This window comes from Arachis ipaensis, chromosome B3 (genome assembly GCF_059453495.1).
Source record: "Arachis ipaensis isolate K30076 ecotype BB chromosome B3, ASM5945349v1, whole genome shotgun sequence".
NCBI lineage: Eukaryota > Viridiplantae > Streptophyta > Magnoliopsida > Fabales > Fabaceae > Arachis > Arachis ipaensis.
This window is the reverse complement of record NC_142438.1, coordinates 29,009,304-29,081,392: the sequence shown is the minus strand read 5'-3', so window position 1 is coordinate 29,081,392 and position 72,089 is coordinate 29,009,304. Positions and strand designations below refer to the sequence as shown.

Sequence of the window (72,089 nt, the reverse complement as noted above, 5' to 3'; positions counted from 1 at the left end):
TTAATTGATAATTGATAAGTAGTTTAATAATACATTAAATATTGATTTGATATAATTATAATAAAGATATGTTCCTAAATTAGTATAATTATATATTATTCATTAAATATTAATTATAATATAATTATAATAAAGATATTTTTTATAAAATAATTTAGAATAGAGAAAAATGCATTCATTTTGGAGGGAAAATGGAGTCACGAGGGATCGACATGTCACCTTTATTAGCTGGGAAAAAATCTAATTTTAGTATATTAAGTAGAAGTAGATATTAATCTTCTATTGCAATACATTTTTTATCTACTCCACACATTATCTTTTCTATCTTCTTTTATTTTTTTAATTGCTATTTTTACATTATTTTTAATTATTTATTTTACTTTTACTTCTCATATATAGATTTATCGTAATTCATCACATGTTCTTTTTGAATTTAAGTGATTTTTTAGGTTATATTTTACCATTGATGCGTTTATTTTGTCTAGATAGTGTGTTTTTTTTAGTCCGTGTTTAATATAATAATCTGTAAATATCTATTCTATTATATAAAAATTAAATTTCTGCACTTAATGATACAACTGTCGTGCCATGTTTCTGATGGTGTTTTTCAATTTATTTCTTTTAACTCATTAAATTAAATTTATTATAATAAATTAATTATATCAACTAATTGATTTAGTTAATTATTTAAATATCATATAATTTATTATAATTTCTATCAATCAATTAATTGCAATTCAAATTGAATGATTATTTTGTTACGAAATTATTATTTTCTAATATATTTATGGGCAATACATATATTTTTAAAATGTTCGAACTTACAATGTTATTTCAGTTGGTTGTCGTTACGAGAATGACTCTAATCTATACATGTCTAAGGACTAGAATAGATTAAATATTATTTAAGTAATTTATTTCTAATATTGGTATTTGATTAAATTAGTTTTAGAGAAATTTAAATTGTTGACTCAATTTATATATTACGACTAATCTTTTTGAATATATTGTTTTTACAATTTTAATATAAATTTTTTTTTCTGATTTTGAAGTTTTTTTTTTGGATATATGTATCACCTTTTTTTTCTCATTTTATATTTCAGATTAGTAATGTAATTATTAAAAAAATGTATTAAAAAAATATTAAAACATCACTATTTAAAAAAAAGGAAAGATACGTTAAAAAAAGGAAAACAAAAGATTAAAACATCACTATTAGAAAAAAAAACTTGTTAATATGCATATGAATGGAGTCGAGATTGAGAAATATATATGGATATAAAAAATAAAAAATTATTGCACGATTGTAGAATAAAAAATAATCATATATATATATAACGAAATAATTATAACAAAAAAATAATTAATATATGTGATTTAAATATTTTTAATAACCGGTAATATGGAATTTAACAAAATATAATTTATATATATATTTTTTATTTATGTATATGTATATAATTATTTATGTATACATATATATTAAGAAAAACTACCATTATATATATATATATATATATATATATATATATATATATATATATATATAAAGTTATTTAACAAAATTAATATATACATATATATAAATAAAAAAATATTATAATTTCTGAAAATTACACATGAACTCGTTTTTTTCTCAAATAAATTTATTTTAATTATATTACAATTAGCTCATGAATAATGCATGATTATATTAATTTAAGAAAATATCTTCATTATAATTATATCAAATCAATATTTAATGCGTTATTAAACTATTTATCAATTATTAATATTTTTAATCATTCTAATTATATTAATTGATATAGTTCTAATTCTCATTCAAGTGCAATAATTTTATTAGAAGCTAGTTGATGCACATATTAATAGTGACCCATTTAATTTGATATCAATTAGTGGATAATAATAATAATAATAAGGTCTGCACGGTACATGTATTATATTTTAAAAATATAAAATATATTTTAAAAAATTTAGGGTATCAATAATCAATTGTGATTAATATCAATATCAATAATTAATTCTTATAATTATTTTTTGTACTATAAATACTATATATAGTGGTTTTTTTGTAGAATAAAAAGGGTTGTGATTCATAACATTTTCGTAAAGTTATATCGTATGGACACGAGATTAATTAGATAACAAATTGAATTTTAATTAATATTTTTTATTTTTTGCTCATTTTTTTATTAATTATTTTACTTTTTATATTTACAGTAAATATTGAATGTAAAAATAATAATATTGAATGTTATCTATTTTATTTATTTAGAGTCATAATTAATTTGATATAATTATAGCAAGTATCTAGAATTAATAATAACATGATAATATAATTTTAAGTTGTATAATATAATAAAAAAATATAGCAATTTATGTATGCTTCCTATATAGCAATAATATTATATATATTTATATATCTCCTCTTTTAGTTCTTTCCTAAAAATATTGGCATATAATTAATGTCGATAACATATATATTGAGTAAGTATCTCTATTGAATTGATCATAAAAGTTAATAAAATATAATGGCATAAATTTCACCTAATTGTAGCAAGTATCTCCATTAATTAGTGTATATATATATATATATAATGAATTGTTACAATTATTTATCATCTAGAAAATTCGTACCTCAGACATAGAACTTCTTCTGTTTATTATTTTTCATATCTAAGTGATACTAACTACGATTCTATCAACAGTATTACCTATGGTAGATTATGTAATGAAAAAGTTTGAAAAATAAAGGCAAGAATTATAAGGTTATGGAAAGTCCCATCCAAATTTGATAAGAACAAGACGACTTACATAGAAATGGTTCTCATTGATGATAAGGTAAGTTGATTATTTTCCATGATTCTTTCAAATGATGCTAGGTCCATTTTATAAATTTTTTTGTTCATATTTTAAGTTTACTTGATAAGTAAACCCTTGTACGAATCAAAGACAGTGCGATTTTATAGATTTATAAGTGTGTGCTAATAGCCTTTATATTTAATTTATTTTATAGTGTGATAATAGCCAATATATTTGTTAGTGAATTTAACTATTACTATATTATTTATGATCACATTCAATATATATGTCTGATTTATTGAAAAAAGTAAATTATTAAAACTGATTAATAACTATTTTAGAGTTAATCTAATTAACACTAGATTAAAAAAAACAAACAATACATAACATATTACTTTTTTATTAATCAAATTATTATACTTCAAATTAATTTTAAAAAAATAATTTAAAATTATAAATTCAATCTGGGCATGTCATGGGTAATTAAGCTTGTTACAATGAAAATTGTAGTGTATAGAGGTCTACTCACAGCAGTGTTAACTACGGTGTTGCAAACTTAACAACTCAATTTGATAAACTATTTTGGTACTGAGATCATTCAAGATGTTAAGATTTGAACACAAACTAGTCTCATCACAAGAGTAACATCTGGATTCTGGTCTAAGATATGAAAATAAGATTTTTACCTAAATTACAACTTGAAGAAAAAAAATTTTAAGATAGAAGAATAAAGAAGAAAGCTATGCAAAACTAGAAAATACAAGGTGCGGTCTATGGTGGCCATAAATATACTGTGGCTACAATGATTATATCCTTTCCACCAATTAGTAAACTATACGTGGATAGGAGAAAGTTGTTTGACTTTGGTTTTCACTTTTCATGTTACTAATGATGGTAAAATTGTTAACTAGACACGGTAAATGTACTGGTGCCATTAGATCTGAATTCATAGAAATTTTTGTAAAAAAAAATAGAAATATAAATAAATAATTGATGAGAAAATTTTGAAGCAGGGTTTTATGGTAGTTTTATATGTAATAATTATAATTTACCGTGTAATAATTATAATTTATAATATAATAATTATAATTTTATATATGTAATATTTATAATTATATAATTGTATATTTATTATATTTAAAATTATATAATTATTTTAACCATAATTAATAAATATTAAATAAAATAATTTTAAATTATTTAAGTTGATTTTTATTGTCTTTTAAATTATAAATTATAAATTTTAAATTTTAAATATGAGTAATTGATATAAATTATAATAAATAAAAAACTAAATTTTATTTAATTGATAAAGAGTGTAACACTTTATATTGATAAAGAGAGTAACACTTTTTATTTAATAAAAAAATAAAAAATAATTCTTTAATCTAACATTTATTTTTAGAATTTAGAATTAATGTATAATTTACAAAGGACTGACTTGCGGGTAACAAAATAATTTTCTCTTTTTATTTTTTTATTTTTCATTTTTTTCAAACTCATTTCAAGTTGTCAATGGGTTTACACATCCAAGTTGTTGGATCACAAAATAACGAAGTTACCACCACAATAAACAAGTATAAGTTACTGCACTTACTTTATTACTAATCCTTATTAGCTCTTCATTGATTTCTTTCAATGTTAACAGAAACTGCCACATGTTAGTTTTTTATTAGCAAGTCAAATATTAGCCACCAATAGTCATCACTGTTGTGGCCTCCAGAGAGACCTGGCCAAAGTACAATTTTAGCATTTCGTTCTTTTTGGCAACAGTTTTCCCTTCTTTTAGGTTTTTTGATCTTATATACATATAGCCAAGTAGCATTAAAGATCCAATCGAAGTGAGACGGTCATTGTTCTGAGGTGCATTGTCTTGCTTTTGACGTAGCTAGTTAATTTCTTATATAATCAATCTTGTGCGAACTCATTTCAGAAATGATCTTCTAAGGTTGTTTCTCATTTAATTTTGACTTACTCAACTTCATATGATACCTAGTTGCTTTTAATACTTATGGAGAATTCCTATTTTTATTGGCACACTTGAGAAAACGTTAGTTGGTACATTAATGAAATTATTAAATTATAGTTGGATTTGTTAATCATCAAAGTCCTTTATGTGATATCATGGAGCTAACACTTTCTCAAGTAGAAATGGGACAGCATGTGTCTAAGGTGTGTTATGTTGCTTCTAAAAAAGTTTCATTGCTTTTGAGGTGGTCTCTTCACTGAGACTTAGCTTTTGAGGTTATATATATTATTTAGACTTTATTTGATTCAAAAGACACTTTGTTTATATTATGTAAGGAGAAATTCTTTAGTACATTTTTCACTTGAAAAAATGTTAGATAGCCCATTAATAAAATATTAAGCTGTAGTTGAATTTGTCAATCATCAAAATTTATTCTGAATTTGCTAATCATCAAAATTTACTCTGAGATATCGTAGAGTTAATAGTCTTCTTGTTAGTTTCACAATATCTCATATTAAGTTTGTTATGATTAACAAACTCAAATATAATTTATTATTTAATATTTAATATTTGCTCAAGTATTTAAAATACAAACAAATTTATCCTTAAGTAATATAAGCAAACTAGGTGGATTCTAAACATGAAAGAGTGTTAAACATTCTCAAAATTAGGGCAGTCAAACGGGTTAGCCTGGACCATTTAGGTCCGGCCCGTTAAGTCTACAGGTTAAACAGGTTGGCCCGTTTAAACCCGCTTTATTCATGGGCCAGAATTTTCTATCTCGGACCGTTTATGGTCAGTCCGATGGATTAAACGGGCCAGTCCGTTTGTCATTTTATTTTATTTTTTGAAAAATATTTTGACAAAAAATACTATTTTTAGGTCAAAAACTATTAAAAAATAATATTTTTTTAGTTGATGGGTCGGATTTTCGGGTCGGATCGGGAGAAATATTAGCTAAAAGTGCTATTTTTTTAAAAAAATTAAACCGGCCACCCGTTTAACCCGTCATTTTTTTCGGGTTAATCGGGCTCAACCTGTTTAGCCCGAAATTTAAACGGGATTAATTTTAGAGGCAAAGCCCGCCCATTTAAACGGGTAAACGGGCTGACCCGATGGGTTTAGCCCATTTTGATGGCCCTACTCAAAATTCAAATCTATGTACTATGTTCAACTCTAAAGGATGACTTTGGATGATAGTCTACCAAAAAAAAAGAACGTCTATGTTCCAAAAACGAAGAATAGCTAGGAGAAATACCATAAGAAAAATGTTAATTACTGTCAATTTTACTGATAAATTTACTGTTGGATATTATCGTCGGTTTTACCAACGAAATTTGTGATGTTTGTAACGCTAAATATGTCATCCACGGAACGTTACCATCAGATTTACTTTTTCGACATGAAATCTAATGGTAACAAATGGCTCGAAAATAAATCTAATTATCATGCATTTTACCTTCGGATTTAGGGTAAAAAAAATTCGATGGTAAGACAATTAAATGAAATGTGTCATTTTGGTTCACGGCCAACATTATCGGCAGACTTTTTTGCTAGTAAAATGGAACCCAAATTCAAATTTCCGAACCCTTTCTCCTATTTCTGCATGTTCACCCGCAACACTTCTCTCCTCTTTATGTTTTTCTCTGACCATCAAACCCCAGAATTGCCACCAATCTTTGTTGTTTCGCTGTCACCGACTGCTTTTCACAGCTCCAGCCATTGTCTCTGTCAAAGAGCATTCATGGGGAGCTTATTTATGCCATGAAGAGCTTGTTTATCACCCTCACTAGTCTCAAAACCCAAGCACTAGCTAGGAGGTCTTAATTAACAATTACGGAGGCTTAGAAAGCTAGAAGAGCACTCTCAAAAATTATAATTTCAGAAAAATAGGGGTCATGTATACGCATACCCGTTTCCGCGTATGCTTGAGTGTTGAAAAAGCATTGTCCCGTATGCGAGCATTATCTGCGCACACGAGCATTATCCGTGCACGCGAGCACTTGAAACAGAAAAGGTTCCCGCGTACGCGGCGAAATGGGTGTATAGTGGGCATTCTCACGTACGCATGCCAGTGTCGTGTACGGATGAGTACTGGTAGAGGCCGAGACTCGCGTACGCATGCCTTAAATTTTTCAAAAAAGCTATTTTACTGCAGAATTTAGTTTTTTACACCAAACTTCAAACACCCATAACTTCTTCATTTAAAAATAATTTTTTACCTGTTCTTTGAACGGCATAAACTACACAGACCCAATTTTCATTCAAAATAAGTTTCACAAAATTTGGAGATTCAAAAACCAAGTTATAGCCCGTTGACACTCCTCAATCATTTCTCAAGCAAACATACACTTAAATCATTCAATTCTCACCTCATCAACTCATTCAACAATTTCCACAATTCAACTTAAATCACATCACTCCTCCTCCTCATCATCGATATCTATCATTCAATACTCGTCAATTTATATCAATTCTCATCAACACCAATAGTTATCATTCAATACTCGTCAATAATCATCATCAATCTATATCATTATAAAATCATAATTTACCATTCATTCCATAACATCACCACAATCGTCATCATACAAACTTATTCTATATTAAATCTTCATTCCATATTCACACATCATCCATATTTATAATTTTCAACAACAATTCACTCATTCATCTAAATTCAACCTATCTTAAGGCAACTAACCTAAGCCTCACGCAACATTACATATTAATTAAAGAAAATCGAAACCATACACCTTAGCCAATTTTCTACCCATACAAAACACCAAATCTCAGTCACCAAGCTTAATCCAAATACTCCAATCCACCAAATTGTTAGTGGGTCCCCAACCAAGTGGGGCCCACAAGCTCTAAAAAAAAAGATAAAGAAGAGTGGCTAACAAGCCACGGTGAGGAGAGAGAGAATGAGGTTTTTGAAGCCCTCCTTTTGAAACAAATGAAACAGTGAGAGGAGGTGTGGTTTTCGGCGTCGAAGAGAAGAAGGATTTTGGGGGAAAAGGGCAAGCCAACTTTGATCCTATTAAATTGGTAAACTTGCTCCATTTCTTATGAAATTTTAGTATGTTATTCCTGGTGTAGAGATGAACATTAGGATATAACTTATTTGTTGTATTGCCTTCTCTTTTGCCTGATTTGAGATACCCACTTTGTGGAGGATTTATGTTGATTCCACCAGTTTTGGTGATGTATTTTGTTGATTGTTGAGATGCCCTAGTGTCACTAGGAAGACTGTTTGTGTACCCATTATTCTGATAGTGAAAGATTTTCTGGACTAGGTCCCGTGGGTTTTTTGTCCCTCTTTTGGGGGTTTTCCCACGTTAAAATTCTGGTGTCTGATTATTTAATTTCTGTCATTATATTTGCTACTTGGAGTATCTTTGGTGTTGCCCATTTAATTGCACAGGTTGTGGGAAAATTATTTTTGGTGCTTCCGCTGTTAGACAGGTTCTTGTTTTAAACCTGTGTTGAGTTTTCCCAACAAAGTGGTATCCAGAGCTTTGGTTGTTTATCTCTGTGTTGATTAAATGGAGGAAAATACTCATGGACCGAATATGGTCAAATTGAATTCTCAAAATTATTCAATTTGGAAGACCCTCATGGAAGATATGCTGTATAGCAAGGACTTGTATGATCCTGTGGAGGGAGATAAATCCAAAGGTACTAAATCCGATGCTGAATGGAAGAAGCTGAATCGGAAGGCAGTTGCTTTGATTAGGCAATGGCTTGATCTTAGTGTGTATCCACATGTTGACACCGAAACGAATGCTGAGAAGATGTGGAAGAAATTGAAGGAGTTATATGAGAGAAAGAATGTGCAAAACAAAGCATTCTTGATTAGGAAGCTTGTCAATATGAAGTATGTTGAAGGTAAATCAATGCCGGAGCACTTGAGTATTTTTCAGGAAACGGTGAACCAACTGACAAATAATGAAATCACTTTGAATGATGAGTTGCAAGCCTTATTGTTGTTGAGCTCTTTGCCTGATAGTTGGGAAGTTCTGGTTGTGACACTGACTAACTCAGCTCCAAAAGGAAAGTTGACGTTAGCAATGGTTAAAGAGAGCATGTTGAATGAAGAAGCCAGAAGAAGAGAGCGAGGTTTGACTAATGCCTCCTCCCAGTCAGAAGCACTTGTTTCAGAGTCACGGGGGAGAAGTCAAAGTAGAAAACCTCACAGTTCTGACAGGTCAGAGAGTCGAAGCAAGTCAAGAGGAAAGTACAAGCCAAGAAAAGAGTTCATTTGTCACCATTGTGGCAAGCCGGGGCATATCAAGAGGTATTGTAGGTTCTTGAAAAGAGAACAATCAAGGGGAAGAAACGAAGACAAAGGTAAAGATAGTGATAAAGAGACTGCTGCTATTGTTTATGAAGATGTTCTTATCACATATGATGAAAATTATGTGAATCTTGTCTGTGATGATTCCACTTGGATTATGGACTCTGGTGCCTCATGTCATGTCACTCCGAGGCGTGAATTTTTCACTTCCTATACTGCTGGAAATTTTGGCAAGATCAAATTGGGAGATAAAGGAGTGTGTGATATCATTGGTATGGGTGATATGTGGCTTGAAACTAACATGGGATGCAAGTTGCAGTTGAAGAATGTTAGGCATGCGCCAGATATGCGGTTCAATCTCATTTCAGTGAAGGCATTGGATCAAGAAGGGTATTGCACTTCCTTTGGTAGTGGAAAATGCAAGATTACCAAAGGAGCTCTCATTGTTGCTAGAGAAGACAATAGTCTCACTACTCTCTACCGGTTGCAAGCAAAGTTGTGCAAAGAAGAGATGAATGTAGCTGATGATTCCTCTTCTGATTTGTGGCATATACGTCTTGGTCACTTGAGCGAGAAAGGACTAAGCGTCTTGGCCAAGAAGCACTCACTTCCAGTGAAAGGTACAACTTTAAATACTTGCACTCATTGTTTTGTTGGAAAGCATGCTAGAGTATCATTTCATAATTCTGGACCTCATAAGAGATCACATGTTCTAGATTTAGTTCACACTGATATTTGCACTATGGATGCTAAGACACTAGGTGGTGCATCATATTTTGTTACTTTTATTGATGATTATTCTCGAAAAGTGTGGGCTTTTGTTTTGAAATCTAAAGACCAGGTGGTCGAAATCTTCAAACACTTTCATGCAAGTGTTGAAAGAGAAACAGGAAGGAAATTGAAATGTGTTCGAGCAGATAATGGTGGTGAATACAAGGGTCCGTTTGAGGAGTATTGTAAAGGACATGGGATCAAGCTTGAGAAGACGGTTCCTAAGACTCCTCAACATAATGGAGTTGCAGAGAGAATGAATCGCACTATCAATGATAGAGTAAGGTGTATGCTTTCTCATGCAAAGTTGCCTAAATCCTTTTGGGGTGAAGTGATGAGGACTGCAGTAGATCTGATCAACCTTTCTCCTTCAGTTCCACTAAATGGTGATGTTCCAGAGAAAGTTTGGAGAGGGAAAGATGTCTCCTATAGTCACTTGCGAGTGTTTGGCTGCAGGGCTTTTGTTCACATTCCAAGAGATGAAAGGTCTAAACTTGATGGAAAGTCAAAGCAGTGTATCTTCATGGGTTATGGTCACGAAGACTTTGGTTACAGATTATGGGATCCGGTGAGCAAGAAGATAATTAGAAGCCGAGATGTGATTTTTATTGAAGACCAAACTATTGAAGATCTTGAGAAGACAGATAAGCCAACAGTAACTGTTAGACGCTCTGTTGATGATGAACCTGGTCCTTCCACTAGACCTCCTGTTGATGGGAGAGATGTACAAGTTGATAATGATGGTGATGATTTGCATGATGAACCTACACCTCAACCTGAGGTGCCAGATGTTGAAGTTCCACCTGAACCACCAGTTGAGCCTAAATTGAGAAGATCTACTAGAGAGCGTCATCCTTCTCAGAAATACTCTCCTCATGAGTATGTGATGAACACTGAGACTGGAGAGCCAGAGAGCTACCAGGAGGCTATGTCTGATGAGCATAAGGAAGATTGGTTGAAGGCCATGCAAGAAGAAATGAAATCCTTGCATGAGAATCATACTTTTGAATTGGTGAAGTTGCCGAAGGGTAAGAGAGCATTCAAGAATAAATGGGTATTCAAGTTGAAAGCAGATGAAAATGTCTCACGGCCAAGGTACAAAGCTCGATTGGTTGTGAAAGGCTTTGAGCAAAAGAAAGGTATTGATTTTGAAGAGATTTTCTCTCCAGTTGTGAAGATGTCCTATATTCGAGTTGTGCTTGGATTGGCAGCTAGCTTGAATCTAGAGGTTGAGTAGCTTGATGTGAAGACTGCATTCCTTCACGGTGACATAGATAAAGAAATCTATATGGAACAACCAGAGGGTTTCGAGGTTAAAGGAAAGGAGCACCTTGTATGCAAGTTGAAGAAGAGCTTATATGGGTTGAAGCAAGCGCCAAGGCAGTGGTACACGAAGTTTGATTCCTTCATGGAAGGTCATGGGTATAGTAAGACTTCTTCTGATCATTGCGTGTATGTTAAGAAATTCTCTGATGGTGATTTTATAATTCTCTTGCTTTATGTTGATGACATGTTGATTGTTGGTCATGACCCTAAGAAGATTGAAAGTCTTAAGAAAGACTTGAACAGATCCTTTGCTATGAAGGATTTGGGTCCTGCAAAGAAAATCCTTGGCATGAGTATCACTCGTGACAGGAAGAATGGGAAACTGTGGTTGTCATAGCAGAAGTATATTGAGAAGGTTTTAGAGAGGTTTAGCATGAGTAATTCCAAACCTGTTAGTACTCCACTTGCTAGTCATTTCAAGCTGAGTTCGCAGCAATGTCCTACAAGTGAGAAAGAGAAAGCAGAAATGAAGAAGATTCCATATGCATCTGCAGTTGGCAGTTTGATGTATGCTATGGTTTGCACCAGGCCGGATATTGCTCATGCAGTTGGAGTTGTTAGTCGGTTTCTCTCTAATCCTGGCAAGGAACACTGGCAAGCAGTGAAGTGGATTCTCAGATACCTTAATGGTACTTCTAGAGTTTGTTTATGCTTTGGAAGTGGCCAACCTGTGTTGGATGGTTACACAGATGCGGATATGGCTGGGGATCTTGATTCAAGAAAGTCTACTTCTGGTTATATGATGACTTTTGCAGGGGGAGCTGTGTCATGGCAATCTCGACTTCAGAAATGTGTTGCTTTGTCTACTACAGAGGCAGAATACATTGCTGTTGTTGAAGCTTCTAAGGAACTCTTGTGAATGAAGAAATTTCTACAAGAGTTAGGCATCAATCAAGAGAAGTTTGTGTTATTCTGTGACAGTCAGAGTGCTATCCATCTCAGTAAGAATCCGACGTTTCATTCCAGATCGAAGCACATAGAGGTGAGGTATCATTGGATACGTCAAGTGCTTGAGATGAAGTCATATGCACTAGAGAAGATCCATACTGATGATAATGGTTCAGATATAATGACTAAGAGTTTACCTGCAGTGAAGTTTGATTACTGCAAAGAGAAGGCGGGCTTGGTGGAGCAGCCTATCCCCACTTGAGTTGGTGAGGGGGAGATTTGTTAGTAGGTCCCCAACCAAGTGGGGCCCACAAGCTCTAAAAAAAAGATAAAGAAGAGTGGCTAACAAGCCACGGTGAGGAGAGAGAGAATGAGGTTTTTGAAGCCCTCCTTTTGAAACAAATGAAACAGTGAGAGGAGGTGTGGTTTTCGGCGTCGAAGAGAAGAAGGATTTTGGGGGAAAAGGGCAAGCCAACTTTGATCCTATTAAATTGGTAAACTTGCTCCATTTCTTATGAAATTTTAGTATGTTATTCCTGGTGTAGAGATGAACATTAGGATATAACTTATTTGTTGTATTGCCTTCTCTTTTGCCTGATTTGAGATACCCACTTTGTGGAGGATTTATGTTGATTCCACCAGTTTTGGTGATGTATTTTGTTGATTGTTGAGATGCCCTAGTGTCACTAGGAAGACTGTTTGTGTACCCATTATTCTGATAGTGGAAGATTTTCTGGACTAGGTCCCGTGGGTTTTTTGTCCCTCTTTTGGGGGTTTTCCCACGTTAAAATTCTGGTGTCTGATTATTTAATTTCTGTCATTATATTTGCTGCTTGGAGTATCTTTGGTGTTGCCCATTTAATTGCACAGGTTGTGGGAAAATTATTTTTGATGCTTCCGCTGTTAGACAGGTTCTTGTTTTAAACCTGTGTTGAGTTTTCCCAACACAAATCAACCCTAATCAATAAGAATTCAAGCTAGCTATCATACAAATTACCAAAATCAATCCTAGGGTTCACATATATGACAAACCATAAGGGTATAGAGTTTTCTTACCTTATCCACTGTGGATTGGGGTAAACTCAACAATTATCCTGACTAGTTTGCACCTAAACAAACAAAATCACAAAAGCTACTTAATCACCATAGCCAAAAATGCGAAAATGCATAGAGGAAAAAACTAGGCAAAAAATTGAAAGTTTCTTACTACTTTATCCAAATAAAATCAAATAGCTCGGTGAGAGATTCACATGACCGCAAACAGCACGCCAATTGGAGATTTGGAACACAAGTTATGATCGAAATAAGATTAGGGTGAATAGTGAAACCCTTCTCTTCTCTCTTCTCTTCCACCATTCCTCTCTCTCTTTCAGCAATGAAAATGAGCTGAAATTATCATTAATGGTGTATATATATGTTGGATTTGGGTCCAACTTAGATCCGGTCCAATCGGTTTGTATTTTTGGTTTGTTTGGCCCAACTTCAATTCCGGCCAAAATCTTTAAAATAAGTATCTAGTTTTCTATTCTAAATATTCTTCTAAGTATTTCTGCAGTTTTATTTTCTCATATGTAGTATTGGACAAACTTAAGACAGTACTACCGGTTAAATTATCGTTACGCATTTTTACGCATTTTCACAGAAAATTACATTTTTTCCACTCGGAAAAATTCGTCGAAGCCAAATCTCACCTTTAAATTTTCAAATTAAAATTTCTAAATTTTTCAACCTATTCTAGACAATTAAATTATTATTTTATTCTAATTAAATGGCTAATAATTTTTTTATTCTTATATCCTGTCCACCTAATTAAAAATTTTGTCCTCAAATTTTAGAATTTACCTGAGAATAACTTAAATTAATTATAACTTAATAATCAATAATATATATTAGTATATAAATAATAATTAATATCTAATGTATAATTTATTTATTATTTTGACAGAATTAATGTATAATTTATTGTCCAAATATTATTATAACTTTATAGTAGGTAAAAATAGTGATCTCATTTTTTATTTTTATTTAGGAAATTATTAGTAATTTTTTTATTATATAATTAACTTAATTAATAATCTTTATTATTGCTTTTCTACCAAAAAAATTAGTTTATACTATTTATATATTTTTTAATACTAATAAATAAGTAGATATTTATAGTATTATATTTATTGTCCTAGATGATAGTTTAAGTTTCTTATTTCGTATGCTAAATAATATAAATTACATTTTATATATTAAATTCATTAATTTACCCATATTTAGAGGAAAAAAATTATGCAATAAATCATATGTTTTATTAGAAATAGTTAATTTAAATAAATTATCTTTATAAAAAATAAAAAAATATTTATCATATATAATAATCCTTAATATATGTAGTATCATGTATATATATATTAGAAAGATTTATTTTAATTATGTGAATAATTATTGTTATTTACTTTTTTATTGCATTAATAAATAATATTTAAAACTAAAAGAGAGAAAACATTTAGATTTTTTTTTAATTTGAATTGAAAAATCTCTTGTAGGTATATCCAACTTTTATATATACTAAATGTAATAAAATTTAATAATATATATAGTATTTGTTACCATAATGACTCAAAACATTAAACTACTATATACTTGAGCTCAGTAAAGCGAGCAAGATTAACCTAATCCTATTGTTAGGGTTTTAAATATGACTTAGGTTCATTACCTTAAGGTTCAATACAGATGAAGTCCATATGTCTCATCTCAAATTGTAATTATTGGATTTTTGTTGCTAGTTAGAGACGGTAATAAAAACTCGCGGGAAACTCTATTTCAAAAAAATACCTTTCATCCCATCTCCATCTTCATCTCAAGTCTCTGTGTAATTATCCCCTCAAGAAACACAGATATCCACAGGTATCAATAGGTATCCTTTGAAAAAAATAACGAAAAAAGCCATAATATAATAATCATAAAATAATCAATTCAATAAAATTCATAACATCTTCATGATGAAAATAATATTTCAAAAGAAAAATTATTAAAACATCTTCAACGTAACAACACATAATTTTTTGGAGCAAGACTCAGCGACGTAATGTCGAACTTGATACGCACAGAAAATCAGTTAGAGAGAGAGATGCAAAATCAAGACTAAAGATGATTTTGGAAGAAAAAAGATTGAGGGGTTCAAATTGAAGACAAGAATTAGGGTTACTATTAAAATTTATGTATATATAAATTAAGATAAATCAGTAACTTCATATTCATTCATGTGGATTTAAGGGATCCCATAAGACAAATATCTATGTCCCTATCCACGTCCATTTCACTTGGACGGGTCTCCATCCGTGGAGATTTTTCAGGTTTCCATATTTGGTCTCAAATTGTGAGTAATCCTTACAAATATCCATTTGACCTTTTTTTTATTATTCTAATTGCTAGCAATCGTTGGTTTGTGACGTGGAACTACTCCAGCCCCTCAACGCTATATTATTCTCATAAAGTCATATGTATCGTTGTTATAATAATATTAATCGAAAATAAATACTGATATAATACTAAATGAGTTATCTTTTATATATATATATATATATATATATATATATATATATATATATATGATTAATATCATATATTATAACTTGTGAAATCTTAATATAAAATATCGATAAGTCTAGATTGTAAGAGTCAGAACTCTTGAAAGGTCTTATTATGAACTAATTTCAAATAATATATTTATTTACACTTTTAATTTTAGAAATTATTTTACTGAAAATAATTAAAGGCAGCTTTGATTAGATGAATTTGAAATCAATTAAGATTTTTATCCAAGTTCTATAATTATTGAGTATTTTCTATTTACAACTTAAAGTTTTAGAAATTCAAAAAATATGAGGTTTGACTACTTAAACTAGAATTTTACCTAATTTTATAATCATTGAATTATTTTCTTTATTTAAATTATAAAGTTAGTAGTTGTCAAATAATAAGAATTTTATATGATTTGATTTAGAATGATTTATATTTATATAATTTAATACTTTAAGTTTTAAGTATAAAGAAAATTTATTATATTATCTTATAATTTCAATTATAGTATTTGATTGAGAATCAATTAGTATTTTAATACAATAAATAATATTTTGAATTAATTTTTAGAGATTTAATTAGATTTCAATTTATTATTCTATGCCTAAGTTTTATTAAAAATTACCTTACTCTAATTAAACTCAAATTTTCCCAAATTGAAAATCTAATTTTACTAACACTCACTCCCTCACCCTAACCCTAGCTACCCAACCCCCTCATCCACACACAAACAAAACACATGCACACAGCACTCACAATAGCAGCTGGGGAAGAAAGAAAAAAAAAGAAGAAAGGGAAACGGGGAAGGGAGCTCGAGGAAGAAGGAAATGAAGGAAAAGGGGGGGGGGGAAAGGAAGGTTGATGCGATGGGCATCACTGTCACCGTCACCGTTGTTGGTGACAGAGGGGAGAGGAGATTTGAGAGTGAGAGAGAGAGTGCGAAGTTGAAGGAGCAGAGAAGTGGCGCCGCTGCTGCACCACGCCTCGCCGCCACCGTTGCGTCGTGGAGGGAAACCATGCCACCGAGATATCATTGCCGATCCATCCACGAGCCGCCGTCGAGCAACAAAACTGCGAAGAGAGGGAGACGCACGAGGAAGAGAGGGCCACGACCAGTCCAGCCACCGCGTCCAGTCACCGTTCATGTCGCCGGCATCGCCTTTGTCCAAACTGCTGCCATCGCTGCCAGCTTCCATCTTCGTCGAGGCCGGAGAACACACTGCCGGTAAGGGTTTCGAGTTAATTTTAGTTCTTTCGAATTTTCGGGGAAACGTTACAATTACAGCATGTTGGTTTCAGTCTCTGTCGTCAGAATTCTGGTCACCGTTGTCACTTGGGATGGCTACCGGAGCTGCCGCCAAACTGGTTCAGAGACCGCTACTATTTTGTTTTGTTATTACAGTAAGTATTTCTGTTTCGGAGACCCCGCGTTAGTATTCTGTTACGTGTATTAAAGAGTCTTTGCAATATTAATGGTTTTAAGAGTTAGTAATCAAGGTTGCATGTTGTGTTTTAAAACTGTTTATGCTATTGCGAAAGTGTGCAGAGCTGGAATTGAAGTTGCTGTTGATTTCGGGCTGAGAGAAAAGAGTTCAGTTGACGCGTTTTGGTTATGGTTTCGACTTGCTAAGGTAAGGTTTTTTCTAAAAAAACTAATTTATTTTAAATTGGAATTATTTTAAATTGATATGATGTGCGAAATGCATTTCTTAGCCAGATGATGAGCGGATATTTTATACGCTTTTTGGCATCATTTTCATGTAGTTTTTATTATATTTTGTTTACGTTTTATTATATTTTCATAGGTTTTAGTGAAAAATTGATATTATTATATTCTATTTTGAGTTGTATTTTATGATGATTTTAGGTATTTTCTGGCTGAAATTGAGGAGTTTTGGCAAAGTCTGATTCAGAGACAGAGAAAGGACTGCAGATGCTGTCAGATTTTGACCTCCATACACTGGAAAGAGCATTTCTGGAGCTACAGAACTCCAAATGGCGCACTCTCAACGTCTATGGAAAGCTAACATCTAGAGATTTTCAGAAATATATAATAGTCTATACTTTGCTTTAGAAATGAAGCCCCAAAACTGGCGTTCAACACTAGCCACCAACCCCATTCCTGGCGTCCAACGCCCAGAAGGAGGCAGCTGGCGTCCAACGTCCATTCAGGAGTCCCAAGCTGGCGTCCAACGTCCTAGAGGGGGTACCAACTCATGGCTTCACTCAAGCTCGGCACAAACACTCACCAAGTGGGCCAAAAAAGTGGATTTTTCTATAGGACTAGTTATCTTATTTCTGTAATTCTTTGTTATCAGATTAGTATATATAGGACAAGGATCACCCTTGTTCAGAACCTTTATGCCATATTTTCGAATACATTACTTTTCTGTACAGTATGATTCACTAACCTCCTAAGTTAAGGTTAGGAGCTCTTGGTGCACGAAATTGTGATCTCTGGTAATGGATTCTTAGGCCAGATATTCTGATCTAGTTTTACAGTCTGTCACAACTTCGATACAACTAACCAGCAAGTGCACTGGGTCGTCCAAGTAATACCTCACGTGAGTAAGGGTCGAATCCCACGGAGATTGTTGGTTTGAAGCAATCTATGGTTATCTTGTAAATCTTAGTCAGGAAGTCAATTATGTTTATCAGTTGAATTGCGAATAAACAATAGAGCATGGATTAAAGGTTACTTGTTATGCAGTAATGGAGAATATGTTGGAGTTCTGGAGATGCTTTGTCTTCTGAATCTCTGCTTTCCTCTGTCTTCTTGTTCACGCACGCACGTCCTCCTATGGCAAGCTGTGTGTTGGTGGATCACCGTTGTCAATGGCTACCTTCCATCCTTCCAGTGAAAACTACGCTCACGCGCTCTGTCACAGCACGGCTAATCACCGGTTGGTTCTCGATCCGGTTGGAATAGGATTTACTATCCTTTTGCGTCTGTCACTAACGCCCAGCCTTCAAGAGTTTGAAGCTTGTCACAGTCATTCAATCCTTGAATCCTACTCGGAATACCACAGACAAGGTTTAGACTTTCCGGATTCTCATGAATGCTGCCATCAGTTCTAGCTTATACCACGGAGATTCTGATTAAGGAATCTAAGAGATACTCATTCAATCGTATATAGAACGGAGGTGGTTGTCAGGCACACGTTCATGATTTGAGGAAGGTGATGAGTGTCACAGCTCATCACCTCCATCACAGTTAAGCGCGAATGAACATCTTAGATAGGAACAAGCGTGTTTGAATGGAAAACAGAAATACTTGCATTAATTCATCGAGACACAGCAGAGCTCCTCACCCCCAACAATGGGGTTTAGAGACTCATGCCGTCAGAGAATACAAAGTTTTGATCTGAAATGTCATGAGATGCAAAATAAGTCTCTAAAAGTTGTTTAAATACTAAACTAGTAGCCTAGGGTTACAAAATATGAGTAAACTATGATGGATGATGCAGAGATCCACTTCTGGGGCCCACTTGGTGTGTGCTAGGCTAAGACTTAATCAATTCACGTGCAGAGGCCATTTGTGGAGTTGAACGCCAGTTTTTATGCCAGTTTGGGCGTTCAACTCCAGCTTTTGATCCTTTTCTGGCGCTGGACGCCAGAATTGGGCAGAGAACTGGTGTTGAACGCCAGTTTACGTCATCTATCCTTGTGCAAAGTATGGACTATTATATATTTCTGGAAAGCCCTGGATGTCTACTTTCCAACGCAATTGGAATCATGCCATTTCGAGTTATGTAGCTCCAGAAAATCCACTTTGAGTGCAGGGAGGTCAGAATCCAACAGCATCAACAGTCCTTTTTCAGCCTGAATTAGATTTTTGCTTAGCTCCTTCAATTTCAGCCAGAAAAATACCTGAAATTACAGAAAGACACACAACTCATAGTAAAGTCCAGAAATATGAATTTTTCCTAAAAACTAATGAAAATAGACTAAAAACTAACTAGAACATACTCAAAACTATATGAAATTAACCCCAAAAAGCGTATAAAATATCCGCTCATCAGCTCTGCAGATTTTTATGGATTAATAATATCACTATTCTATTTCAATCTATGCTTGATTCTATTCTAAGATGTATCTTCGTTCTTCATCCTAATGGATTGGGAGTGTAACTTGACCGTCATCCCTATTCACATGGGTTCTTGTGAGTCCTTGACAGGATAGTATTGAACTACAAGCTTGATTATACATCTACTAGACGGTTAATCCACGACTTCATTGGGGACTTCTCGAGACATCAGTTCAGCCGAGGTACGGGGCAATTAGGGCATTTGTGGTATAGGCTAGAATCAAAGGAGCAGCATTCTCTGATCCGGAAGATCTGACCTTATCTGTGGCATTTTGAGTAGGATCACCAAGGGAATGGACTGCTAGAGCTTCACCCCTGTTCAGATTGGATGACCGCTGATCTGGCGTTTGATCTGAAGCAGAGGAGATTAATGACCGCTGGCCCAGCGTTAATCATATACAGCTTGCCATGGAATGAATCAATCAGAAGTTGGAGTAGATGGTGAGAAAAGTTGATCCAGAAGGAAGAAGCATCTCCGAAGCCTCAACCGTTCTATCATCACTGATTTCACACCTATCTAGTAACGTTTTATTTATTTATTCTGTTTTATGCATTTTTCCACAAAAATCATATTTTCTATCTGCCTGACTAAGATCTACAAGGTATCCATTGTTTGCTCAAACCAATAATCTTCGTGGGATCGACCCTCACTCACCTGAGGTATTACTTGGACGACCCGGTGCACTTGCCGGTCTATCTGTGCAAATATTGCGGAGCCAGTTTCGCGCACCACCGGACTCCCAAAATCCCTAAGAGATAAAGTAAGGGATAAGATTAGAAGCCTAACTCTGGATGGGATTATTCCATATAATTCCTTAAGTTATGGTCAATTAATCTCGTATATCCAAAAAGTGGCCCTAAAAATTTGTCAAGATGACAAAATTCAAAAGCAGCTAGTCCGCGAAAAGGCCCAAAACAGGAGAGACCTAGGTTCATTTTGTGAACAGTTTGGACTACCCTCCTGTAGCAAGAGAAAAACAAAATAGCCTTACCACAAAAAACGGTGGCCCAATCAAAATCCACGACAATGGAAACCTAGGAAACATTACAAGCCCCCTCCTAGATAGAGGAAAGACAAAGACAAGGAACCTCACAAAAATCATATTATCTGTTTAATTGTAAAAAATCAGGTCATATCAGTAAGTATTGTAGACTCAAGCGTAAGATCAACAATCTCAATCTTGATCCCTAAATTGAGGAGCAAATTAATAACCTCCTTATTGAAAGTTTCAAGGAGGAATCAGAACATGAATTTTCTGATGATCTAAACAATATTCAGCAGGATGACAATACGTCATCATCTGATGAGTATTATGACATTAACGTTATCACAAAAGAATAAAACTTTCTTTTCGAAGCCATAAATGCTATCTCCAACCCAGAAGATAGAAAATATTTTCACCACAAACTTAAACAAACATTAGAAACGAAAAACAAATCTAAAGATTTGGTTATCAAAACAAGTACGAAATCAAACCTATTTTCAAAAAACTTGAAAAATGAGTTTCTAAGCCTGTAACTATTCAGGATCTTCAGAACGAGATTAATAATCTCAAAAAGGAGATCAAACTCATCAAACAACAACACCACCAGAATTATTTATCTCACATTCTGGAGAAATATTTTGATCATAATGAGGAAGAGCTTCAGCATGACCAACCTTTTCAAAATCAAACTTTTCAAACTTCAACCAGTAGTGACCAAATTGTTCAACTTTCAAAAAATGATCAAGAAGATGAGATAGTAAAAATTCTACGGTTAGTCAGTTAATTAACCGTCCAGAAATTCTACATCAACATTTGAATTGTCATCCATGATTTTGTTCTGGAAACTATAACCCTTTTTTTATATAGGTGTAGATTCCAATTGTATTTTGGAAGGTTTAATCCCAACAAAATATTTTAAAAAAATTTTAGAGCGCCTTAATACAACTAACGGTAAAACGTTTACAAATCAAATATAAACTTTCTAATGCTATCATCAAGAATGGTTTTCTCCAGATAAAAATTCCTTTTCTCTTTGTAAAAGATTTAAAAAATTAGGTCATAGTAGGAACACCCTTTATCATAACTCTTTTTCCGTTGCTGATGTCATACGATGGTATTACCACCTACTTAGGTAGAACCCCAACAACTTTTCAATTTGTTTCAACCCCCATCTATAAAACCATCAACCTACTCCAATTCAAAGCCAACCAAATCAACTTCCTAAAAGAAGAAGTCTCTTTTAAAATCTTGGAAATTCAGTTACAGAAACCTGAAATCCAACAAAAAAAAAAATAAAGCCCTTCTTCAATAAATGTAAAAGACAATATGTTCAGATTTGCCTCACGCATTTTGGAATAGAAAATAGCATATTGTGGATTTCCCTTATGAAAAAAATTTCAAAGAGAGTCAAATTCCCAAAAAAGCTAGACCCATACAAATGAATGAGCAACTCCTTTAATACTGTCAAAAAGAGATTACCGATCTCTTGCACAAAAAGCTTATCAGGCCAAGCAAAAACCTTTGATCTTGTTCTACTTTCTATGTCAACAAATAAGCCGAACTAGAAAGAGGCACTCCTAGACTAGTTATTAACTTTAAGCCTCTAAATAAAGCTCTCCAATGAATTAAGTATCCTATTCCAAGCAAATAAAGATTTACTAATTAGACTAAAATCGGCAAATATTTTTTCAAAATTTGACATGAAATCCAGATCAATGCGGCTGATAGGTACTAAATGGCATTTACAGTCCCTTTTGGACAATATAAATGGATGTGATGCATTTTGCCTTGAAAAATGTCCCTTCAGAATTTCAAAAAATTATGAATGATATTTTCAATTCATTTTTCGACTTTGCTATCGTTTATATAGATGATGTGCTCATTTTTTCACAATTCTTACATGACCATTTTAAGCATGTGAAAACTTTTATGCATACTGTCAGGCATAACGATATAGCAGTTTCTAAACCAAAGATTACTTTATTTTAAACTAAAATCTATTTTCTTGGTCATATGATTCACCAAGGAACCATTACACCCATAGATAGGGCTATACAATTTGCGGATAAATTCCTTGACTATATTATAGAAAAATAACAACTCTAGAGATTTCTTGGCTGCCTAAATTATGTAGCCGACTTCATTCCAAATTTGAGCACTCTTATTAAACCTCTTCATGACCGCCTGGGGAAAAAACCCTTCCTTAGACAGATAACCATACAAAAATTGTCAAACAACTCAAACTGTGTGTCAAGAAACTTCTTTGCCTTTACCTCCCGGTTCTCCAAGCCTTCAAGATTGTTGAAATTGATGCCTTAAACTTAGGTTATGGTGGTATCCTAAAACAAAAGTTAAATAACAAAAAATGCATCATTGCATTTACATCTAAGCATTGGAATACTTTCCAACAAAATTATTCAACTATAAAGAAAGAAGTTTTGGCAATTATTTTATGCATTTTCAAATTTCAATCTAATCTATTAAACTAAAAATTTTTTGTCAACGTAGATTACAAGTCTGCCAAATATATTTTTACAAAAAATGTAAAAAATCTTGCATTCAAACACATTTTTGCCCGATGGCAAGCAATTTTAAGCATTTTTTATTTTAAAATTGAATATATTCAAGGGACCTCAAACTCTCTCCCTGATTATCTTACCTGCGAAAACTTGCAGAGAAAGTCATTGCATGCCAAGAAAGGCAACATTGGCCTCTATAAGAGGCAGAGGCATCTACCTAGCCCTACTAGGGCCAACTAAAAAATCAGGGTCAAGCACCCCAACTAGGTCATCTATCCAACAACCTATCCCAACAACCCAAGAGCCAATTGAGTCATCTACTCAGATCACAAAAAACATAGTTGAGTCATCTACTCAACCTCCAAGCAACCAAACCGGCAAACAAACAAAAGCAGATTATGCTTTTCCAATCCAAACCTTGTTGGCCTTACAAGACGTAGGTCTCTCAAAACTTCACAAAAAATCTTGGGCTAGTATATGTGGCAGATCATATGAAGGCGAACTAGATTTGAAAAAACTTTTAACCCATGTCACAAGCCAAAAAATCGTTTGCAATGATCCAAAAGGAAAAGGAATTATCCAAACCAAATTACTCCAATCTATTCAGCAAACTCAGCCCCAAATACTCAATTAAAACCATAATTCACATACATGTCAACAAATAAATTCTCATCTGTCCTTCTTATGGAACCATAATTCTAAAAAAAATCACCTTTTAAAGTAATTCTTAAGGTTTTTTCACCTGAATTTTAATTTAGACCAACAGCCATAAACAAAAGTAGACAATTTTATAAATTCATACTCGTGGATTCAAATTCAGTCTTGGTACAACACTACAAAGACCACAAAGACTCCACCAACACAACCCATTCAACAATTTAGATATTAAAAATACTTATCCCTATCCAATTTGGAAAAATCCCAAATAATATCAAAAATTTTTTCCAATCTTTTGACCCAATAGGATATTCTTATTAGGATTATGTGAACGCTTGGACAAGAGTATTTTGGTTCCAAAATAACCAAAATAGACATTCTTAACTCATTTACTTCAAAAAAAATACCAACTACCATTTTTCGAACTAGTTTACTCAGTGCTGGAAATATTTTGGCCCATTATCAGATATTCTACCCCCACCTGCCGATGAGGGGTTCAAAGTTTTTACTAAAAAGTCTTATCAACAAGAAAATTGTATTCCTGCAGATCTCAAATTCTTCTCTACTTTTGCACTGGCCTGAGTGTTTTCATAGTAATACAGATATGGCAAACAAGAGCACCCAAAGACACTGTCAATGCTTCAAAGAAATGCCCATGTCAAATGGTGGTCTCAGTTCGATGCAACTATGACTCATCCAAACATAGTTAAAAAATGGTTTAACGAACACCCTAAGTTTGTCAAGCCATTTGACCAAGAAAATTATTGTTCCTCAATTAGCAGGAGCCCAATCTAAAAAATCATTAGTAAAATATCTCCAGCAGATCATGCAGATGATTGAAGAAGAAAAAAAAAGACAAACAAGACTCTCATTCTTCAGCAGAATCCTCAAGTGACTATAATCAAAATGAAGATGATTGCCTTGGCATCAATTTGGGAGAGGATTAGATAATTATATGTAATTTTAAGGAAATTGTATGTAATTCCTGAATCAAAAATATTATCTTGTATTGTAGAAATAGTATCGGTTAACATAACCTGTACTATAGAAAAAATTAAATCTAAGTCAACTTGTACTGTAGAAATAGTACCGGTTAAGGTAACATGTACTGTAAAAATAGTAAAATTTAGGTCTATAAAAAAAAACTTCAGCAACATTCTGAGGCAGAATTTTTAGAAACACAAAAATAGGGAGAGAGGCTCTAAGAATCCTTTGTAAGCCTTTTTCTCTTATCTTTTCTTTCTCCAAGTATCTAACTTCATATTTAATTTTCTGCTTTGCATGTGCATTCATATAATTAGTCAACATTAATTATATCTTCACTCTTTCTCCTTATCCCTCTTAGATCCACTTCGGGCATATATATATATATATATATATATATATATATATATATATATATATATATATATATATATATATATATATATATATATATATCTTTGGAACTCCACTCTTATGCATATCCTTGCGAGTGTGATACGATTTTCTATTTTTGCTTTTGTTTAACTTATTCGTCAAGACTCCTAGATATGAATTCTTTCAATTATATTTATGTACATATTTTACTGTTAGAGGTCATAATACATTGCTACCTCTGCTTTACGACTTAAGCGTAAGGCTCTGTGTGGTAGGATGTTACATGTAGTGCACGTGGAAGGAGCCGACGGAATAGAGGAAGAAATTGTGAAGAGTTTGAAGTGACGTGGTGGGGTAGAGGTGCAAAAATGGGGGGAGGGGGAGGTGGGAAAGAGGTGATTTGAGATAATGGAAGATGATGGAGGTTGATTGAAGATGATAGTGGGAAGGAGGGTGTAATAAGAGTTTTGTTTTTACTTATTAAATTTTATAGAGGATAAATTTGTCAAAAAGATGGTTTTAATACTAAAAGTAAACATTTGGGATCATTTGGAACAAAAAAAAAGGTTAGAAACAATTTCGATTCTGACCTCAAACTTTACATATTAAAACAGTACTTATTTCTAAAAAAGCCTACATTAACATATTAAGATTCAACAAATGATCCCACAAGTCGATTTTTTAATTATTGTGTTCTATCACATAAATTAAACAACGTATTTAGTAGGATTCAAAAAACTAAAATTTTTACATATATAATTAATAATAGTTTAATAAAATCATTTAAATAAAAAAATTCAATAACAAAATGTAAAATTTTAAAATATAAATGACAAAATACTATGTAATAATTTTATTATTTTTATTATTTTATGTAAATAGAATTTTGTTTATTAAAGTTTAAAGAATAATATTAAAATTAGCAATATTAAAAAATATTAAAAATTTAATATTATGAAAAAAAGAGAGATTTATATAAAGACTAATTTGATCAATTTTTAAAATTTTAAGAATAAAAATAATTTACGTGTATATTTTGATAGACTAATTTGATTCTAAATAAATTTATGATATGTTACTGACCTAACACATTAACTAATTATTTTTTGACATGTAACATTAACCTATCACATTATCATACCACCTCACATGTCATCAATTTGACTTAATGTTTTCTCCTTCAAAGACTGATTGAAGAATGAGTAACTTTAGTAACGAATTTGACTATTAGCACCTTACAAAAATTTACAATAAAAGTATAAAAAAGGTGCGTTTTACTATGGCTTAGTTTGGTAAAAATTTTTTGAAGAGGTGCACTTTGTTTTGCGTTTGGTAAATCAAAAAGCTCATGTGTTTATGCTTGCAATTTTTAAAATCTAGGAGTACTTTTCAAAGTATCCAAGGGAGAACTTTTTAAAGTTGGCTTGTACTTATCAAAATTAAAAAGTCTAATATAACCTTATATATTAATTAATAGGGTAAAGTATATTTTTTGTCCCTGAAGTTTTCGAAAAGTTTCAAAAATACCCTTAAGTTTTAATTTGTTTCAATTTTATCCTTGATGTTTTAAATATGCTTCAATTATATCCTTTTTGTTAATTTTTCGATAGTCAACCAATAGTCAACTTTTTATTTTCAATTTTACCCTCTAATTCTGACAGTGTTTGGCACACTGCATAATTCATTCCAATGTCTCTCCCCTGTTCTTTCCAACTTCATTCCATTCTAAGACCTCCACTTCTCTTTCCAACCATCGCTCATCCTCTCATCCATCTCTCTCGCTGCAACCACCGGCGCCACCACCAACCACCACCACCAATTTCTATCTCTGTCTCCCATTGTCTTTTCTCTCATGCTAACTCTCATTCTCCCTTGCTTCTCATTGTCTCACCAACCACCATGCACAGCCACTGCCACTCATCCCTTCTTTTTTTCGTTGTGCCGCCACACTTGCCAGGTTACAATTTTCAAATTTAACAATATTCTACAAGGCAATAGTTCAAAAAATTCAGCATAAACCTTTATTTTAGATAAAAAGGCATTGACTATATATTCATATTGCTAATCACAGCCACATATGTTAACTGTTTCAGTATCCCAAATGTGGACAAACTTTATCAATTCACACATTTGACTCAATTGCAAAACGAAGTACCAAAGTTACAGCAACAACAACGAGTTAAAAATACCAAAATTGAATATAAAAGAGTGATATTGACAAACTAATAGAAAATTATTTGGACAATTGAACCCTAATTGTAGATCTAATAAGAAATTAAACCTCGTTGCTTCCATTTGGCTGTTTTTGAAACCAGTTAATATTCAAGATCTGGACACGGGCAGGGGGAGAGGGGGAGTTGAGGTTGTCGGAGAGGAAAGCCATAGCGCACATAACGGCGGACCTCGAGGCACAGTGAAATGCGGACGGTGGAGCTCTGAGCATGCTGAATCGTGAGCGACGGAGCTCCAGGCGCAGTTAATCGTGAACGGTGGAGCACGAGCTTGAGGCGCCATGAATGGTGATGCTGTATGAGACTTGAGTGTGTCGGACTGGGAGAAGGGAAACGTGATGAGTGATCGGTATTCGAACTCTGTCTTTTGCTGCTTTATGATCATGAAAATGGAGATGAATGAGTGGTGAGAAAGATGGATGAATGATGTTGGAGACGAAGATGGAGATTGGTGGTGGTGGTTGGTGATGGCGCTGGCAGTTGCAACAAGAGAGATGAAGAGAGGATGGGTGATGGTTGGAAAGAAAGGTGGAGGTATTGAAATGGGTTAGGGAGTGAGCCAAACAGACTTAGAATTAGGGGGTAAAATTGGAAATAAAAGATTGACTATTGGTTGACTATAAAAAAATTAACAAAAAGGATATAATTGAAGCATATTTAAAACATCAAGGATAAAATTGAAATAAATTAAAACTTAAGGATATTTTTGAAATTTTTCGAAAATTTCAAGGACAAAAAATATACTTTACCCTAATTAATATTTAAATTTAATTCTTACATTAATATCTATTATAATTTTTTTATTTTAAAAGTTATTTTACTAAACACATTTATTGTTGTTTGTACTTATTAAAAATCACTTTTAGTTTAATTTCTAAATACAGATACTATCACTTTTGAAAAGCTAACTTTTAAAAATTAGTTTTTATAAATTTTTTTGGACATCAACCTCCCGAACTTATGCGAAGCAGTTCGAAGCCAGGAAGGAGCAGAGACGATAGCGTAGCAAAACGACACTATTGAGGAGAAGGAGAAACGACGAGTTCAGGTGAGCAGAGGCGTTGCGAAACCAGGAAGTCACAGCGATGGAAGTTGGTTGATCATGGAGGTGGATCTTTTTGAAGAGTGGCCATGTTGCATTCTCAGTCAATTTCGATCTCTCTGTGACAGGTCACAACGGCAGCCGCTAGTCATGAGCACTATGGATCAGCAGTGACAGCCATATGAGGATCAAAATCATGGCAGTGGGTTTCTCTAGTCTTTGAAGGTCTTTTTGTCGCAATGCGGTGTTTGCAAACTCCGACATGGCAGGTCACAGCAGGGACACACACAAGCTACATAGAAGGATAAAGTTAGGTCTGGGTTGGATAGGATTTAGATTGGATAGGGGTTGATTTTCTGTTTGTTTATATGGATTGGGTGTGTTTGAAATATAAATTTAAATAATTAAATATAAATGTTTAATTTTTAAAATAATTAAACAACTCTAATCCTAGAATGGTATATTCTTGTTTTTCTATAATTAAACTAAAATGAGTTGTGCTCTTTTTTAAAATTAAATTAACTTAAATTTTTAATTCAAAATAAATAACTTTAATCTTAAAAAATAATATAATCTTTTAAATATAAATTTTGAATCTTTTACACAATTAAACAACTCTTATCTTAAAAAGATATTTTTATCTTTTTAAAATTAACTACAGAATTATTTTACTTTTTTTATAGTTAAATTAAATTTTTAATTAAAATTAAATAAATTTAATATTAAAACATATTTTAGTTTTTTAAATTAATGATAAAAAAATATTTTTTTATTTTTTTAGTTTTTTATTTTTGTTATAATTTTATAATTATTTAATATCAATTCAAAAATAAAATAAATTCAAATTAAAACAATAAAATGAAAAGATTGTAACTAAACAAAATTTTGATTTTATTTTCGATCACGAAGTACTATAACTCTATGTATAAACATTTTTTTTTATAATTAAAGAATACTGAAATTTTATATTATTTTGCAGTATAATTAGGTATTCTTTAAAATTTATTCATGAAAAAAGAAAAACTAAAAAATAACTTTTCATAAAAAAACAAATAACTTTTATAAAAGTGAGTATTTAAATTAATTAAATAATATTATTTAAATCAAAAGACTGACTAAAAACTAAAAATTTAAAGAATAAGAAACATTTCTTGTTATCAATTTAAATAAGAATTAAAAAATATTATCAATTTGTACATTAAACTCATTTTTCGAGTCTGTAAAAGTAATACATTTTATTTTCATTTTTTGTGGCTGCAATGAACCACAAATTTTCTTTCATTTTCATATTTTTGTTAATATAACTATAAAAGATTTTACAAATATAATTTTTGTAGTGTCTAACTACAAAAATAAGACTAAATACATAAATTAATAAATTTATATTTTGTTATTTAAATAAAAAATTATATTACTCAATCATTAATATTTATTTTTGTGTATAGTGTAAATAGGATTAGTTCAAATGACATAATATTGTTTATAATTTTATATAAAAAAATTATAATTTATATATAAAAATGATCAATTATATGTATATAAATTATAGTTTATGTCTTCTATTATAAAAAATTTAATTAGATTTATTATTCATTCAATAAAATAAACAAAAATATTAAAATTTAGATATGATAAAAATAAAAACAATACACCTTAACAAATATGAATATTATAATTATGTAACGATCCAATTTTTTATTAGTCTAAATACTATCGGTTATTAGACACTACTTATCAATGAACCTATCATAGGACTCTAGACTCTATATTATATATACACGTAAGAACTTGCCGCGGTATTGAATTCGCATATATTAGCCAGATTTCAATGTCTTACAATTTTAATGTTAGAATTCAATCAGAGATAATAACAGATAAATTCAATGCAAAAAATAAAATAAAATATTTATTACATAACTAAGCAAAACAACCAACAACGAGACACAATAGCAAACCAAATTCATATATATATATATATATACACGTCTGGCCTGTATAATAAATTCTTAAGCTGGCATCCAGACTAACAAAAAAAAATCAAACCCTAACCCTCAAAAAAATACTACTAAAGTAAGAAAAAACATAGTCTAAAAAACATCAATCAGCTATCTTGCAGCCATTGCACTGTCGAGATGCAAAAAATATCCTGTTACGTATATACATATAGGTGCAGGGCTCAGACCATATCATCACGAGATTTCTCATGGGATCCTTAAATACATGCTCCTTTGGCATCTCTGCAAATATAACTCTAATAGCAGCAATGAAGTCAGGATGCTCTATCTATAAGAAATCCTGAAAAGAAGGGAATGAATCCTAGGGTTCTTGGCTCTAACGTCGCAAATTATTCGATTTTTTAATCTCTTAACTCTAGATGTTACATTAAGTTACTTCTCTCTTTTTCATAGTCGTATCTTTCAGAGTTCTTTCTTAAGCTTTTTTTTATATCTTTATTTCCATCTTTCATTTAAATAGTCTCAGAAGATATACATAAGCAAACCACAAAAATCACAATAAAAGTTAACGACACAAATACAGAGAATGAACAGTAAACAATCACAAGCAAATGCGCAAATAATATGATGTATGCCTGATTTTAGTGCAGGCCATAAACTCATGCGTCGGTTGTATATTCGCAACCCAACGTTATCTGAGGTTACTCCTGAATATGGTTTTTTAACTCAATCATTCATGCACGTCATAATAATAAATTAATAAATAATAATTTGCTAGCTGATAAAATGTACGCCTGAAAGAGAAACAATCAATTATGTTACTGTCGAATTTATTTGATAAATCTGTCGGTAAATCCGACGATATTCAACATTTTTATTATAGTGACATATCTTGGTGATAATCAAGAAGGGAGAACCAATTTTAGAGGGAGAGGGAAGAAAGAAGAACCGGTTTTTGGTGAAGAGAGAGAGGAAAAAACTGGTTTAGTTAGAGTAGAGTGGGGTTAGTTTGGTTTGTTCCAAACTTAGTTAGATTTTAACTAGGCTAGTTACTTTGGTTTCTTGTTTTCTTCTAGCTAATCTTTCTAGTATCTAAATGATTTTTGGTTAATATATGATGAGAGTATTCCTTGGTAGACTACCCAAATTACTAAACAAAAGGAGTGAAAAATGATAACGGATTTAAGGATTAGATTATGTAATTACTAATTCAAACCGCGTTAGCTTATAAAGACTAAAAGAACTGGTATCTGAGGCATTGGTAGCAGAGTTTTTTAGCTCCAAAATGCGTATATAATACTTTATTAAAGCTAAACTGTCCAAGAAATGCTATTAGTAAAGCTTTTCATAGATGAATTTAGACTCATCTACTGAAAGTCATTGTTACTTGTTTAGTTTTCGTCTTTTAAGTTTTAACACACTTTCACTTTTCAATGTACTTTTTTTCTAGTTACACTAATACACTATTATATATATATATATATATATATATATATATATATATATATAAAAATTAAAATGATAAAATATAATATGTATATATAAATATTTATTAATTATTAGAATTTAAGCTGACATTAAAAATAATAGATTTAATATTGTATGTATTGCCAGGTTAATAAAAATAGTTAATTTATTGTCTATATTTTTTTGAAAGTTATAAAAAAATATTTTTAATTATTTAATAAGACCCTTGAATAGTCTTTTAAAGTAATGAGAACACTAGTTAAATAAAAATTAAAGCATTCCAGACTTTCAGTAGGTTAGTACAGTAATGTCTCACATAGTTATAAAAATCGAACTGGACCGGCTGATTCGACCGAAAAACTAATGAACCGGATCTTAAATCGGTTGGGTTTATTTCTTGGATCGTTTAAAGAAGAAAATCTGTAAGAATCAGAAAAACAAAAGCAACTTTCACTTGCCACTCAGCCATTATGCTTTGTTAGTAGTAATACACAAGCATCTTGTAAAGCCAAGTGACAGTTAGAAAATCAGTTACCAGAAGATTCCAAAAGCAATCAGTTACATTTTTGTTATCAGTTAACTAATCAGTTGCAACCCCAGCTATATATGCAGCTGTACCACTTGTAAAACTCAACTGAAATGAATAATACACACGCTTTTCAGATTCAACTTCTCCTCCTTTCTCTCCCTCCTTCTCTCTTTTTCTGTTTTACCTTCAGATTCAGCTTCTCCTTCTTTCTCTCCTTCCTTTCTATTTTAGCTTTATCCTCCTCAGCTTGATACCTTACATGGTATCAGAGCTTTCTGATCCATGGAGCTAGTGTCTCAGTTCACCACCAACGCACAAATAAGCATGACAAACCAGAATGCATTTGCTGTGTTTTCCACAAACAAACTCAATGAAAACAACTTCAAAGCTTGGAAGAAACAAGCTCTAGCGTGCATCAAGATCAACAAGTTGCAAAATCACCTAAATCCTGCAAAGATTCCAACAAAATTCAACTCAGAATCAGATCGCATAAATGGAAATGAAAGCCAAGAATACGCAGAATGGGAAGTTCAAGACCAATGGCTTGTCGCCTGGTTAATCGCATCAATGGAACCAAGTTTTGTCAACAGAGTCATCGAATGTGAGTATGCATTTCAGATCTGGATCACATTAGAAGAGTATTTTGCAGCAAGAGTGAAAACAAGAAACAGTTAAAGACACAACTAAGAACACTCAAGAAGCATAATTCAACAGTAATGGAGTACATGTCTAAGATCAATCAGGTAGCAGATTTGCTAAAAGCGCTAGGAGCACCACTCTCTCGAGAAGAATTCATCGAAGCAACCCTAGCAGGCCTTGGGAAAGAATACAATACCTTTGTCACTGTTGCAACAGCAAGAATCGACCACACCAGTGAAAGCGAGCTTGAAACACAGCTTTTGACTCAGGAAGAGCTAATTGAAAGATTCAGGAAAACAGAGCTGGGAGCAATGCAGGTCAACATAGCGCAGAGCACTGAAAGTCAAGAAAGCTCCCAAAGAAGAGGTTACAACAATTACAATAGCAGAGGAGGCTTCAGAGGCTCCAGAGGCAGAGGACAATTCAGAGGAGGAGGAGGACGCTCCTCATGGTGGCAAGGCAGTTGACCACAATGCCAACTCTGTGGCAAGATCGGGCACAGAGCGGTTCAATGTTACCACCGCTTCGATAAAGAATTCATGAATCCCCACCTTCAACCCCTAAATACAGCCCAGCCACCATCCCTTGCTTTCCACAACAACTCAAGCCCAAGACCCTCTTCACAACAACAACAGTCTTCAAACACGCTGCAATCCAACCCTCCCAACCCCCAAGCACTCCTCACTATGCCCTCACCAGCACCAGACACTGCGGGGTACCCTGATTCAGGAGCCTCACACCACATCACCTACGATGCAAGGAACCTAGCCACTGGAATAGGTTATGAAGGCATAGAACAAGTTTTTGGAGGTAATGGCCAAGGTATGACAATTAAGCATATTGGAAGTACATTAATGCATGCATCACTATCAAACAAACCGTTTCAATTGCAAAACCTACTCCATGTCCCTACAATCTCAAAAAACCTAGTGAGTGTAGCTAAGTTTGCATTAGACAACTGTGTCTTTTTTAAATTCTGGCCTTACTTGTGTAATGTTAAATGCCAGATCTCCAAGAAAATTCTTCTCCAAGGACTACTTAAAGATGGCCTATACAAATTTGAGGGAGTTCAAGTTGTTCCACAAACTCTTAATCCCAATAAGCACAGCATTACAAAACCAACCTGCTACAGCACCATCACCCTCACTAACACTAAACTAGATCATCCAAACACTAACCCAAAATTGCCCCCTTTCACAAAATCCAGATCACTTACACTCCTCATGCCACAATCTAGACCTGCACCCACCATTACAGAAACCCAAAATAAGTCCCTCATCACCACCACAACTCCTCAATCCCTCATTACACCAGTCTAGCCAAATACCAAATCCTCAAGCAATACACAAGCAGTTCAACACTCAATCAAGAAAACAGAACCTCAACCTATCAGTGCCTCACCCTCTCATAATGAACCTGCAAATAGCCCACCAACCACTACAAGTCTATCAAGTGCAAATGCATTAATTGTTTGTAATAATAAAAGTCCTACTGCACAATTGTGGCATAGAAAACTAGGCCATCCATCAGACAAAGTTACCTCTATTGTAATGAAGCATTGTAATGTCATTGACAATGATTCAATCAATAAAAACACTATTGAACCCTCATTACCTTCACTATGTCATGCATGTTGTATTAGTAAAATTCATCAATTACCTCATTTTGACTCTCTTACCAGCTATGCACCCTTGGATTTAGTTTTCTCTGATATCTGGCGTCTTGCACCTGTGTATAGTAGAACTGGCTGCAGGTACTATATCTGCTTCGTTGATGCAAGCACCAGATACTCCAGCATCTACTTGCTTCAAACAAAAAGCCAAGCCTTTATTGCTTTTCAAAAGTACAAAGCTGCTATTGAACTTAAAACTGGACTAAAAATAAAAGCCCTGCAAACTGATAATGGAAGAGAATACCTTTCAGCAGCATTCACCCAATTCCTTGAAACCAATGGCATCTATCACAGGCTTACATGTCCCTACTCACACCAACAGAATGGAAAAATAGAGAAAAAACATAGACACATAACAGAAACTACCTTAACCCTCCTAGCCCAAGCTACCCTCCCCTTAACCTTCTGGGGTGAAGCAGCTCTCACAGCCACCTATCTCATCAATCTGCTTCCAAACCCAAAACTGAGCAACATCTCACCTTATGAAGCCCTCACCCAAACCAGACCAGATTACTCCTTCCTAAAACCTTTCGGCTGCACCTGCTATCCCTTCCTCAGACCATACAATCAATCCAAGTTCAACCATCGTTCCCAAAAATGCATTTTCCTTGGCTATGCTCCCAATCATAAGGGTTACATCTGCCTCTCCCCAAACAACAAAGAATTCATCTCTAGAGATGTCATCTTCAACGAGCATGAATTTCCCTACAATGAACTTTTCCCTCCCCAAACCACTGCCAGCCCAGCACCCCCTTCAGACCATCCCTCACCTCTCATCTATCTTCCCACATCTGCTACTTCAGCAGTCCCACCCACCAACCCAGCAGCAGCCCCTCCCACTAACTCAATAGCCCTTCAGCCCCCACCACAGCCATCCCTTCAGCCCCCACCACAGCCATTCCCACCCAATCTACCCCCCACCCAAACCATAACCCCCAGGTCTCAATTACCACTGCATACATTACATGATACTTCCAATTTAGTTAATTTCATACCTGAGACATTACCTGCTTTGTCTGTTTCTGTATCTCATAATCTTGATGCCTTTGTAACTGCTAATGCCTCTGTAAATATTCCTGATTCCTCTGTGACTGCTAATGCCTTTGTTAGTGGCCCTTTTCCCAGTACAGGTACTCTCTAGCCAGGACAAATTGAGATCATGCTGCCACTCTCGCCCCCTGCTTCATCGAACCACCATCATATGCAAACACGCAGCAAGACAGTGAATCTAAAACCTAGGACCTATGCTGCAGTCCTCTCTGCTCCCACCCCTGAATCTGATCTCACCGAGTGCCTTCCTTCCTCCACGCAACAAGCTCTAACCTGTCCTCACTAGAAGCAAGCCATGCAAGAAGAATTTGATACCCTAATGGCCAACAACACCTGGCAGCTGGTCCCTAGGCCTCCCCCCAACACTGCCCCAGTGATTGGCTCCAAATGGGTGTTTCGCATCAAGAGACACCCAAATGGCACCATCCAAAAGTACAAAGCTCGCCTCGTTGCAAAGGGTTTTCACTAGCGAGAAGGGGTCAACTATGACCAAGTCTTCAGCCCAGTTGTTCGTCCACCCACAATCCGCATCATGATCAGCTTGGCGCTCTCCAGAGGCTGGCAAATTCGACAATTTGACTTCAACAATGCGTTCCTCAATGGGGACTTGCATGAGACCGTTTTCATGTCTCAGCCTGAAGGGTTCACCTCTCTCGACCAACCCCACCATGTCTGCAAACTCTAGAGATCCTTGTATGGCTTAAAGAAGGCTCCCCGGGCGTGGTACACAAAGCTCACTAACACCCTCAAGCAATTTGGTTTCACTAATACAAAATCAGATGCATCTCTCTTCACTCAATTCTCCCCCTCCTTTGTGATGTATATTCTGGTGTATGTGGATGACATTTTGGTCACCGGAAGCTCCCAAGCCGAAATCTCCACTCTCATTACCCAATTGAATGTTGTGTTTGCCCTTAAGGATTTGGGGGAAATGAACTACTTCTTGGGAATTGAAGCCGTGAAGCTAAATGCTAATGAAATGCTCTTATGTCAAACGAAATACATTCAGGAGTTATTAAACAAAGTAGGAATGCGGGATGCCAAGGCAGTCCCAACGCCCATGGCGAGGATATTCATCAAGACCCAGCCCTGTACAGATCTATAGTGGGAAGCCTACAATATGCTACAATCACAAGACCTGAAATCACCTTTGCTGTAAATAAAGTATCCCAGTTCATGCAGACCCCCTTGAAAAGCCACTGGAAAGCGGTTAAGCGAATTCTACGATACCTTGCTGGAACAATAAACTATGGCCTAAGGTTCCAAAGAACTGATGAATGTCGAATCTATGGCTTCAGTGACTCAGATTGGGGCAGTGACATTGATGACAGAAAGTCTACAAGTGAATTCTGCATATTCCTAGGAACAAATCTCATCTCATGGTCAAGCAGAAAACAAGCGGCAGTCTCAAGAAGTTCCACAGAAGCAGAATACCGGGGATTAGCTGCTAGCCTAACCGAAATTCTCTGGATTCAGAACCTGCTGAGTGAAATGAAAATCCAATGCTCTACCACATCAAACCTCTATTGTGACAGCCAGAGTGCAGTCTTAATGGCTGCAAACCCAGTCCTTCACAATAAGAGCAAGCATTTTGAACTTGACCTTTATTTTGTAAGAGATCATGTTGCCCAAAAGAACATCAACATCCTGCACATTCCCTCTCAAGACCATATAGCTGACACTTTCACAAAACCTGTCTCCAACCTCATCTTTCACAAGCTCAGGAACAAACTTAGAATCACAGAAAGGTTACAAACCAGTAGAACCTCAGAAAATTGCAGCAAACAAAACAGTAGGGTTGATGTTAGTAGTAATACACAAGCATCTTGTAAACCCAAGTGATAGTTAGAAAATCAGTTACTAGAAGATTCCAAAAGCAATCAGTTACATTTTTGTTATCAGTTAACTAATCAGTTGCAACCCCAGCTATATATGCAGCTGTACCACTTGTAAAACTCAACTGAAATGAACAATACACACATTTTTCAGATTCAATTTCTCCTCTTTTCTCTCCCTCTTTTTCTCTTTTTCTGTTTTACCTTCAGATTCAGCTTCTCCTTCTTTCTCTCCTTCCTTTCTGTTTTAGCTTTATCCTCCTCAGCTTGATACCTTACATGCTTCTTAACTTTATAAGTGACAAATATTAATTATATAATATACATAAATATCTAATTTAATTTAATTTTTATTTTTTCTATTTTTTAAATTAATTATATTTTAATTATATACCATTATATAAATATAAATTTTACTAAAAGTTTATTAATCTGCTTTATCTATTTCAATGCTAGTATTGTGATTAAGGTTATTTATTTTGATATTAGTGTTAAAATTTACTGATATTATAGTTAGATAATAGACTTTGTGAATTAATTATTTTTTTATTGTGTCAAATTAAGATACTATTGTAATATTACTGATAAATTTTATAGTTTTTTTATATTAGTTATTTTTAGAAGTTGAGACTTGATTCTTCAACAAAAATTAATGAAGATATGTATTTTAAATTTTAATTTTTAATTTTTTATTATTTTATATTTTTTATTTACGTAAGACTGATTTTACCAAACCAATAATTTATCAATTAAACTAATAAATTAGTAATTTGATTGGTTTGATCACCAGTTTAATTCTGACAACTATGATGTCTCATATTTTTACGAAAGCCATTTGTCCAATTCTCCAAGAGATAATTAACTCCATTTACTGACAAAAAAATTGGGAGCCACTTAGATAAAGACGCTTAAAACGTCTTTTTTAAAAGATGTTTTTAAATAATTAAAATTTAATACATATAATTGATTAAACTATGTTATTTTTATCAAAATTAGATAAGATAAATTGATTTGGCTAAAAAATCGATAAACTATATCTTAAACCGGTCTAAATTAATATTTTTTTATAAAATATATATATATATATATATATATATATAAAAGAATCCTAAATTCTAACTTCTTTTTTTTTCTTTGTGTGTGATTATAGGGTTAGAATTTAGAATTTATAAAATTAAAAAAATATATAATAAAAATATTTTAATTATTTTTTATAAGATTGTTGTAGTTATTTTTTATAAAAAAGAATATTAATTTAAATTGGTTTAAAATTTTGTTTACCAATTTTTTAACCAAATCAATTTGTCTGATTTAATTTTGATAAAAATAATATAATTTAATCAATTATATGTATTAAATTTTAGTTAATAACAAACATCTTAAAAAAAAGATGTTTTAAACATCTTTATCAAAATATTTCTAGCGGATATTTGAACATTTTGGCAAATTCGGAACCGCAGGCACGGAAGAACTCACCTCAAGAATTAATCAAAGGGTCAAAAGTTATTACAAGGAATCAAATGCTGTCCACTTGTCATTCTATTATTGCTTGGTCAAGTTGTAGCCATGATAGCCATGGTATCCATAGTCATAGTAGAACTGGCCTAAAAATTATTACCGTAATGGTTTTTGTTTCTTTTAAATTTCCTACTCTTATCACACACACTCTCAGATACACACTTCTCCAATTATTTGCGTCTCTTCTACTCTGCTGTCTGCACACATCATACACCAGACTCTCACCACTCTCTCAAAACCTGTGCCCAAATAACTCCCTCAACAACCTTCTCTCTCCACCACCACACCACCATGTCCACCACCACCACCACAGAGCAAGACACGTCACGTGACTCTCACACGCACTTCTACTCCACCACCGGCAACAACGTCGTCACAGACGACGACGACAGCGACCTCGATGACGATGACCAGCAGCACCACCACAACTATGGCGAAGACAAAAGAGAATTCACCCAAAGAGCATGGTGCTGCAGATCCCGCGGCAGCAGGTGGAGGCAGTGGTGGCCAACGGGTAAAGTTCTGGACCCGAGGTCGAAATGGGTCCAAGAATGGAACAGAGTGTTTCTTCTGGTGTGCGCGACTGGTCTATTCGTGGACCCGTTGTTCTTCTATGTGCTCTCTGTGAGCGACACGTGTATGTGCCTCTTCGTGGATGGTTGGTTCGCCGTAACGGTAACGGTTCTGCGCTGCATGACGGACGCACTACACGTGTGGAACATGTGGCTGCAGCTCAAGATGGCGAAGAGGATCTTTGGTTTGGGTGCTGCCGCTGCCGGCGGTGGTGGTGATGGAAGCAGCGGAGGGGTGCTGAGGGACACTAACCCCCGTACTGTAGCTGTTGGGTATCTCAAGGCTAAGACTGGATTCTTCTTTGATATCTTTGTTATCCTTCCAATACCTCAGGTTACAATTATTTCTCAACTCTCTCTCTGTGTTTGCACATATTGTTCCCTCTCATAAAAAAATCCACTTAAAAAATTGAGAATTCAAGGGCCAATTTAACAACAGATTCAACATTAGAATACCGTTTAAGCTTAAAATGTTACTAGCATACTTCTAAATTACCAAATACAAAGCTTTTTTAAATACAAAAGTAATTAAAATTAAATGTATATGATGTTTTTTTTTTAATTTAGATTCTCTAAAATAAAAAAAAACTGATAAAATAATAAATTAAAATATAAAATTAATTTAACTATTATTAAATTTTTAATTTTTATAAAATGTATGTTTTATTAATTATTTTAAATATTGATCCTCATTTTTAATCACATTTGGGATATATACAACGCTATTCTATCTCTTTGAGAATTTATAGAATATTGCTATTTCAAAAAACCAAAAAAAAAACTGCTCCCCTTTTTTTCATGGTCATTAATTATTATTTATGTGTTTTGTCGCGTTATGTCGTAATAAGTTCGTAGTTTGGTACACAGGAGAAATGTTTCCATACCGTTTATTAATAACAGTAAAATGCTACTACAGACTTTTTTTTGTTAAAAATTTGGATTAGATAAACGGTAAGTTTATTTGTCCATTTAAATAAATAAGTTTATTTACTATAGACTTGCAAGCAATATCTCACTTTATCAATAAAATTAACTTTTCATTATTCAATCTGCCTAATATATTTATACAATTATTTTTTTGTTTTCTATAATACACTGGATGGCGATGGTATGTAAGAGATGACAAGGGCATGTGGAACATAGTTATGTATTTCTGAAGTGTTAATTGCGCATAGGCCTTATTGAATTTATAGTAGTAAGTGATAATGAACTAGGTTCTAAATAATACTTGAAGAGGATACTATTATGGTTTAATTTGAACTTAGCTAAGTGTTCGCAAATTTGATTTTAATTTGGATAAAGTTGATTTTGTTAGAAGTGACTCAATAATAAGCACGGACTATATATGTTTGCCTGCATTATTTATCTACATAGGAACGTTAATTTAATTTGATATGATGAATAATATTGAGTGGATGGTGATAAGTACAAAATAATAGTTCTAGAAGTTTAATTATATAAATAATTTTATAAAGAAATAACTCTTTTACAATTAATTTAAAAAATTATATAACTTGAACAACAACAACAATAGCTTAAAAAAAATATTTTTATTAATACAATGATAATTTATAATGGTTTATACTATCATCAATTTATATTCATTAATTAATTTAGATGATCATTTAAATACCCAAATTAAGCACACTAATATTGCTCAAGTTGATATGAAATCTAAAATGAAAAGAAAAAATTAAACTGATTTAAGACTTAAGTTATATACTTCAACTAATAGGCGCAGCATTTCTAAGAACTTCTTCATATTGGCAAAGGTGAAAATTATCATAATAATTTGAATAAGAACTATAAGTAGTAACACTTGACCTTTGAGCTAACTTCTAAAATATAATTGTATTCAGAGAAATATGAGGAGAATATCATATTTTATTAATATTAGTTAACACTTGACTAACACCTTAGTTTTATGCTAATATTAAAATTTAGGATTTAAAATTTATGATTTAGAATTTAATATATATTTATTATTTAAAATATTGACTAAATATTAGTCAAAAATCAAAAGTGATAAATTTTGTTAGTCATGTAACATTTTCTTTTTATTATTAAGTATATTGCAAATATTGTTCCAAGGTGATGAAATTCGAATATCAACTTTTTATTTGCATAATAATTATGTAGAGCTTAGTTTTAAGACATTGATAATGTAAAATATTTTATATAATTATATAATTATATTAATTTTTTTGAATTATTATATATATAATTAATGTAAAAGACAATTAATTCTAATAATATGATATTATGAATTAGATGTAAATATAAAATTATTTTACAAATGATAATACATTAGAATTAAATTCAATTATATAAATATTGTTGTAACTCTAACCTAAAAAATACTTTAAAACTAAGACGAATAAATGTTCAACTGTGTTAAGACTTAAAGGGGTTAAATTTGATCAACTTTGTTTCCGACATCTGTTGTAATTGTAGCATGAACTTATAAATATGGTAAAAATAACTTTTTTTTTAATTGTTTATGTGTGGCTACAGTAAAAAAATGTAGAGTAATAATAAAAGTATAAATTATGAATAAAATTAAAAATCTAAAAAAATATATTAATAATTTCAACTAATATTAATTTAAAAGATATTAAATTTTTTAAATTAATACAAAATAAATATTTTTTTAAATCTCAATTTTACAATAAGTGTTATTTAAAGAATTCAAAAATAAATTAAAATTATTAGATTAAAATTAAATAATTAAAAATAAAATTTGATAGATTAAAATATAGATCTTTAAAAATAAAAAATTATTAAAAAAATTATAAAAATTATAAATAAAAAATTTAATTCGTAAAAAATTATTAAATTTGCAAATTAAAATGAAAAAGAATATTAAAATAATAAAATAGAAATAGAAAAATAATATTATAAAATTTATAAAAAAATAATGAAAAATAAAATAATTTTTAATAAAATTTTTGTTAAAAATTTAAATTTTAAACAAATTAAAAAATTACCATGAGAGTCAAATTAATGCTTTTAAGAATATAGTACTATTTTTTAATAAAGATAATATTTTTAATTTATGCTATGTGTTAAAATATAATACATAATAATTTAGTCCATAATCAGGATCAAATATATTTATTTAAAGACGTTTTGAACGTCTTTGACTGAGTTTTCGTTTTAAAATCTTTTAAAATTTGTATATTTATATATTCTGTATCCTATTGTATCTTGTATCTATGTGTGCGTATCATAATTCATTATCCACTTTATGTATGCAATATGCATAATTGCATATGTATGCCTATTTTATTAGAATAATTTTAAGGAGGTAATATTAAAAGGTAATCTTATTTAATTTAATATTTATAATTTTATATATAATATTTATAATAATATATTTAATATATTTAATATAATTAATTTATTTTAAAATAATTAATAAATATAATATAAAATAATTTTAGATTAATTTTTATTATTTTTCAAATATTTTTGTTTTATTATGATTAGTAAGGAGTCGTTATTATGATTCACCTGACTTTTTGTCTCTTCTTGTTGTCTTTAAATTTCAGATAAAAAGCCAAAATTGCACAAAACATTAAAATTTGATAAAATAATTTTAAATATGAAACCGATAAAAGTAAAAAATTAATATTATTTCAGTAAAAATAACAAAAAGTAAATTTTTCTTAAATGTCTAATAACTTATGTAATTAATCTTTTTTTACAAAAATATTTAAATAATTATTTAAGAAATACATATAAAAATTAATAAAAAAATAATTTCTAAAACTTTTTTATTTCTTTTAAAATATTTCGGTCATTCTCTCTATTTTACTGATCAGAATCCATTAAAATTTATTTTACAACTATGATAAGGATATACTAAAATTAATCACTAATATTAAATATATACATATTTAAATATAAAACACACATTAAAATTAAATTAAATTATACATATATAAATATACAAATATATAATAGTTAATTTTGATAAATAATTTTAGTGTGTAAATAATTTTTTGTTTAATTTATACTTTCATTTTAAATATATTATGATTATTTCCTCCATAATACGTCCCAATGATTCTGGGAGTAAATTAAATAACTTCCCTCCATAATTGGAGTATAGAAGTCATTTAATTATATATGACTCGACTTGAGTTATGTCTCAATCGACGTATATATACGAACAAACTGCATTTAAGAATAAATATCGACATCTGGTGATTAATCTTTTTTTTGAATTTAGGAAATTGCATATGGTTGTCAATTTAATTAATTTGTGATGGTATGTGTACCTGTATTTTTTCTTTAAAAACAAAAGGCTGTATGCTTCAGAATATGTACTGAGCATAACCATAATCACTCATTTTTATTATTTTTAATGTAACTTCTAACTATTATAAACAAATTGATTTTAATTTTGAGAAATCAAAATTATAATTTTTTTTTACACAATTATTTAATTGAAACATTTTTTTAGATGACACTTTGAGTAATATATACACGAAAACAGTTATTTTTGTTCTCTAATTTTAATATATTGATAGTATAAAGTTTGATTTAATAAAACTTTTATTTTTTAAAAGTAATTTATTACAACTAATTTTTAAAATATATATTTTAAAAGTTATAGTATTTATTGTTTAGTAAATCAAACTAGAAATATTTTTTAATAATAATAATAATAATAATAATAATAATAATGTGTTTAGTAAAATAATTTTTAAAATTTAAAAAGGCTGTAAAATATAAAGATAAGAGTAAATTTGAATATTATTAATATATAAAATTATATTAGACTTTTTAATTTTGATAATTACAAGTTAATTTAAAAAAAAAATTCTTTAAATACTTTTAAAAGCACTCATAACTTTTACAGATATAAACACAAATACAAACACAAATTAAACCCAATTTTATAATTTTTTTTATTTAACAAACACAAACAAAATACTTTTACTTTTTAAAACTTTAAACACTTCTTTAAAAAATTTTATTAAATTAAACATAAATCATTTTACATAATTATTCAATCATATACATTGAAACAAATTATTTTAGTCGATATGACAATTTGTAGTTAGTAAAAAATTCATTTACAAAATTAGTATATGAAAATTAAATTAAATTCTTATTTTTTATACCAACACAGTAAACTGAAAGTAAATTCATAAAAATAAAAACGCTTAGAGTATATATATATATATATATATATATATAGAAAATTCCACTTTCCTCCCTTACGAGATGCTAAAATGATATTTTCCTCCCTTCTATTTTATAAATGTACATTCCCTTCCCTTCTAATTTTTAAAAAACCTCTTTTTTTAATCTATTTTAATTTTTTTTGTGTTAACTAATGTTAACTTTATCTATTTTTTAAGAAAAAATAAATTATTTTTTGAAAAAATACCCATTAACAAAAATTTTATTTTTTATCATTAAATTTTGCTTATCAAAATACCCTTTAATAAATTATTCTTTTATTGATTAAATTGTATTTTACCAAAATATTTTTAAAATAATTAATAATTAATTTTTTTTCTAAGATACCTACCTTTCAATAATTTTTTAATTATTAAATTGTGATTTTACTAAAAAAAATTTTAACAACTATTTTTATATTTACTATTAATTTTTTGATATCAATATATATTATTTTAACATTAAATAAAAAAATCTTACCACTGTTAATATGTGTAACAATTAATATATATTGATATTGAAAAATAATCTTACTAAAATTTTTTATTTAATGTTAAAATAATATATATAGATATCAAAAAATTAATACTAAAATATAAAAAAATTGTTAACGAAAATTTTAGTAAAATTATAATTTAATAATTAAAAAATTATTGAAGGGTATTTTAGAAAAAAATAATATAATTATTAAATTTTTTTAAAAATATACTTTAATCAATAAAAGAATAATTTATTAAAGGATATTTTGGTAAACAAAATTTAATGATAAAAAATAAAATTTTTGCTAATGAGTATTTTTTTTAAAAAAAAAAATTCTTAAAAAATGGATAAAGTTAATATTAGTTAACACAAAAAATTTAAAATGGATTAAAGAAGAGATTTTTTAAAAGTTAAAAGGGAGGAGAATGTACATTTATAAAATAAAGGAGAAAGAAGTGTCATTTTAGCATCTCGCACAAGAGGAAAGTGGAATTTTTCCATATATATATATATATATATATATATATATATATATATATATATATATATATATAATGATTAAATGTATATGATCGATTGGTTGTAGTTACCCTTAGGAGTAGGTGCATAAGTACGTTTTAAAAACACGAGAAGTTTGTCGTTTGGTTTATTATTGTGCCCGGATTATTATATATACAGAATATATTTAAATTGTTCTTTAAAAATTTTGTTCGAGACATTTTCGTCTTAAAATAAATTTATTATAGTGAGGTCTGTAAAATTTACGAAAATAAATATATAAGTTCTTATATTATTCAGATTCATTATTTTCATTTAAAAAAATAAATTTTAAAAAATGTGATAAAAGAATATATATATATCTTATTTTTATTAAATTTAAATACTTCATCAAAATAAATTTTTCTGGACTAAAAACGTGGGTCTTAAAATTTTTTTGGACCTAATTGAAAATATAACCTTATATAGAAGACGGAATTGAAGAGAGGCTATTGTTGTTATATATTTTCTTATTAATTAGAAGGTGGTACACGCCTCTTATGTGATGGACCTCTGTGAACATGCTTTGCCTACACTATGAACAAAACAGAAACACACACACACTTAAGTATGTTACACGTAACATCAACTCATCTGGAACATGTGAGCCACAGGGAGAGATACCACCAATTTTGAAGCTTTGTCTTTGTCGCCATAGGATTCGGTGGTCCATAACGTTTGGATCACTTAGTGATTCTATAACAAAACATATTTTTTAAGTTTTTTTTAATAACTGTTACATAGTTTTTTAACTAATTTTAATTATAAATTGATCTCATATATTTTATATAATTATAAAAATAATTTTTTATTTTATAAATAATTAATTTATCATAAATCTATCATATTCATTAACAATAAAAAATAAAAACAATTTTTTGGCCATTACAATCGATTAAAATATTAAATTTGATTCGTCTCGTTCGCGAGGAATCATAAAATTGTGTTTTCTGCGAAAACCAATCGATTGGAATAATGAATCAATCGATTGAATTATATCTCAATCGATTGGATTACAGTTTACCACTAAACAATCGATTGAAAATTGCCAAAAGCATGGTTTTCACATAACTCAATCGATTGGTCATACGATCCAATCGATAGAACAATGAATAAAAATTGGATTTTTGTAATTAAATCGATTGTTTAGAATTTCCAATCGATTGAATGCTTCAAAACAACCTGAGTCTCACCAAATTCAATCGATTGCTTTTGTGACTCAATCGATTGAATTTACCCAAACAATATGAATTTGCCAATTTCAATCGATTGTAGTGTGTGTGAATTCAAATTCAATCGATTGAAATGATAATTCAATCGATTGGAACGCGATGTATTACGCCTATGTCAGTCTTGTTTTCGTTTTTAAAAATTATCTTCTTATTCATCTATCTTATCTTTAAAATTCTATCTTCCTTTTTTAAGGTTTTATTTTGAATTAGATACTCTAATCTTATTTTTTTTGGTTTTTTTGGTTTTCGATTTTCGGTTTTCGATTTTTTCATATTGGTTGGAGTATCTAATTCAAAATAAAACCTTAACAAAGGAAGATAGAATTTTAAAGATAAGATAGATGAATAAGAAGATAATTTTTAAAAACGAAAACAAGACTGACATAGGCGTAATACATCGCGTTCCAATCGATTGAATTATTATTTTAATCGATTGAATTTGAATTCACGCACACTACAATCGATTGAAATTGGCAAATTCATATTGTTTGGGTAAATTCAATCGATTGAGTTACAAAAGCAATCGATTGAATTTGGTGAGACCTAGGTTGTTTTGAAGCATTCAATCGATTGGAAATTCTAAACAATCGATTGAATTACAAAAATCCAATTTTTATTCATCGTTCCATCGATTGGATCGTATGACCAATCGATTGAGTTATGCGAAAACCATGCTTTTGGCAATTTTCAATTGATTGTTTAGTGGTAAACTGTAATCCAATCGATTGAGATATAATTCAATCGATTGATTCATTATTCCAATCGATTGATTCATTATTCCAATCGATTGGTTTTCGCAGAAAACACAATTTTATGATTCCTCGCGAACGAGACGAATCAAATTTAATATTTTAATCGATTATAATGGCCAAAAAATTGTTTTTGTTTTTGATTGTTAATGAACATGATAGATTTATGATAAATTAATTATTTATAAAATAAAAAATCGTTTTTATAATTATATAAAATATATGGAGTCAATTTATAATTAAAATTAGTTAAAGGACTATGTAGCAGTTGTTAGAAAAACTTAAAAAACATGTTTTGTTATGGGACCACTAAGTGGTCCAAACGTTCTGGAACCACCGAATCCTAAGCCGAGAGATTTATGTTAGGTATAGAGACATACAGAGTGGTCCCCTAGCTACTACTATCCGTATAAAGATAGATTGATGCTTGTTCTTCGTTTTCAATCTCAGTATTGTTTAATTGTTACACACTTACACGAACCAAGTTCAGGATACTGATGAACGTATTAAAAGGTTCCTAATCAAGGATTTAATTAGTTCATTATTTTTCTAATGAGTGTTTTTTTTCATTATTTTATTATTAAGTTTATTATTGTATGTGCCGGATGAAAAAAGGTGCTCACGAAAAAGTTGAAAATTAAGAGCTAATAACTAAGCTTGAAAACGTAACCTTTACGGTTGGTACCTGATGTATGTCTAAACATTTTTATGAGCAAAGGACAAATTTTGCTTTTTGAATACAACTGGCATAAAAAATAAAATAAAAGTATATATATATAGTAATGCAAAAAATTGTTCAGAAAAATAAAAAATCATACTTTATGACATTTAAAAATAGAAAAAATTCCACTTCCCTCTCCTGCGAGATGTTAAAATGACACTCCCCCTTCTATTTTATAAATGTACATTTTCCTCCCTTCTAATTTTTAAAAAACCTCATCTTTAATTAATTTTAAACTTTTTGTATTAACTAATGTTAACTTTATCCATTTTTTAAGAAAAAAATTATTTTAAAAAAAATACTCATTAGCAAAAATTTTATTTTTTATCGTTAAATTTTCTTATCAAAATATTTTTTAATAAATTATTCTTTTATTGATTAAATTATATTTTTAAAAAATTTAATAATTATATTATTTTTTCTAAAATACCCTTCAATAATTTTTTAATTATTAAATTATAATTTTACCAAAATTTTCGTTAACAATTTGTTTATATTTTACTATTAATTTTTTGATATCTATATATATTATTTTAACATTAAATAAAAATTTTTAGTAAGATTATTTTTCAATATCAATATATATTAATTGTTATATATATTAACAGTGGTAAGATTTTTTTATTTAATGTTAAAATAATATATATTAATATAAAAAATTAATAGTAAATATAAAAATAATTATTAACAAAAATTTTAGTAAAATTATAATTTAATAATTAAAAAATTATTGAAGGGTAGGTATCTTAGAAAAAAATAATTTAATTGTTAATTTTTTTAAAAATATTTTGGTAAAAATATAATTTAAGCAATTAAAGAATAATTTATTAAAGAGTATTTTGGTAAGCAAAATTTAATGATAAAAAATAAAATTTTTGTTAATGAGTATTTTTTAAAAAAATAATTTATTTTTTCTTAAAAAATGGATAAAGTTAATATTAGTTAACACAAAAAAATTAAAATGAATTAAAGATGAGGTTTTTTAAAAGTTAGAAGAGAGAAGAATATACATTTATAAAATAGAAGGGAGGGGAGTGTCATTTTAGCATCTTGCAGGGAAGGTGAGTGAAATTTTCTCTTAAAAATAATACTTACACACAAAATATCAATCATTAACTCAATCATTATATATTTATATTTAAATATATATGACATTTAATTTATTTTTAATGTATATTTTAATATATATGTTATTCAGGCGATTATTAATTTAATAGTTAATTTTTAGTGTATAGATAACATAATTATATTATATATATAATGCATGTTGTTCAGATTTGTGATATATTTAATGTGTGTTATTCAGATAGTGGTGTGGGTGGGAATCCCATCTTTGTTAGAGAAAGGGTCAGTGACATTGGTGATGACAGTGTTGCTGATAATGTTTCTGTTGCAATACCTTCCCAAAATATATCACGCAGTTTGCCATCTTCGAAGAATGCAGAACCTCTCTGGCCACATTTTTGGAACCGTTTGGTGGGGTATTGCTCTTAACATGATTGCCTATTTTGTCGCCTCTCATGTAAGTTTCTTCACAGATCCATATACCTCTCCCTACATTCACATGCATCAACCATCATTTATTCAACTCCATAAATTTTATTTTAATTAATTTATTAGGACCATCAAAACGGGTTAAATCTATCGAACCAATCCGTTTACCCATTTAAATAGGCAGATTTTGCCTCTAAAATTAAACCTATTTAAATTTTGGACTAAACGGGATGAGTCCGATTAACCAAAAAATATGACCGGTTAAACGGGTGGTCCAGTTATTTTTTTCTTGCATTTTTTCTAAAAAAAATAGCACTTTTAGCCAATAGTTCTCTCGATCCGACCTGAAAATTCGATCCATCAACTAAAAAAACTTATTTTTTAAAGTTTTTTTTATCTAAAAGTAATATTTTTTGTCAATATTTTTCAAAAAATAAAATAAAAAGATAAACAAATTAATCCATCGGGCTGGCCATAAACAGTCCAAGTTGAAAAATTATGACCCGCAAATAAAACGGACTTAATGGGCCAGTCTTAAATAGCCCATACTAACCCGTTTGACAACCCTATAATTTACCCTTTTTATAATATATGAGTAAACAAGCTACAAATTAAATGCCTCTCAATAATAAACAATTTTTATTCCTCTAGAAATTTTAAAAAAATATTTTTGTCAGATATATTAATTTATTCATTACATTTATCAAATTTTTAATATTTTTGTTGATGAATATGTCCTAGTATAATTTATAATATAAGATGATTAAATTAAAAAAAATATCATTATAAGGTAAAATAATCTTTTTTTAAAACGATAGAAAAATCAATCTATTTGATGATGATAATTTTTGAAAACTTCTAGAATAATAAAATTTTGTTAACAATTAAAATATCTAGTCTGAAAAAAAAATCTTAATTTTTTTTGGGATAAAGTATTAAATTAATCCCTTACGGCCTAATCCTGTTTTAATCCTTAAGATTTAAAGTGTTTTATTTGAATCTAAAAAAATTTTATTTAAATTCAATGTAGTCGTGTTGTCAACGTTAAATAATTAACGGCACCGCTCCACTAAATCTTAATGTCTTTCCCTAAAGAGATACAAACTCGAGAGGCACAAAATCAGCAGCAGATGTATCACCGCGAGCCACTAGCCTTGGTTTGAGCACATGGAGAATATCTTTGAGAACTCGCTTTTTGCAGAAAAGTTTGCCGATACCGACGATGACAAGGTCATCGTCACCTCTACTGCGGAGAATTTTCCTTGACAACCCAAAAATTTGGTTATATAAGTTTTTCATGTTTGAAAACTAAATTTTGTTAATTATTTAACATTTACTTTACGGTAGTATTATATTAAAACTAAATAAATTTTTTTTGTTTAAATATGATACTTTAAACTTTAAAGACTAAAATAGAATTAGACCAAAACGTATAGTCCAATTTAATATTTTATCCTTTTTTTTTTCTATTTAAAGAATTAGTAGAGAATAAAGATATATATTATTGTTCTAGTATTGTTTCCTCCTCTTCTTAATATATTGTTATGTTATTAACTTATTATTGAAAAGAAATTATTTTAAAATTATATTGTATTATTGATGAGTTACTTATACGAGTGAGTGATATAGACAAAATGAATTTACAGGCAGCAGGGGCATGTTGGTACTTGTTAGGAATCCAGAGAGCAGCAAAGTGCCTGAAAGAACAGTGTGCAAGAACAGATGGTTGTGGATCAAGGATTCTTTCATGCAAAGATGCAATATACTATGGAAGCACAAGAAGCTTGGTTAGTGACAGAGCAAGGTTGGCTTGGGCAGGGAACAGGGAAGCAAGGTCCATTTGCTTAGATGGGTCTGACAAGTATAACTATGGAGCTTATAAGTGGACTGTTCAACTTGTCACCAATGATAATCGATTGGAAAAGATACTTTTCCCTATCTTCTGGGGCCTAATGACTCTCAGGTACATTCAATACTTGATTTTGCATGATGATGATTGATGACTAAAATATTATACTTTTGAGCTTATTTGGTTTTGTCCTTTCTATAATTATTCATTGGCTCATTGATTCTGTGCTGCGTGGTGAAGCCTGAGAATTATTATGTTTTATGTAGATTCATTGCCTAGAATGTCTCGAGAATATTTGGACCCTCTTATTTTGCACGAAATTTTCATGTAGTACAATGATGATATAATCTCACTAAGATCCTAGCTAGTTATTAGTTTTAGGTGAAAACTCAGGTGAAGTCGACTTCACGTGAAGTTGATATTTGAAAGCCGTTGGATGAAAATTTAGTCAAATCAGTCAAATCATCTAACGGCTCTCAGGTATTAACTTCACGTGAAGTGACTTCACCTGAGTTTCCACCTTAGTTTTATTCTCTATTTAGTACGTACATACCTTTTGCATTGCTTTTGATGAAAATCTTTCCTCTGCTTTAATTTGTAAGGTTCTTAAATATATTCATCTTGATATATGTTTCGGAATTAAAATTTTAAAAACAAGGCAAGAAACAAGAAATGTTGTATTGGGTATAATAAAAAGTACTAAATGGGTCAAAGGCAGAAACTAGATAAGGCATGTTGTGCACATATATGGTGCACAGCATTGCTATTTCTTCTGTTTGACTGTTTCTTCTGGACTGTTATTGTACTTGCTTGATTGCTTCATAGTTCCTCAATCTTTGTCCTTTTTTTTTTCCAGCACTTTTGGTAACCTAGAGAGCACAACAGAATGGCTAGAAGTAGTTTTTAACATCATTGTCTTGACCAGTGGTCTTCTTCTTGTCACCATGTTAATTGGAAACATCAAGGTAAATAAAACACATTTAACATTGCCACAGTCATCCATATGATATGAAACTTCTATTTATTTTTTTCTGAGTAGATGATCAAATTCATTTCACTCATTTTTTAAATTTGTTTCTGGAAGATTTTTTTATTTAAATTTTTTCTTAAAATTTTTTTAATTAATCATGTTAATGTTTCTACTACTTCCATTGCTAATAACGTTAAAATTTACTGATGTGGCGTATTAAATAATACCACATAGACCATAGCATACCATAATAGTTCTAATTAGTGGTTAACATAATAATTTTATACAATTAAATCAAATCAATCCCAAATTGAAGCTGACCTTGAGACATTAAAATCTCTTAATTTAAAATTAATTGATCTAATTTTATAAATTTATCATGTTAGTATCCAACTAGGATTATCATGTGTGTGTTGTGACGACGTATTATATTAGCAAACTCTGACTTTATGAACAAAGAAAGTGACGGAAGAACTAATGTGATTAACTTAAAATTTTTTAGGGACGAATTTAATTAAAAAAATCTTTCTTAAAATAATGTTAGGAAGACAATAATTTATTTAATTTAATATCCCATATATATAATATCAGTAATTATATATTTATTACATCTAAAATTATATTCGTCTATTTCAACAGTAACTATAAAGTGCAAAATAAAAAAAAATTTGGATTATTTTCAATTAATTTTTATTATCTTCCAAACATTTTTATCTGCCCTTGATTTAAATATACTACAATTAGTTATATTAATGTTAATATTATATGGAACTATATATGTGAATGTACGGAGCAGGTGTTTTTGCATGCAACAACATCAAAAAAGCAAGCAATGCAACTGAAGATGAGGAACATTGAATGGTGGATGAGGAAGAGGCGGCTGCCGCACGGGTTACGGCAGAGAGTGCGAACGTATGAACGGCATCGTTGGGCCGCCATGCGCGGCGTTGATGAGTGTGAGATGACCAGCAATTTGCCTGAAGGGCTAAGAAGAGACATCAAGTATCATCTTTGTTTGGATTTGGTCAAGCAGGTAAAAAGTCAAAACTCTTCCTCCTCATGTCACCAATAAAGTATTCCAAGGTTTTTACTTTTTAGGTGTTTCACCAACATTGGTTTCCAATGAGTTGGTCATTGATCGTTATTATATTTGAGATCCACTTAACGTTTAAAATGATTGAAATACTAATATTCTTGAAACATTTAAAATTATTTCTGAATATTTAAACATACCAGACAAAAAAAAAAGAAAAGAAAAATGCATGTTTAATTTCGAGTTGGAAAGATATTTATAAAAAAAAAAAATCTAAAGAGTAAAAGAGACTTAACTTACGTGTCAAATGATTCATCTAACGACTCTCAACTATTAAATTCACGTAGAGTAAACTGCACCTGAATTTTCACCTTATTTTTTACTTCAAAATTAAAACTTGTTCTAGTTAAAACTTTTCACCGTGACATGTATGTATGATTTTAAAATTAATGGATCATTAATAATATTAATTAGGTTGAAGAGTAGATTTTCTCAATAAACGAATTTATAATCATCAGAGGATAAAGTAGGTTTTTAATTTTTAGTAGGATTTAAGATTTAAAATTTAAAATACGAATTTTCATTTGAAGATATCTATTTTCAATTAGAAGAAATAATCATTCTCTTTACTATTGAGTTATTATTTACTTTAAAAAAAATATTTGTGTTATTTTCTATATACACTTTTCTTATTCATATTTTTGTTATGGCATTAATATTTTTATCTTCTCTCATTTTTTATCAATCACTTCTATTATTAAAAACAAGAAAATATACAAGAGATATACACCAAAAATATCTCAATTTTTTTAGACTTGTTTTTTCTCTCTCAGTTTTCTCCCCTCGCCTTTGGAACACAGAGGCAAAATTTGATAACCGATAAACCTATTATCTGGGCCATCAAATAAAAACATGTCAGTGGCCCAACAATATCTATGTTCGTGAAACGTAGGCCTTGAATACCAACCAACACTACTAACACTTGCTCAATGCTTTCGTTTAGGTGCCACTATTTCAGCACATGGATGAACTTGTCCTAGAGAACATTTGTGACCGCGTGAAGTCTCTCATATTCACAAAGGGAGAAACAGTAAGCTCTACAACAATGTAGCATTATTGTGCTAAATTTTATATTAATTATTACTTATGATGGTGCAGATAGCCAAAGAGGGAGACCCAGTCCAAAGAATGCTATTTGTAGTAAGGGGTCACCTTCAAAGCAGCCAACTTCTAAGAGATGGTGTGGAAAGTTGTTGCATGTTAGGTCCCGGAAACTTCAGCGGAGACGAACTCCTTTCGTGGTGTTTAAGGCGGCCCTTCATCGAGCGCCTTCCGCCGTCTTCATCCACTCTTGTAACACTAGAAACCACCGAGGCATTCGGCCTAGAAGCCGAGGATGTGAAATATGTTACACAGCATTTTAGATATACTTTTGTGAAGGAAAAAGTGAAAAGAAGTGCCAGGTATTATTCGCCAGGATGGCGAACATGGGCTGCCGTGGCGATTCAATTGGCGTGGAGGAGGTACAAGCATCGGTTGACTTTGACTTCCTTGTCTTTTATAATGCCAAGGAGGCCTGTGTTACGTTCCTCTTCCATGGGAGAAGACAGGCTTAGGCTCTATACAGCATTGTTAACCTCTCCAAAGCCTAATCAGGAAGATTATGACTTCTGAGAACGGGAGATATACTATTATATATATGCTCATCATGTCAGATTTATTTGGCTAATTTTCACAGTGGAGTATGAGAAATTGGCTGTGTATATGTGTGTGTTTATGTCCACCATCCTATTACTCAATCATTTGTTCAACGTTTTAGATTTCTTTTAAATAAATGTAGTTCAATATTTCACATCTTTTAAACTTCGGATTAATATTTTATCCTACCATATTTCTTTTATTAACTAATGGTATATATTTGTAAATATACACTTCTATTTTAAATTGTTTTAGACAAATTTTACCAACAAGGTCGAAATTTCATTTTTTATAATTATAATTCTGTATTTTCTATAAAAAAAATTATATTTACTAATTCTTTTTCTTCTAAAATATTACAGTTGATATGGTCATAATAAATGAGCTATAACTCGGCATAACCCGTTACGAACCTATTATTCACGAGCTATAACTCGGCATTTACCCGTTATGGACTCACCATTCAATTGCTATAAACTCGGCATAGTCCGTTATAAACTCATCTCTTCATGAGTCGTAAGACAGTCAAATATAACCGACAATATAACGTTATGAAAGTAGAAATACGTTATCACTCTTGATGAACGACTTAAAATGACAAAAGCGTAACGGACCCATGGCCGACCATATATAAAGCAAGGTAAAATGTTCTTTTAGGGTAGATTCCGAATAAAATAAGATACTGACTTAAGCTTCGGAGTGCCTTTGCAGGTACACTCCCCTCCTCTTCACGGCTCATACTTTCACATCACCATACAAAGGAAAAGCTCGGACTCAAGAGTTGGAAGCCCAGCCTCCGAGGATATAACTCGGTTAACACTTTGATTTCGCAAGCAAGATCAATTGGTGCCCACCGTAGGGCCGAAGATATAAAATTTTCTCTTTTGGTCCCATTTTTTCTGTTTATATCCATGGCTGACGCACCACCTCCTTCAATATCCGAACTCATGCGGATGGTAGCCGAGCTACAGCAGGCCAATCAGCGGATAGCTGACGAAAACCAAATAATGGCCACCCAAATCGCCGAACTGAACCATGTTCGGACGGAACACAACGACGCTCACCACCAGCAACCAGAGGATGATGAGCATCACTCACCCTCTCATGTCTCGGAGACTATCCGAGCTGATGTAATTCACCCCGAAGATGAAAAAGAAGGAACTGATGATCTTGTGGGACCCTTCACCAAGGAGGTGATGAACTTCGAGTTGTCGAAGAGATTCACTCTACCACTAACCCTCACACCTTATGATGGCCTCGGAGACCCGAAGAAATTTCTCAAGAAGTTTCGATCAATAATGATCGTTAACGGTGCATCCGACACTGTTTTATGCCGTTGTTTTCCAAATTATTTAGACGGCCTTGCACTTGATTGGTTGTGTGCTTTACCTGCAGGTTCTATTTCGCGATTTCAACAACTAGCCAAGCTGTTCGAAGAGCACTTTGCCGGATCCGCAATATATTTGCATGACTCTGACTATCTGAACACTATTAAGCAGGGGCAGAACGAAAGCCTGAAAGACTATATGGCTCGCTTCACTAAAATAGCCATCAGCATACCTGATCTCCACCCAGAAGTCCATTTGCACGCACTTAAAAGCGGCCTCAGATCTGGAAAGTTCCAAGAAACCATTGCAATAGCAAAGCCAAAAACCCTGGCCGAATTCCGGAAAAAAGCAAAAGGACAAATCGATATCGAGGAGCTCAGACAAGCTCGGAAATCTGACAGAACAACCTACAGAGACGACGATAAAACTCCAACTAGTAAGAAAAGTTTTAAACTAACCCCTCGTTTTGACTCTTATACACAGTTTAATACTAAGCGAGAGGACATCATCAAAGAGATTCTACATTCAAAACTCATCAAACCACCAAGAAAGGCCGGAACATATCAAAACACTAAGAACGCAGATAAATCAAAATACTGTGCCTTCCACCAAAAGCACGGCCACACCACTGATGACTGTGTAATAGCAAAGGACCTCTTGGAACGCTTAGCTCGGCAAGGTCACCTCGATAAGTACATCGGAGGTCACATCCAAAAACGTCCCATATCTTCCAGGACCGAAGACTCATCTGAACAACAATACCGAGGAAAAGAGAAGGTGTCGGCGAACAATTACGAAAAACCACGAGGAATCATTAATTATATTTCAGGAGGATACGCGAGTGGAGGCTCCTCAAACTCGGCGAGAAAGAGGTCATTCCGATCAATATGCTCGTTAGATGGCCCACAAAGTGACACACAAAATCCAACACAACTCCCGCAGCTCACATTCACACAAGCAGACTACATCTCTAGTATACAGAACTTGGATGACCCCGTTGTTATAACTCTTCAGTTGGGAGACCTACTGGTAAAAAAAGTACTGCTAGATCCCGGAAGTAGTGCCGACGTCTTGTTCTACTCCACATTTCAAAAAATGAAGCTCAGTAACAACATCCTCCAGTCAACAGGGGGAGATCTGGTCGGCTTCTCCGGCGAACGAGTCCCAATAATAGGGTCAGTGTGGTTACAAACCACACTGGGTGAGCATCCTCTTTCAAAAACTTGTGATATACAATTTTTAGTAGTAGATTGCTTCAGTCCATACAACATTATCCTTGGTCGCCCTTTCTTAAACAAGTTCGGCGCCATTGTTTCTACAGTTCATCTGTGTGTTAAGTTCCCTTTGCAGGACGATCATGTCGTCACAATCCATGGAGATCATAAGGAAGCTCGGCAGTGTTACAACATCGGCATGAAATTCCAAAATAATTCAAAACAACAAGTCAACAGTATCGACCTCACACACAAAAGCTCGGCAATCGCCGACTTAGACCCAAGAGCCGATTTCCGAGAAAGGCCAACTCCCTCTGACGACTTACAAAAGGTTTATTTCAACAACGACCCTAACAAATTCACTTTTGTAGGTAGGTCAATAAGCAAGGAAGAATTAAAAGTCATCACCACCTTCCTACAAGATCAAGCCGACCTTTTTGCATGGAAACCTTCGGATATGCCCGGCATAGACCCGCAAATCATCAGCCATAAGCTGGCTATAAACTCGTCTACAAAGCCAGTGCAACAAAAGAAACGAAAACTCGGCGACGAAAAGCGAAAGGCGTCTTTGGAGGAGACACAAAAACTAATAAGCGCCGAATTCATCGAAGAGATCAGATTTACCACCTGGCTCACCAACGTGGTTATGGTAAGAAAACAAAATGGTAAGTGGCGCATGTGCGTCAATTTTACTGATTTAAACAAAGCATGTCCAAAAGACTCGTATCCCCTACCATCCATAGACTCTTTGGTAGATAACGCTTCCGGTTATGCTACCTTAAGTTTCATGGATGCATATTCAGGGTACAACCAAATACTTATGCACCCCTCCGATCAATGTAAAATAGCTTTTATTACTGACTTCGGAAACTACTGTTATAAGGTTATGCCTTTTGGATTAAAGAATGCAGGGGCGACCTACCAACGCCTTATGGATAAAGTTTTCGCCAAACAAATCGGCAGAAACATTGAGGTTTATGTAGATGATATGGTCGCCAAAACAAAAGTCGGCAACAATCATCTTGACGACCTAACAGAAATATTCGCCCAGATACGCCATTACAACATGCGCCTGAACCCAGAAAAATGCGCTTTTTGTGTACAAGGTGGTAAGTTCTTGGGATTTTTGTTAACAAACAGAGGTATCGAGGCAAACCCTGACAAATGCCGAGCAGTTTTGGAAATGACAAGTCCTAAGACTGTCAAAGAAGTCCAGCGCCTCACAGGAAGGCTTGCTGCTTTATCAAGATTTGTACCTTGTTTAGCTTTGAAGTCTAATCCTTTTTTTCAAACAATTAAAAAGAAAAACAAATTCCAATGGACCGACGATTGCGAGAGAGCTTTTAACACACTAAAAACAAATCTCTCGCAACCGCCGATTCTACAAAAACCCCTCCAAGGGGAACATTTATTTCTATACCTTTCAGTAACTAATTGGGCGATAAGCTCGGCTCTTGTCATAGAAAGAAACAAAATTCAGCAACCGGTCTACTTCGTCAGCAAAACACTCCACAACGCTGAGCTTAATTATCCGAGAATAGAGAAGCTGACCTTAGCATTAGTCTTCTCAGCACGAAGACTCCGACCTTATTTTCAAAGTCATGTCATCAATGTCAAGACAGACCACCCACTACGACAAGTCCTACACAAGCCAGACATTGCAGGAAGACTCATAAAGTGGTCGATCGAACTGTCCGAGTTCGACATCAGATATCAATCCAGAGGGGCAATAAAATCACAGTTCTTAGCCGACTTTATTGCAGAACTTACGATACCATCGGAGGAGGACCACACAAAACACTGGACTCTATACATAGATGGCTCATCCAACAAAGAAGGATGTGGAGCTGGAATACGACTCGAAGCCGAAGATGGCACTGTACTCGAGCACTCCTTACACCTATCTTTCAAGGCTAGCAACAACCAATCCGAGTATGAAGCCCTGGTCGCAGGACTACAGCTTTGTTTAGAACTTCAAATATACACAATCAAAATATATTGTGACTCTTTGTTGGTTGTTCAACAGGTAAACGACCAGTTTCAAGTAAGAGACCCCCTTCTATCCAAATATTTATTATTAGTCAAAAATTTAATTTCACAATTTAAAGAATTTGAAATACAACACATTCCAAGAGAACAAAATCAAAGAGATGATATTTTATCTAAGCTCGGCAGTACTCAATCCAAGATATCTACATTGCATCAATTTACTATAAACTCTCCTAACATTGACCTAACAAAAGTGCTAAGTGTTACTCAGGAAAGTGATTGGCGAACAGATTTCATAACTTATCTACAAACATCGCACATTCCAGAGACCGTCAAAAATGTCAAAAGGTTCCGAAGACAAGCCACATTTTTTACACTACTTAACGGAGCCTTATACAGACGAGGATATACTCATCCTTTACTCAAATGTCTCAGCAGATCCAAAGCAGAAATAGCACTGTCAGAAGCACATGAGGGGATCTGCGGAACACATACAGGAGCTCGGAGCCTTTCATCCAAAATCCTCCGCGCTGGTTTCTTCTGGCCATCACTGAAGCAAGACAGTGAAAACAAGGTCAGGGCCTGTATAAATTGCCAGAAGCACGCCCCTACCATCCACATTCCAGCTGAGGATATGCATCACAGCGACGTCACATGGCCTTTCCACCAATGGGGACTAGACATCCTCGGCCCGTTCCCTACGGCGCCGGGCCAGGTAAAATTTCTAATAGTCGCCATTGACTACTTTTCAAAATGGATCGAAGCTCAACCGTTAGCTAAAATAACATCACAACAAATGATATCCTTTGTTTGGAAGAACATTATTTGCCGTTTTGGCATTCCTCATCATATCATAACTGACAATGGTCGCCAGTTTGCCGATCAAAAGTTCCAATCTTTTTTACAGAATCTCAAAGTCAAACAGCATTTCGCTTCTGTTGAACATCCTCAGACGAACGGACTAGCAGAAGCGGTGAACAAAGTGATCTTGCACGCACTTAAGAAGAAGCTGGATGACGCAAAAGGGCTATGGGCCGACCTCATACCTGAAGTCCTATGGGGTTACAACACAACCCCCCAATCATCAACAAAAGAGACACCATTCCGACTTGTCTATGGTTCCGAAGCAATGATACCACTAGAAATCTCCCAAAGCTCAATTAGAACACAGCTCGTCGACCACAATGAAGCCCGGCGCACCGAACTAGATATCATTGAAGAAGTCCGAGATATAGCAACACTAAGGTAACGCGCCGCACATCAAACAATAGCTCGGCACTACAATAAATCGGTAAAAAGCCGAACATTCAACAAAGGAGATTTGGTCGTTCGAAAGACAGAACTCGCCCGACGACCACCATCCCATGGCAAGCTCGCCGCAAACTGGGAGGGACCATATCGAGTCACACAAGTCCTCGGCAATGGAGCATATAAACTCGAAACTCTAACTGGTACAGTCCTACCCAACACTTGGAATGTAGCCTCCTTAAAGAAATTTTATAGTTAAAATTCAGGGACAAGCTAGTACTCTTTTTCCTACTACCAAGATTTTATCCCCAATGGGTTTTGCTTGGAGAGGTTTTAACGAGGCTGGCCTACCTGAACCTTTGTATCCAAAGGATTACCAATACTAGTATATGATTTACTTCACTCCCCTTAATAACAGTCTTCTCAATACATTACTGCAATGTTTGCTTTTGCAATAACAATCACACATACAGTTTCATCTATCATTTCAAACAAAATAACAAATATCCTCCACTAATTTCAATCCGAGAATAAATCGGCAGTCAGGAATATTCTTAACAGAAAATTCCCTTCAATTACGCAGCGGCCTATGAAACAATTAAAATCCAAATCGGCCACAAATTAACAACAACTCAAACAAACTCTATTAACAAGCTACAAAATAGCTATCAAATTGTTCACCAACTACCAAATAGCATTCACCCATCAGTTTTTCAAAAAGCAGTCAAGCATAAACAACACTACACATAAAAACCAAAATTACAATAAACACATTAAACATTCTCTGCCTTATCCTCGGCAACACCATCATCTTCAACCATTTTGCCATCTCGGACAATCTTCCCAGGGTCCAGCTCAGAAAGATTAGCATCAGGCAAAAGAAACTTCGCTTGCAAAGACGCCCTCTCAAAACCTTCAACAAACGAATCTAAGATCTCATCACTCTTCTTCTTTTCCATTTCCTTAAGCTTAACAGTCACCTCAATCAGCCGAGCTTCCATGCTCGCCAGGTTCGCTTCCTTCTTCTTCAAATCTTCCACATCATTGGTATAGTTCTCTTTTGTCTCCTTCAATTGCTTTTTAGTTTCAGCCAACTTGTTCTGAAGATCCGAAACAGAACCCTTAGACTTACTCAACTCCTCTTTCAACAACAAAACCTCCTTGTCCTCCACCAACACCTTCTTGTGCTTCAACTCCTGACTACGACCTAAACTAGCTAACCTCAAACCAACCACCTACAAAAACACAAACAATATATATATATATATATATATATATATATATATATATATATATATATATATATATATATATATCAAAATTTCCAACAAACATAAACAATCATAACACAATAAAAAATGACTTCACCTGCATATACTGACCAACAGCCACCTCTCCAACTTCATTAGCTAATGATACGTCAGCTTCAGACTGACAATGCTCATCGGCAACAGCCATGTAAGGATACTCCTTCCCCCACACAGTCAATCCCTCACTATGCTCGGTCATCTCATGCAGCTTTTTCTGATTCCCAACAAAAGCTTGAATCTCCTCCAAAGAAACCTTTTGTTCTCGGTCGCTAGTATCCTCGGACAAATCAACCACACTCGATTTTCTTTTCTTAGCAATCACCTTCCTCCGCCCCTGACGAGGTTGATTAACCTCCCCAGCTCCACCACCTTTTTCACGATTGGAAGACGACACCTCCTTCTCTAGGTTCTTACTCTTAAAACGAGACCTCAGTGAAGCAGCTGACATCCCAGGATATTTACCACCTGTAGATCCAAACAAACAAAACAGCAACTCAATAAAGCTCAAAAGTACACAAAATAACTCATTCACACATAAACACAACTCACCCATATAATCTACCATAGCAGCCCTATTCTCCTCCCACTTCAACAGTTCAAACATCGAGATCAAATCTTTCTGATCAATTTGTTCCACCAAAAACTCTATAATACACACATTCCTCAGGGTTATGACCTCGGCCCCAAGTATATTCTGAGGTTCCGAGCACCACCCAAGTGGAAACCTCTCAGCCAAAAACTCATCTATATAAAATGGAAACTCTTTTTCAACATTCCTCACCTTAACATACATCTCTTTAAAGTCCTTGAAGGAAGACTTATACAATTTAAAGATACCAAAACCAGGCGTACTATTTAAATTAACCCAACCCCCCTTCCAAACTCCTTTGGCTTGGAATAAAGAGAAAAACAAATCCACAGAAGGATCTTCCTCAAGAAATTCCATCAATATTTCGAAATAACGCAAAAACGCCGAACCATTAGGGTGCAATTGTGAAGGAGCACAATTTAGCTGCTTCAAAACTTGACATTCAAACTCTGTAAATGGCAGCCTCACCCTCAGTTCTTCCAACACACAACCATGCATATAAAAATACTCAAATTCCTGCCCCCTATGGTAAACCCTATCCTCACTGCTACATGGCAGCAACTCGACGTGAACCCCAGACCCAGGCCTAATGATTCTGCCAACATCAATCTCCCTTACAGCCGCATCATCCCGAAACAGAGATACACGACCCATTAACATCCTCAATAACCCAGTCATAGGACTAGTCAATCCTACATTTCTTCTCTTTTTCAAACCCAATTACCCAACCCAGAAGCAAAAAACAAAGAAGGAAGAAGAAGATGATAAGTTACAAAACAAAAAGAAACATCATGCATACCTCTTTTACTCATTCTCTTTTCAAAGGAGAAACACCAAGGGTCAAGGATAAGCAACTAAGCTTCCAAACCACTAACTTAACCACATTGAAAAAGTAACTGCTTCATCAATCACATCAAAGGACGCAGCTGCTTTGGAAAGATAAGAAAATTTAATGACAATTACTCTTTCTCTCTCCTCACCAAAACAAAGCCCCACTATCCACGTCACGCATAGAGAAGTTTTAAATGAACTATGTTGAACTAGGGGCTCACTCAGTAAACTCTCCCACCGAGTTATAACTCCTCGATAAGCTCAACCTGCTTCATTAAAAACTCTCCAGGCTAAGCTTGGGGGCTGTGATATGGTCATAATAAATGAGCTATAACTCGGCATAACCCGTTACGAACCTATCATTCACGAGCTATAACTTGGCATTTGTCCGTTAAGGACTCACCATTCAATTGCTATAAACTCGGCATAGTCCGTTATAAACTCATCTCTTCATGAGTCGTAAGACAGTCAAATATAACCGACAATACAACGTTATGAAAGTAGAAATACGTTATCACTCTTGGTGAACGACTTAAAATGACAAAAGCGTAACGGACCAATGGCCGACCATATATAAAGCAAGGTAAAATGTTCTTTTAGGGTAAATTTCGAATAAAATAAGATACTGACTTAAGCTTCGGAGTGCCTTTGCAGGTACACTCCCCTCCTCTTCATTGCTCATACTTTCACATCACCATACAAAGGAAAAGCTCGGACTCAAGATTTGGAAGCCCAGCCTCCGAAGATATAACTCGGTTAACACTTTGATTTTGCAAGCAAGATCAACAGTATAATTTTTACCAAAATTATTTGTATATTTAGAATTAAGTCAAAACCAATAAATAAAAAAAACAACAAATAGCAATAAAAGAAAGAAAATAAATCAATTTTTTGCTATTCTAAGTTCAAAAAAATCTTTTGCTACTTAAATCATTCATTTTTTATTTGCCTTTTAGGAATAACAAATCTCTATATTCCTTTGTACATATATGTTGCCATAAGCAAGATTAGAAAGAAAAAAACAATCATATCTTTAAAGAATAAACTATTATTTCTATCCATAAAAGATGAAAACGCTGACATTTTTTTATCCATAAAAGACAAAAATTAATATTAAATCGATTCCATAGATAAAATTATTCAAACCCTAAAACATTATCGAAAAATCCTAAATTACCCTTATCTCACCCATCACCATCACCATCACCATCACCATCACCATCATCATCATCATCACATTACTCTCTCTCTCTCTCTCTCTCTCTCTCTCTCTCTCTCTCTCTCATCACCGCTTGTAACATTACCACTACCACCAACACCCTCCTCCTCCACCACCATCACCACCGACACCGATGACTCCAAGCTAAAGGCCATCATCTATTCAAATTCTCAAGCCTAAAGAAGCTCTTTACCCACTTTATTATTATGTCATTCAATATTTCTATTCAATTCAAATAAAATCATAGAACAGGACCAATTCACAATATTCTACTACATTATACTATACAACATACAATCACCAAACTCAAGAAATCAATCAAACATGGTATTACTTAATTAATTTTTTTCTCTATAAAAAAAGGAAAAATAAAACTCCGAACAAACTCAAATTAGTAATATTGGTGAAGTTTGATAAATTGAACTTGAATTGGAGAATTTGTTAGGAAGGGACAAATGGCCTTAAAAAGGTGGCGCGAAAGGTGATAGGGAGATTAATCTCGCACGAAAGGAAGAAGCGGAACTCATTCCCAGTCATATGAGCTGAAAGGGATCGTTTGTGATTTAGATACTTTCTTTTATTTTTTTCTTAATGAAAAATTAGAACTACTCCAAAATCGTTTTAGAGTAGCTTTTTTTGGGTATTGCCAAAACAGAGAAGAATAAAGAGTAAGCAAACGGAGAGAGGAACAAAGTGGCGGCAGAACGTGGCTACCGAGGAGAGTAGAGTGGTGGCAACAAGACTAAGAGGCTCAAAAGATAAAAGCAATCGTGAGAGGCACGCAATATAAGCGATGGCAAGAGACGCATCGACAATATCACCAGCGATATGGTAGCCGCGAATGAGGGCTGAAGTGGGGGTGGTAGGATTGATTGACATGGAAAGAAGGTCTTGTTGTTTCTATGGTGTAGAAGAAGAAGAATCCATGATTTTATTTGAATTGAATTGAATTGAAATATTGAATGTCGTAACAATTAAGTGGGTGAGAGCTTCTTCAGTCATGAGAATTTGAATAGATGATGACCTTCATCTTGGAGTCGGCGGCGTTGGTGGTGATGGTAGTGGTGAAAGAAGGTATTGGTAGTGTTACTGACGGTGGTGATGAAGAGAGAGAGAGAGAGAGAGAGAGAGAGAGTAATGTAATGATGATGCTAATGGGAGAGACAAAGATAATTTGGAATTTTTGAGTTTTTAAGGTTTGGATAGTTTTGTCATATGGAACTAATCTATCATGGGTATAACTTTAATTTTCATCTTTCATGAGTAGTAATGTTAGCTTCTTCTTCTTTTATGAGTAAAAATGGTAGTTTACTCTATCCTTAAATTTATAAAAATAGCAAATGGGTCGCAACCCGTTTAACTTACCAAATAAGATGGATTGTACTAGGCATTTGAGATCTGCGAGTGCTTGCCGATTTGCTTTTCTTTTTCAAACTAATAATCAGCCTATCTCCGATTTCAGTGGCCCATATTCTTTTCAATAATTCTAATTATATTCATTTCAATTGTAATCACAAATTAATAATATAGCAAGTTAGTAACACGTTAGCAGTATATACTATGCACTCTAGTCTCTCACTCTTTACTTATTCGTTCATTCTTCATCTACATTGTTGTCTAGTTACCTCAAGTATTTAACCTTTAGTCGTTCTCTAATTTTTTACTTCACCTACTCTGTCTCCTATATTACTACTAGATATTTCGGTCTCTAACTCTTTGGTGTTTTGTTTAGCCTTCTTCTTTTTCACCTGCTCCTTTCTTTTGACATGATCTCTTTTTTAGTAATCTATTTAATTGCAACAGATTCTATTTCATGTTAAAGCCTTCCATCAAATAGCAATAGCCAGCAGCTAAGCAACTCCTTCGTTAAAGACAAAAAGATAACACCACATAATATTTTGTTTTTAATTTTCTATTTTTTAATTTTCAATTTTTTTTCTAAAATTTTTTGTTAAATATCTTTAGAATTTTTTGTTAAATATTTTTGTGATTTGAAAAAATAAATAAATAATTGGTTAAATTGAAAGAAAAGACTATTATATGAATTAGTAGAACTTTTGTGATTTTCTAATAAACATCAAACATATTTTGTGATATGGTCTTGTTGAATGAATAAATAGGTATTTTATATTTTTGTTAAAAGTTAAATTTCTATTTTTTTATTGCAATTTATAATAATTTTGGAAAAAATAAAATCTACAAAAATCTTGCTATAACTAATTTTGAATGAAGCATTTAGTTCTAGACCTTTAATGTATTTCATTTTATTTAGCTACAATATGTAATATGTAGATTGTGGACATGTGAAATTTATTTTTAAATTAAATTTAAAATTAGCTTTTTATTATTGAAAAAAAACATCTCTAACTTAAAATGATAAAAAATTTATAACTCGATTTACCTCGTTATAAAGACAAGGTTAGACAAGGTAGGTATGATAGCAGATCCATATATTACCTCTAAGAATTTAAAAAATTTTAGTACTAATTTTTTAAAATAAAAATAAAAATAACTACTAATTTGATACTCGAAAGATTTAAATGCTCACAAAAAATACTTTGAAAGACGCAAAAGGCAAATTAGTCCCCAAAAAATTTAAAAGTTTGACAAAAAATTCAAATATTAATTGATCACGTTTCTATAAATAAAAAATGCTTATATGGATAACAAAATTGATGACTTGGCACCAAATCACCACCTCTCACTTCCATGTCATCCTCTACCTCACCACCACCACCTCCCACCACACTCACCACCACCATTAATCCTCCCTCAGAAACGGACCTACATGCAATAAAGAGCGGGCATTTGCCCTACAAAATTTTTTAATATATATATATCCTTGTTATATTATGTTTACCCAAAATAAAATATAAATAATTTTTTTGTATTTTATGTTAAAATTTTTTTTTGTTAAACTTAACATATTATAATAATAATAATAATAATATTATTATTATTATTATTATTATTATTAAATTTGAGTTAGTATAATAATAAAAAATAAATAAATAAACTCAAAAAATAGTGATAATTAATTTTATTATATTAGTTAATTAGTTGATAATTAAATTAAAATTTAGTTTTTAATTAAATATAATTTAAATTATTAGTGATTAAAAAATTATTTAAGATAAAAAAATATATTATTTATATATTAATATATTGTATTAATATTCATTATTAAAATGATCTTGATTATAGTAATTACTTTGGTTAAAAAACGTAGATTATTTTTATAGAAAATAAAATAATTTTTTAAGAACATATATAAAAAAATAATATTGTCATGTTAAAAATAAAAAAAGTCATTATAAATTATTATTTTTATTATTATATTGTGTGTGAAATTATCTTTTTATTATTTTAAATACTATAATAAGTTATTGTGTGCATATTTCTAGTTTTTATTAATATGTATAGATAGTTATAATTTAAAATTTTAAATATATCTAAATAAATTTGGGTTGGTCGAGTGATCAGCTTAGTCGTCGTCCCCTTAAGCAAGTGTTGGGAGTTCGAATTTCATCTCGTATGTATAGCAACTCATTGGCCAATTGCAGACTCTTAAATGAAATTTAACTTCATAACATATTAGTCATTAACTTGTTGGGTATTGTGGAAAGCCAAAAAACATATATCCATACCTAAATTTTATTATATTTTTGTCCTTACTGTAAAATTTTTCTAGGTCCGTCATTGCCTCCCTTTATTGTATTCAACATTTCTCCGATCCTTCTTTCTCTTCTTCTCCCTCTTTCTCTTTTCCTATATATTTCGCTTTCTCACCACCACCATACTCACCACTACCACTAACCCCATCCTAAAAAAATGATAACATTAAAAATAACTCATCGTCCCATCAGATTCATCCATCATCAAATAAAGTCCTTTTTTTCAACAAAAAAAAAACATCATTACAAAATATCAATTAAAAAATCAAAAAAAGAAAATTAAAAGCAGAAAAAGAAAAGAAAACAAGGAAGAAAGAGGAAGGAGAAAAGTGACGATAAAAAAAAATTATGCTATTGCTGCTGCTAATGGGTTTCATCCTTCGCCTTAGATTCGTGTCTCAGATCCATGTCCAGGACATACCAAGCCAAGACTCATCTCCTTGGCACCATATAAAATAGGTTCAGTAACATAAGCACACACAATGCAACGCAAAATAGAAAAAAAAAGTAAGAGTAAGAGAGTTGAGAGAGAGAGAGCACGTATGAGAGAAATGGAGTCTGAATCTAAATCTTCTTTCTTTACCTATATGAGTCGGACCTTTTTCATGGGCATGTGAGGAGATTGGAGAAGAAGAAGAGTAATAAAAGAGAGAGAGAGATGATGAGAAAGAGAACGACCATGGCTATGTCATAGAAGAAGGACATGAAACTAGTGGCATCGAGGAAGAGAATGACGACATCGATAGAGAGGCATGTAGTGGAGATCTGGGGAATAAAGAGGGGTAACAGAGGGAGTAGAGAAAGCAAATGGAGATAGGGTTTTTGATTTGGGATTTTTTTATTATTTTAAAATAATTAAAAGTATTATATAATTATTAATTTAAAATAATTAATACTGTCATGTAATAAGAGGTTAGCCAAATCATCAACTCTGTTATTCACGTAAGTGTTTTCTATTAACGGAAATGTGAAGATTTAAAGTTTAGATGTTTTGTCAAATTTTTAAACTTTTCGGGAGTTAATTTGTCTTGCACGTCTTTTAGAATCTTTTTTGTCAGCGTTTAAATCTTTCGGATACCAAATTGGTAGTTACCTTAATAACAATATTTCTTTAAAAGAAATATTGATCTCCTTCTTAATCTAATTTTCTTACGCTCATCCTTAATAATAAAAACTTTTCCATCTAATAATGCGAATTATTTGAATACACTGTTAGTGTAAACCAGGTTTATACAAACAACCAATAAAAATTGATTAACTTGCCACGTCATAATTATTTTAATAATTATACCTTTAAAAAAAGTATACTCAAATAGTTCCTTAAGAAATTTCGCATCAGATGTTTTCTGGATGAGACTTCTATTGTTCTCCCTGATTTGGTGCTGGCTAACTTGGAGAGGGCATCTGATCGGGCATTGGATTCTTAAGCTATGTGTCGGACCTCTCTTTTCGAAAACTGTGCTAGTTGTTCCCGTGCTTCCTTTAGGTACTTCTTCATGTTGGGATATTTGGCTTGATAAGTGCCATTAATTTGTGAAATTACTATTTGGGAGTCACCAAAAACTATCAACCTTTCTGCTCCAACTTCTTTAGCTAGTTTGAAACCAGCAACAATGCTTCATATTCTGCTTGGTTATTGAAAGCAAAAAACTCAAACCTTAGTGAAAGCTCTATCCAGGTTCCTTACTCATTTTCCAAGATGACACCTGCTCCGCTTCCGGCTTTATTGAATGATTTAACTACATATAAGCTCCAAGTTGTCAGACTTTCCTGACTTTCAGTGTATCAGCCACAAAGTCAGCAAGATACTAGGATTTGATTGTTGTCCAAGCTTCATATTTCAAATCGAACTTGGACAGTTCCACAATCCATTGTAGCATCCTTCCTGCTATGTCCGTTTTTTGTAGGATATGTTTCATGGGTTGATTAGTTCAGACCTCTATAGTGTGAGTCTGGAAGTAAGGTCAGAGCCTTAGGGAGGTGAGGATAAGAACATCCGAATTTTTCTATTTTTTGATAGTTTAGCTCTGCTCCTTGTAGTGCTTTGCTCACAAAGTAGATAGGCTATTGTCCATTCTCATCTTCCTGGACCAGGACTGAGACTACACCTCGGCTTGCTACTGCTAGGTAGAGAATGAGCTCTTCTCCTGGTCTAGGTCGAGTTAATATCAGGGGTCGGCCTAGAAACGCTTTAAAATTCTGGAAAGCTTTCTCGCATTCTTGGGACCATTCAAATTGGCTCCCCCTTTTTTAGTATCGAGTACAATAGTAGAGACTTCAATGCTGATCCTGCTAAGAATCTGGATAATGCTGCCAACCTTCCATTTAGTTGTTTGACTTCTTTGAGACAAGTTGGGTTCTTCATCTCTAATATTGTTGTACATTTGTCCAGGTTAGCCTTTATGCCTCTTTGAGTGAGCATGAAACCTAAGAACTTCCCGGCTTCCACTGCGAAGATGCATTTTGAAGGATTTATTCTCATTCCATGCTTCCTTATTGTGGAAAAAATCTCGGAGAGGTCGGACAAAAGAGACAAGTCATCCTTGGTCTTGACGAGCATGTCGTCCACATATACTTCCATGAGATTTTCTAGGCGGGAGAAAAACACCTCGTGCATCAGTCGTTAGTATGTGGCTCTGGTATTCTTTAGTCCGAAAGGCATTACTACTAACAGTAGTTAGCTTTGAGAGTGATGAAGGAGGTCTTTTCCTAGTTTGGCTTATACATTAGGATTTGATTGTATCCCGAGTACGCGTCTATGAAGGACAAATACCGATATTCTGAGGCCAAGTCAACTAGGGTGTCAATGTTTGGGAGATGGTATGGATCCTTGGGGCATGCCTTGTTGAGGTCAGTGTAATCGACACATATTTTCTATTTTTCATTCTACTTTTTTTACTAGAACTATGTTAGCCAGCCACAATAGATACTTTATCTCCTTTATGAATCCAGCTTCTAACAATGCATGCACCTACTCCTCCATGACCTGT

The 72,089-nt window shown here is 32.4% G+C and overlaps 3 protein-coding genes across 3 annotated transcripts; 2 read left to right on the top strand and 1 right to left on the bottom strand.

The window, feature by feature from the left end:
- Nucleotides 1–39,113: 39,113 nt before the first annotated feature.
- Nucleotides 39,114–55,909, top strand: CNGC4 (cyclic nucleotide-gated cation channel 4). The gene is made up of 7 exons (XM_016333142.3): nt 39,114–40,075; nt 49,960–50,175; nt 51,794–52,110; nt 52,853–52,961; nt 53,763–53,999; nt 55,003–55,089; nt 55,158–55,909. Exons 1-7 carry the CDS (start codon nt 39,461–39,463, stop codon nt 55,671–55,673), a joined length of 2,097 nt encoding a protein of 698 aa, XP_016188628.1. The 5' UTR covers nt 39,114–39,460; the 3' UTR covers nt 55,674–55,909.
- Nucleotides 55,910–56,608: 699 nt separating this feature from the next.
- Nucleotides 56,609–61,477, top strand: LOC107632796 (uncharacterized). Its single transcript, XM_016336448.1, has one exon. It carries the CDS (start codon nt 56,609–56,611, stop codon nt 61,475–61,477), a length of 4,869 nt encoding a protein of 1,622 aa, XP_016191934.1.
- A 772-nt stretch (nt 61,478–62,249) lies between these two features.
- LOC148570152 (uncharacterized) lies at nt 62,250–62,862 on the bottom strand. The gene is made up of 2 exons (XM_088508116.1): nt 62,845–62,862; nt 62,250–62,711 (listed from the first exon to the last, which is right to left on the bottom strand). Exons 1-2 carry the CDS (start codon nt 62,848–62,850, stop codon nt 62,250–62,252), a joined length of 468 nt encoding a protein of 155 aa, XP_088364242.1. The 5' UTR covers nt 62,851–62,862.
- Between the last annotated feature and the right edge of the window lie 9,227 nt (nt 62,863–72,089).

What these genes read in the sequence shown, in the direction of transcription:
- CNGC4 (XM_016333142.3), top strand. Translation starts at nt 39,461, where the DNA reads ATGTCCACCACCACCACCACAGAGCAAGACACGTCACGTGACTCTCAC. An exon ending in TGGGGCCTAATGACTCTCAG is followed by an intron (nt 52,111 to 52,852) that starts GTACATTCAATA and finishes TTTTTTTTCCAG; the next exon opens with CACTTTTGGTAACCTAGAGA. An exon ending in GTTTGGATTTGGTCAAGCAG is followed by an intron (nt 54,000 to 55,002) that starts GTAAAAAGTCAA and finishes GCTTTCGTTTAG; the next exon opens with GTGCCACTATTTCAGCACAT.
- LOC107632796 (XM_016336448.1), top strand. Translation starts at nt 56,609, where the DNA reads ATGGCTGACGCACCACCTCCTTCAATATCCGAACTCATGCGGATGGTA.